This window comes from Dermochelys coriacea, chromosome 1 (genome assembly GCF_009764565.3).
Source record: "Dermochelys coriacea isolate rDerCor1 chromosome 1, rDerCor1.pri.v4, whole genome shotgun sequence".
Taxonomy (NCBI): Eukaryota; Metazoa; Chordata; order Testudines; family Dermochelyidae; genus Dermochelys; species Dermochelys coriacea.
The window spans coordinates 319,310,500-319,382,588 of record NC_050068.2 but is presented as its reverse complement, the minus strand read 5'-3'; positions in this window follow the sequence as shown (position 1 = coordinate 319,382,588).

Genomic DNA, 72,089 nt, shown 5'->3' with positions numbered 1-72,089 from the left:
AAATCTTGGGAAAGATAAAATCAGAACTGAGTTGCTTCATTCTCATCCCCAGTGGATATTTGTTCATGTCTTAAAGACGTGATTATTATTTTTTTTACCTGTGTGATACTCTTACCAGGAGAGGTTTAAAACTAGACTAGAAGGGAAGTTAATAGCAGAGTCTCCAGGCCAGAATTGTAGTTTAGAATTGAGGTGCATTGTCCTAAATATTTAGGCTTGCTTACCTACCCTCTTGACTGAATTTTGTGTTGAGTTTCATTGACTGTAACCCCGTTGATGTAAAATATCCTCTAGGGATGAGACCAATACATGAATTTCCAATTTTGATTTCAATGGGGTTGCATAGTGTTCAAGTCAACATAGAATAGGGCTCATTATGTCTCTTTAGGTCTAGGTTACGCTATTAGTTCATCACTTTCATTAACATCATATTTGAAGAATGATATCAAATAAAATGCTTTCAGAATTATTGTAGTATAAATAGAACTAAGACAAGCTTGAGACCATATGCTTTTGTGGTGTATCATTTATATAATAATGGAATACAATAGAAATTGTAGTTTTCAAATGATATATTCTAATCCGTGGAGCTGATTATTATAGAACTGATTGACAATTTAGATTACATTTCTGAATGTTTCATCTTGTTCTAGGTTTGATTCTTCGAATATTATTAACAATATGATTCCATTATCAAATCAAAGACATTAAACTGTTATTTGATGAAATATATATTGGTTTTCATGAGTTTAAGTAAGGCTTAACACCAAAGCCAAGTATTCTGATTTTCCTCAAGTAAAATGGTACTAAATTGTTTTGTATCTATGTTATGCACAATCAAACTCAAGTATTGTTCTTATTATGTATTATTTGAACTTTTTCCAGGCACTGGTATAAATGAGCAGCAAAGTTGGAGAAAATGTGACGTATGTCCTGCAATGGTTTATTAAAATTCAGAAAACCTAATATTAGATACTGAAAAGGAATTTCCCTAAAGCATGCAACATGAGTCAAATTTGTATCAATGTTTAACACACAACTATCTTCAGATATCTTTCTATCTTCAGATTCCTTTTATTTTCTTTTGCATCATTTTCCACAGAAACATTTCCATACAGTTGTTAAGTAAATTAATATCATTATCACTAACAATATAGAAACAATTTTCTTTGTATTTTAATCTTTTTATCTACTGTGAGATCTGATGTAGACAAATGTTTCAGGTCATAGTTTTCTTGAACTTTTAATACTGATGTAGGAAAGTTTGTTTGATGATGCAAACGGTAAGGGAAAGTTTGCATTTACTTTTTGTCTCTTCAGTATTCATAGTTTCAATTCTAAACTTGGACTTGAATTCTGATCACTCCTACTCATTCATTGGTGATTTTGCAGGTTTATTTTCATGTCTACTCATTTATCTTCCTTACTCTGCAGGTTGCTTCCATATGTTAAATAGGTTTTTGAGATGAAAATTAGTCTGCCAGTATTAGCATAAAACATTCAACCATATAACTGTGTAAACCTGTGAATTTAAGATTGATTAAAGACTATATGCTTTATTCCTTTTTAACAAAACACTGCGTTCTCCAATTCTTTAAAGAAAAAAAAGATTAATCAAAGAAACATGACTTAAGATCTGCAAAAGATGCCATTAATGCAAAAAGAAAGATTCATTCCCTACAATGAAAAGGATGATTCAAGAGGTACTCCAGAGAATAGAAATATGAACAGGGCCATGGTTGTTGTACTAAATGTGGAGCTATTGACTTTCAGGTAAATGCTTTTTTATCAGCTCTACCAGGCACTGCATATATAAATCTAATTATTTTCTGTATTAAACTTAAAAGTAAATTCACATACAACATTTACATTACAATGATGCCAAGAACCTGGCTCAACCCACAAATGGCAGACAATGCAAAAGGCAAGTATGAAAACCATCCTCCCTTCATCCAGTTGCATCTAATGCTACTACTGATTGGGTAAGGAAAATTAGCTATTGCTCTGATTTCAGAGTAGTAGCCATGTTAGTCTGTTTTCGCAAAAAGAAAAGGAGTACTTGTGGCACCTTAGAGACTAACAAATTTATTTGAGCATAAGCTTTCGTGAGCTACAGCTCACTTCATCGGATGCATTCGGTGGAAAATACAGTGGGGAGATTTATATACACACACAGAGAAAGGGTTGTATCATACACACTGTAAGGAGAGTGATCACTTAAGATGAGCTATTACCAGTGCAGGGCGGGGGGAAGGAGGAAAATCTTTTATGGTGATAATCAAGGTGGGCCATTTCCAGCAGTTAACAAGAACCTCTGAGGAACAGTGAGGGGTGGGGTAGGGGGTGGGAGAAATAACATGGGGAAATAGTTTTACTTTCTGTAATGACGCATCCACTCCCAGTCTCTATTCAAGCCTAAGTTAATTGTATCCAGTTTGCAAATTAATTCCAATTCAGCAGTCTCTCGTTGGAGTCTGGTTTTGAATTTTTTTTGTTGAAGGATATCCACTCTCAGGTCTGTAATTGAGTGACCAGAGAGATTGAAGTGTTCTCCGACTGGTTTTTGAATGTTATAATTCTTGACGTCTGATTTATGTCCATTTATTCTTTTACGTAGAGACTGTCCAGTTTGACCAATGTACATGGCAGAGGGTCATTGCTGGCACATGATGGCATATATCACATTGGTAGATGCGCAGGTGAACGAGTGTGGCTGATGTGATTAGGCCCTATGATGGTGTCCCCGAATAGATATGTGGACAGAATTGGCAATGGGCTTTGTTGCAAGGATAGGTTCCTGGGTTAGTGGTTCTGTTGTGTGGTTGCTGGTGAGTATTTGCTTCAGATTGGGGGGCTCTCTGTAAGAAAGGACTGGCCTGTCTCTCAAGATCTGTGAGAGTGATGGGTCGTCCTTCAGGATAGGTGGTAGGTCCTTGATGATGTGTTGGAGAGGTTTTAGTTGGGGGCTGAAGGTGATGGCTAGTGGTATTCTGTTATTTTCTTTGTTGGGCTAGTCCTGTAGTAGGTGACTTCTGAGTACTCTTCTGGCTCTGTCAATCTGTTTCTTCACTTCAGCAGGTGGGTATTGTAGTTGTAAGAATGTATGATAGAGATCTTGTAGGTGTTTGTCTCTGTCTGAGGGGTTGGAGCAAATGCGTTTATATCGTAGAGCTTGTCTGTAGACAATGGATCGTGTGGTGTGATCTGGATGAAAGCTAGAGGCATGTAGGTAAGAATAGCGGTCAGTAGATTTCCGATATAGGGTGGTGTTTATGTGACCATCGCTTATTAGCACCGTAGTGTCCAGGAAGTGGATCTCTTGTGTGGACTGGTCCAGGCTGAGGTTGATGGTGGGATGGAAATTTTTGAAATCATGGTGGAATTCCTCACGGGCTTCTTTTCCATGGGTCCAGATGATGAAGATGTCATCAAAGTAGCGCAAGTAGAATGGGGCATTAGGGGACGAGAGCTGAGGAAGCGTTGTTCTAAGTCAGCCATAAAAAAGTTGGCATACTGTGGGGCCATGCGGGTATCATTGCAGTGCCACTGATTTGAGGTTATACATTGTCCCCAAATGTGAAATAGTTATGGGTGAGGACAAAGTCACAAAATTCAGCCACCAGGTTAGCCGTAGCATTATCGGGGATACTGTTCCTGATGGTTTGTAAAAAGAAAAGGAGTACTTGTGGCACCTTAGAAACTAACAAATTTATTTGAGCATAAGCTTTCATAAGCTACAGCTGTAGCTGTAGCTCACGAAAGCTTATGCTCAAATAAATTTGTTAATCTCTAAGGTGCCACACATACTCCTTTTCTATTGCTATGAGGCTCCTGACACTAGAGGCTTGTCTACATTGTGGAATAATGGACACTATGGGCAGAGGAGGAGGGGGCGTGTTTTTTAAAACACACTAATGCGTTACACATTACTTGGTCCATGTAGACTCTGCTGGTGTCCACTAGCGTGCTTTAACACAGTGATATTTGAAATAATACTACATTAAAGCTTGCTAGGGAAACTTTAATACACACCAACAGGATCTACATGGACCAAGTAATGTGCAACTTGTTTGTGCACTTTAGAAATCATATCCCTGTAGTATGCTTTGCCACCATGTTCACAGGTTCCAAGTCACATCATGTATAATATGTAGACAATATCAGCTGAGATAAACAGTGCTTCATTATTAAAGCTGAGCTTTCTGTCTATCTTTCTGTATAATTGCAGGTCCTGTAGAGTCTTTGTAACTTCTGTGGGTATAAACTTGCATAGTCTGTGTTATAATCATATTAGGGGGCATGAGAATAGTAGCAAGATGAATTTTGATTCTCCCATATATGAGTAGTAGAACCCAGAGACTTGTAAAAATGCATAATGTTAGGGTTGGGTGATATACTATGTAGGGAGAATGAGGGAGTTGTGTATTATTTTTATGGGTATCATACTGTGACATTCTGGGGTGCCAAACCAGACCAGTGAGGGTTTGTGTCACCACCTGACCTGTAATCTTGAGTGTCTCACAATGCTTTGTGACCGTACTGCCCAACCTGGGCTGCTCAAAACCAGCCTAACAACATGCAAGTCACACCAAGGGAGTGTGCTAGACAGCCCAGGTTCAGCAACTCTGATTCCAGCTGCCTGGCTACAGCCCCACAGCCTTGGTTAGTACTTGATGTGTGATGCCAATTTTCCCCAAACCATGTGTTCTGCTATGTCCAGCCCTCTCCTGGGCAGATCAGAGAAACACTATGATTCATTTGTTCCTCTAAATACACAAAACACATCAGAGTTTATTAACTTAACTGGGGTGAATATACCCTTTGCTTTAAACACAACACTGGGTTTGTTTATGATAAAAATGAGATGACATTTATTAACCAAATATACATAGGATTATGTGAGTTCAAGTACAAGGAAAAAAGACAGAAAGAATTACAAGTAAAACAAAACAAAATATGCTTTTAAGAGCCTAAAACTTATTCTAGCAAGTTTTTGTTCAATGCTTTGTTCAAAATGGCCTTTCAGACCCACAGTGTCCCAACAAGATGGTGATTCACCCTCTCCTCTGTCAGGATTTCTCCCAGAGGTCCAAAGTGCTGGTACCTTTGTCTTTTTAGTTGAAAGAGATAACTTGGGGTTCTCTGCCCCTTTATTTTATAGTCCATTGAATTTTTGAAGTGGATTCTTCTGAAGGATATCCCTTAAAGTAAAATTTATTCAAGCTGCGAGGAAGGAGACATGAAGTCTGGTGGTGAAGGAAACGCCATGCTCTTTCTTCCCCCACTTCTCAGCTTAATAGCTTTCTTTACTTAATATGTAAAAATGGACCTCTTAATACTGTTAATACTCATCATGTATGTACATCACATAAGATTATTAATGATCAGTAAGTTATTAGTTTTCAAATGATACCTCACAAAGCATAGTTTGTACAAAGATTATTACAATAGTGTGTAGGGTGTGAATACAATGGTGCTTACTGTCTCATATATGCACCTTGGTTTATCTGTGTGTTATCATTTTGTCTGAATGCATAGAGTTAAGTCAAAGTAGGTGGTGAAGGAGGCAGCTAACCAGAAATGAAACAATGATAAAGAAAAGGTGATACCATAAGGATTTTTGGAGAAACAATGGAAAAGCAATCAGGTAGGAAATAAGCCGTGGCTTGGCACTCACTAGACAGGTAAAGTTTACTCTTCCCAGGCCAAACTTAGCATCATAGGGCATACTAAAACCTTCAAGATGCTGGCCTAAATAAGAAGGGGGCTTCCTAGGAAGTGTCAGTGAGTGCTAACAATAGAGCAAGGAGCTACAATGGGAGAGGCAGTCTGTCTCACCCAGCCAGAGTTGGGATTAACTGGCCTGAGGGAAGAAAAGATTATGGTGTAAATAAGGGGAACTATGTGTATAGGTCTTTATTGATTTTATCTGTTGCTGGGTAACTTTGGGTGAATAAATAGTACTTTATTTTGAAGAAGCTGTTTTTGAGTCACTGTAACCAGCTCGTCATAGGATTCTGTAGTGAAAGGGCTAACAGTGCCAAACCTAGTTGTGACTGTGGGGTCAACATGTAGATAGGAAACTGCAGCCCAGAGATGTGAGTGGTACTATTACGTGGTTCCACCCAAACAGAAATTCAGGAAGCCAGGTCTGTCACTGAAGGGTGAACTTGAAAGGGGCTAAAGTGCTACTTGCCCTGTAAACATATCGTGAGATTTATGGATTACCCTTGTACTGCTGAAGAACCAGCTTCAAATGTTACTTTACATCATGAGTGGAATGGTTTAATCCTGTTATGTACCTGAAGAGACTGAACTAGTCTTTCATGCTGTGTCAGAAAGGATCTAGCCTCTTTAGAATAACCACTCTCAATATCTATTAGTCAGGATCTAGAGTCTGATTGATGTTATCCTCCTTTGATCGTTTAAGAAGGAACTTGCTTTTGTTCAATGAAATATTAGATCATATTAATGGCTAATATATGCTGGCTAGCATCTATCTATCTATCTATCTATCTACATTAAACACAAAGAACATTAAGCACAAATATTGCAATGGTGATATAACTTACATTGACCTATACCATAACCCTGTTGACTTATGTTGAGAATCCCATAACAACTTTGCATTTGCTGAAGTAAGCATTTGGTATTAACACATAGGAAATTTGTCAACATCAAGACATATTCATTCTGCATCCTAATACAAGCTAGGGAAGTACCTTCATGGGACAGTACCTGGAACGTTAACATCCAAAAGAAAGATAGGGAAGGAACAGAACAACAACTGGGACAAAGTGATGGGCTGGATTTTAGTGATGTATAAGGAGATGTGCAACTTGTAGAACCATCATATAAATAATACTAGATGAAATGTATAATGTTGGGAGCACACCTTCTGCTTAAGGTGAATGTAACATCGCTACACAAGATAGCTTCCTGGAGTCTGGTACCATATAGAACCTTTTCCTGCATTATCTTATTACTGGTTTAGGGTAATAAACCTGAGGGACATTGGTTATTTGGCCTCTTGAATATATTTCATAATGAACCAAATTGGGGTCAAGAATTTGACTATAGAATTTATCAACAATATGGAATGGTTAAATTTCCCCTTGTGTTTACATCAGGGATCAGACTCTCAGGTTCAATGCTGATCACAGGGCATTATTGTCATAGAAAGGTACAGAGGTATTTTTGCAGTAATTACATCAGTTATTTCCTTCTATTTATAGGTCATTTGTCATAAGCACATTAAAAATGAGAGCCAGTCCATACATAACATAGCAGTGGCCTGATCATGAGAGAATAATAAAGTAGCATATATAGAATTCCCTTTTGTCTAACACTGAAAAAGTAACTTTATTAGAATATGGATAATAATATTATTCCTAAGGCTATTCCATCTCTCCCTCTCACTCTCTTTCTCTCTGTGATGCTATATGCCCTCCAGTACTGTAGCATTTGACCGCCTCACATTCTACAATATAATTATCCTCATAACATACCTGTGAGGTAGAGAAGTACTACAATTCCCATTTTATAGATGCACTATTTATTTATTTAGTGTTTGCATATTTTTAGAGCCAAGCAGTAGCCTTCTTAGTGGCTAAGTGGAGCTCTCAGACTCCACTGATAGATTTGGTTAGTGGCAATGTGCATCGTTGTTTGATCTGCGTCACAGATGCAGCTGGGTTTCTCTCAAAGACACCAGCAGTGTTGGTTGGCTGCACAGAGGCCTTCCAGTCCAGAATCAGTTTAGAAGGGTCCACTGACAATGTGGCAGGTTGAAGCCAGGCAAGCGAGCAGCAGGGGCTGTGATGAGGAACTGATTCATAGTTGATGTTAAACATCAGTCTTCCCACCACAGGGACTCAGCTGTCATGTCCTGTCATGGCAGCTTCAACCACAACGGGTGTTAGAATCATAGAGAATTAGGGTTGGAAGAGACTTCAGGAGGTCATGTAGTCCAACCCCCTGCTCAAAGCAGGACCAACACCAACTAAATCATCCCAGCCAGGGATGTCAAGCCAGGCCTTCCAAACCTCTAAGGATGGAGATTCCACCACCTCCCTAGGTAACCCATTCCAGTGTTTCACCACCCTCCAGTGCTTCACCGCCCTCCTAGTGAAATAGTGTTTCCTAATATCCAACCTAGACCTCCCCCACTGCAACTTGAGACCATTGCTCCTTGTTCTGTCATCTGCCACCACTGAGAACAGCTGATCTCCATCCTCTTTTGAACCCCCCTTTAGGTAGTTGAAGGTTGCTATCAAATCCCCCCTCATTCTTCTCTTCTGCAGACTAAACAAGCCCAGTTTCCTCAGCCTCTCCTCGTAAGTCATGTGCCCCAGCCTCCTGATCATTTTCATGGCCCTCCGCTGGACTCTCTCCAATATTTTCACATCCTTTCTGTAGTCGGGGGCCCAAAACTGGACATAATACTCCAGCTGTGGCCTCACCGGTGCTGAATAGAGGAGAATAATCACTTCCCTTGATCTGTTGGCAATGCTCATATTAATGCAGCCCAATATGCCGTTAGCCTTCTTGGCACAAGGGCACACTGCTGACTCATATCCAGCTTCTCATCTGCTGTAATCCCAGGTCCTTTTCTGCAGAACTGCTGCTTAGCCAGTCGGTCTCCAGCCTGTAGCTGTGCATGGGATTCTTCCTTCCTAAGTGCAGGACTCTGCACTTGTCCTTGTTGAACCTCATCAGATTTCTTTTGGCCCAATCCTCCAATTTGTCTAGGTCACTCTGGACCCTATCCCTACCCGCCAGCGTATCTATCTCTCCCCGCAGTTTAGTGTCATCCTCAAACTTGCTGAGGGTGCAATCCATCCCATTATCCAGATCATTAATAAAGATGTTGAACAAAACCGGCCCCAGGACTGACCCCTGGGGCACTCGCTTGATAATGGCTGCAAACTAGACTAGTGTTGTGATGAAAGATATGTAGCTAGTGGGCTAAAAAGTTCATTGAAGAAGGGCAAGCTTGGGTTGGCACATACCTTCTCAAGCAGCTTGCCAGCTGCAGTCTCCCTCCTGATATAAAGGGGAGCAATATGGCTCAGGACTGGAAGCCATGGAAAATGAGCACAAGATGGCAAGGGTTGAGGTCTTTAGGGCTGAAGCATCTGCTCCCTATGAAGAACCTTCCAGTTTGCTGAGAAAGTTGTTGCATGTCTTGACCTTTGCTGCTATCTTGCTCAGGTGGCTTTTGTACATCAGTGTTCAGTGGAAAGAATGAGGAGTACTTGTGACATCTTAGAGACTAACAAATTTATTTGAGCGTAAGCTTTCATGGGCTAAAGCCCACTTCATCAGATGCATGCAGTGGAAAATACAGTAGGAAGATAGATATAGATATATATATATAGATATATACATATAGTGACAAACCTCTGTCCTTGCCTCTGTGGGTCCCGCATTTCCTGGCGGATTTCGCCAGCCTCAGAGGCTCACTGTGACCCTCCACATAACCCTTCTTTCTCTAGAGACAAGGGTCACACTCTACTGAGCCATTTTCATAATAAGCCAGCGAGGGAGGTGAGGAGAAGTTATCCTTCCTTGCACAGTCTCTGTTGTCTCCCAGTCTCAGTGATTAATCAGGGAGCAAAGGTGGGGGGGGGAGCCCGGGCCCACACTCTACTCTGGGCTCCAGCCCAGGAACTCTAATAGTATCAGTTATGGTAGCTGACCTTTTAGAAACATGACATGTATAATTCCCTGGGCTACTTCCCCCCACAGCAGACCTCACTTCCTCAAGCTCCACTCCACCCTTACCTCAGGGCCTCCTTCCTTGTGCCTGATATGGTGTGTACTACTCAGCCTCTCCAATCACGCAACTTCTTCCCACAGCTCCTGACAGCCACCCCCACCTGACTAACTGGGAGGCTTTTAACTAGTTTCAGCCAGCCCCTGATTGGCTTCAGGTGTCCCAATCAACCTAGCCTTCTCCCTGCCTTCTGGAAAGTTCTTAATTGGCCCCAGGTGTCTTAATTGACCTGAAACAGCTGCCATTTCACTTATCCTGGTACCAGGGATTTGTTTAGCCTGGAGCGAATCTCTCTCTCCCCCACGACTCTCCCATAGCCTTCTAGCTTGGAGGGAGGTGGGAAGCTGCTACTCCTCCTGCTGCTGCTAGGCCCTAAGCTCTCCCTGCTGCTCCGGCTGCTCCCCTGGCTGGGCCAGACACCCACCCCCTTCTCTGCTACCTGGTTGCTGGACTCCCCCACTCCTGGGTGCTGCTACTGCTCCAACTGTAGCCCCGGGGGGGGGGGGGCTGCTAGCCCACTCCCCAGAGAGGAGGAGTGAGGGACCCCAGCCATTGCTGTTGTGGACACCACCACCACCTGAGAGGGGTCCTTTCTGCCTGCCTGGACCACCACTTGGAGTTCCTGGAGCTGCTGCAGAGCTTGCTGCCTCGAGCTGCTGAAGCCCGAGGAGGAGACGAAGAGGACCATCTACCAGTGGGAGAGCACCTAGAGGCTTTACAGACCACCGTGGAGGGGGCCCTAAGACTGAGTAATTTTCAAACTGTGCTCTTGTGGTGGGGGTCTTGACTCTGTTTCCAGGGACACAGGGGGTGTAGTGTGAAGCTGCCCTCCTATCCATCTGTGTGTCCCCCCAACCCCCACCACTACTACCACCATCGCTGCCCCCTCCACCACCCCCACTGGCTGTGTACCATCTGCCTCAGCTCCTGCCTTTGGACTCAGCTGCTTGCTTGGCTTGCCACACCCTGTTTCCACCCTTTGGGCCAGAAGCAGCAGCCAGCCTAAAAAGACTTGTGCAAGCGCACGTGGGTGCATGTGCCCCCCTGGACTGCCTACCCCCCAGCTTTGCCCTTTACTACTGCCCCATTTGCCACTTGTAGCTTTGCCCACTCTTTTGCCCCAGCCCCGCTTACTAGCTTCAGTTTGTTTGCCTGCCCCGCTCATTTCCTTCTGCAGCCTTTGTTTGTTTGCCCCACCCCAGCCTCTGAAGCTAGCCCCTTGGTTTCCCTGTTCTACCTCCAGATCATTTAGCCCCTTGCTCCGTGTGCCCATGCTCCCTCCCATGCGCTTGTGCAACTCCCTATTTTAGTTTCAACCCTTTTCACTGCACCCCGAATGTTTTTGTATCCCCCCTCCCCTAGTGCACCAAGAGGAGCCAGAATTCCACCTTGTGTCGGTGACTGACCCTAACCCCTGATTGCCCCCCGTCCAGCCCACCCCTTTTGGCATCCTCCTCCCCTGCCTGCAGCCTAGCGGGGAGGAGTGGTTGACCTGCTTCCCCTCTCCCCTCCTCCTTCTGGTGTCTCCCCTTCCCTCCCTACTCATGATGGCGGGGGATGAGACGAGTGGGGCCCCTCCAGCAGCTCGAGCTGCCCCTCCCCCGCCTGCCCCTCTGTCAACCCCCCAAGCTTCTACCTCTGCTGCCGAACCATCTGCCACCGCCCCTGCTGGGGCACCAGCAGCGACGGGCACCAGGGTGACCTCCACTGCTGCCAGGTTTCTCACCCCCTCAGATTCGGGGGGAGCCCCTCCAGCTGGTGGGAAGGGCCAGGGGAAGAAGAAGGGGAAGGGCCCCACTAAAAAGACCAGGCCCTCCATGGCAGGGACTGCCACTAATGCCCTGGCCCCACCGCCGGCTGGGGCATCCCTCCCCACTGTTCCCTCCACCAGCTCTGCGGGTGTCCCTCCCCCGGCCCCCAGGGCATACGCCCAGGTGGCGGCACCCCTCCCGCCTGCCGCTACATCATCTCTCCTGCCCACCGCCTTCACTACCATCTATAGCGGCCAGGGCCCCTTTCCCACCATGACCAGGAAGCAAGGCGTCTATTGCCTCCTGGTGCCCACCTCACCCCACGTGGAGACCTATGTGCGGGCATTGGCGAGGGTAGTGGGGCCCACGGCCATTGTGGCGGCCTCCAAAATGTATGGCAAGGTCGTCTTCTTCTTAACATCGGAGGCCGCCGCCCAGGAGGCGGTGGAGAAGGGCCTGGCAGTAGGGGGCGTGTTTGTCCCCTTAGAGCCGCTAGAGGACCTGAGCGTCCGCCTGGTCCTGACCTCCGTCCCTCCCTTTCTCCCCAGTGCCGCCCTGTTACCTGCCCTCTCTACCTTGGGGAAGCCCATTTGTGTCATCAGCCCTCTCCCATTGGGATTCAAAGACCCCCACCCTCCGTCACGTCCTCTCTTTCCGCCGGCAAGTGCAGCTTCAACTGCTGCTAGCGGCGCGTGACGGAGAGACGCTGGAGGGGTCGTTCCTAGTCCCCTACCAGGGGACCCATTACCGGGTGCATTATTCCATGGGGGAGGCCCGGTGCTACCTCTGCCGGGCGATGGGGCATGTCTGGAGGGACTGCCCCCTGGCCCGGGAAGAAAGGCCATCCAGGACCCCCGAGCCCCAGCAGGACACCGGCCCCGTCATCGCCGACGCCCCTGGCTGCCCAGCCCCGAAACCACCCCTCTTCCTTCCCAGTCCACCATTGCTCCTGCTCAGGCCCAAGGGGCACCTCCCCAACTATGCCCAGCCGAGCGGGAGAGCCCCGCTCCCGCTGTTTGCAATCTGGCGGGGCCTGTGGAGGAGGGTGCGGCAGGGACACTGCCCTGCATGGGAGAGGGCCCTCCCCAAGGGGAATCTTCCCTCCCTTGTGCTGCTCCACCATTATTCCCTCGAGTCCCTGAGCCATCGCCTCTGCCCCCTGACACAACCCCTGCTAGACAGCCCCTGGATGATGCCATGGAGGGCTGGGCCCTAGTCCAGGGGAAGCGGGGCAAGCGGAAGGCTTGAGCTCCGCTTCTTGCATCTGATGCGGAGGCCCCCCGGAAGACCAGGAAGGGGAGCACCGATGCCGAGCCTTCCGCTTTACCCACGGGTGTGTTCCATCCACCGGTGCCGGCTGGGGATGACGTGGCGGCACTGGAACGCAGTATCTCCCCTCCACAGGAGACCCTCCCCTCCAAGACCTCCAAGGCACCATCTGAAACTCCAGTGTGCCCCGAAGCAATCGTCGCATCAGGTGCCAGTGGGGAGCATCCTAAGGTGGCGGAAAAGGATTTCCCGTCCATATACGAGGAGATCGAGGCCCTGGGTCTGACCCCGGTTACCCAGGGGGAGGACGACCCTATGCCAGCGGGTCTCGATCTGGGTGACTTCACTCCAGCCCCCCTTTCCCCATGTTTCCGCCCCCTAACCGTTGCTTCCGCTCTCACCTCCGAGGAGCCCCTGGACTCCTCCATCAACCCGGCTGCAGAGGACACCCCACTGAGAGCCGCCGAGCCTGTTGAGGCGATGGCCAGTGCCACGCGGCCGGGACCTGAGCCACCAGGGGCACCTCTCGTTGCGAGGAGCATTCGACCTCCTTCCCGGGAGAGGGCCCTACAGAAGAGAGTCCACCTACTGATGCCGTGGCTGCCAAATCCACCAGAGAGCTTGCACCCAGCATCACTGAGAGCCCTCTCCCCACCCAGACTCTCACCTCTAACCCTGCCCCTGCCCCTATCCCGTCCACCTCCCGAGATGTTATTGCCGCCCCTAGGGCTGTCTCCTTCTCTTTTCCAACAGATGACTCCCAGGGAGCGGCCTTTGTGTTTACCTGTCCTGACCCACCAGGGGCCGCTATCCTCCCTCCGCTGCCCCCTATCGCCCCAGCATTCAGGTAAACCCATCAGGAGCCCCGTCAGGGGTCCGTAACCTGTCTGCCCATCTCGGTGGGCCACGGGACTGTACCAAGGGCCCTGTCGGGGAGTAACCAGACCATAACCCCAGCCCCCCATGCTCTGCGAGAGGAGTTGCGGGAGTTTCTAGAAGACGTCCGTGACTCCCACAACAAAGTACAGCTTGCTCTCCAGCGATGGGGGGACTTTAATCAAATCCTCCCGGCAGCAAGGGCCCTCATGGGGGAGGGTAAAAGGACCGGGAGGCAGGGCGCCGTGGCCTACCAGCGGGTCCGCTTCTTCCGTGACTCCTTACTCACCTACGGGGTAGGTCACGGATTGCTGCGCGACCCGTCGGGAGCCGCGAGCGTCCCTGCCAGTGAGGATCCCCCCCAGCCCTCCTCATGGCACCTCTTACCATCGCAACATTGAACACCCGTGGCTGTAGGATGGGTCTCCACAGGTTCCAGGTGCTCTCCTTCCTCCGGGAGGGGAGGTACTCTGTGGTTTTCCTGCAGGAGACCCATACAGATCCAACCTCCGAAGACAGCTGGCGGCTGGATTGGGGGGACAGGGTCTACTTTAGCCATCTCACAGTTCGTACGGCTGGAGTGGCGACCCTGTTCTCCCCCGACCTACGGCCTGAGGTGCTGGGGGTCGCCGAGGCTGTGCCGGGCCGCCTACTGCACCTCCGGGTCCGCATGGAGGGGCTCATAGTCAACCTCATCAACATCTATGCCCTGGCAGTGAGCCTGGAGTGGCTGCAATTCTATCAGCAGGCGTCCACCTTCCTCGGCACCTTGGATCCTCATGAGTGCCTGGTCCTGGGAGGGGACTTTAACATCACCCTCGAGGAGCGGGACCGCTCGGGGACCGAGCAGAGCCTGGCTGCCATCGCCGTCCTCCAGGGGATAGTCGAACACCACTCCCTGGTGGACGTCTGGCGCGACCACCACCCGGATGACACTTCCATATTCACCTTTGTCCGGGTGGAGGCCCATCGGTCGCGCCACTCCCGGTTGGACCGCATTTATTTATCACACTTTCATCTTTCACGAGCCCACTCCTCCAGCATCCGGCCGGCCCCTTTTTCTGACCATCATATAGCCACCGTGACAGCCTCCCTCTGCGCGGAGAGGCCGGGGCCGGCCTATTGGCATTTTAACAACAGCTTGCTGGAGGATGCGGGCTTCGTGGCGTCCTTCCGGGAGTTCTGGCTGGCCTCGGCGCAGCAGTGGTGGGACCTAGGGAAGGTGCACGCGCGGCTCTTCTGCCGTGACTACACCCGGGGTGCCAGCCGACGGAGTGATGCGGCGATAGAGCAGTTGGAACGGGAGGTTTTAGAGCTGGAGAGGCATCTGGCTGCCAGCCCCGAGGATCCACCCCTCTGCGGAGCGTGCCGGGAGAAGCAGGAGGAGCTCCGGACCCTCGAGGACCATCGGGCCCGGGGTGCCTTTGTTCGATCCCGCATCCATCTCCTTCGGGAGATGGATTGCGGCTCCTGCTTCTTCTATGCCCTGGAAAAAAAGAGGGGGGCTAAGAAACATATCATCTGCCTACTGGCAGAAGATAGCACCCCCTCACGGATCCAGTGGAGATGTGCGGGAGGGCGAGAGCCTTCTACGCAAGCCTTTTCTCCCCGGATCCAACCGATCCTAACCCTTGCAGAGTGCTGTTGGAGGGGCTCCCGACGGTCAGCGTGGGCGACCGAGACCGGCTAGAGCTGCCTCTCACTCTGGCCGAGTTCTTGGAAGCCCTCCGTCGCATGCCCATCAATAAATCTCCGGGCATGGACGGGCTGACCCTGGAGTTCTACCACGTGTTCTGGGACGTCCTCAGCCCAGACCTAGTCACCGTCTGGGCCGAGTCTTTGCAGAGCGGGGTCCTCCCTCTTTCGTGCAGGTGAGCCGTACTCATCTTATTGCCGAAGAAGGGGGACCTTCGCGATTTACGAAATTGGTGTCCCGTCTCGCTCCTCAGCACAGACTACAAAGTCGTGGCAAAAGCCGTCTCGCTTCGGCTAGGGTCTGTGCTGGCAGACGTGGTCCACCCAGACCAGTCCTACACCATCCTGGGCCGCAGCATCTTTGACAACCTATATCTGGTCCGGGACCTTTTGGAACTTGGGTGTAGGGATGGTCTGTCGTTCGCCCTCCTGTACTTAGAGCAGGAGAAGGCGTTCAACAGGGTGGATCATGGGTATCTCCTGAGCACTCTGCAAGCGTTTGGCTTCGGACCCCAGTTTGTGGGTTTTCTCCGGGCACTGTACACCTCCACAGAGTGTTTGGTCAGGCTCAACTGGACCCTGACCGAACCAGTGAGCTTCGGGCGAGGTGTACGGCAGGGGTTCCCCCTCTCGGGCCAGCTGTACGCTCTAGAGATCGAGCCCTTCCTCTGTCTCCTCCAAAGGAGGTTGACAGGGTTGGTGCTGCGGGAGCCGGAGCTGCGGCTGGTCCTGTCGGCGTACGCTGATGACGTGCTCCTCGTGGTCCAGGACCCAGGCGACTTGGTGCGGGTGGAGACTTGCCAGGCCATCTATTCGGCAGCCTCCTCCACGTGGGTCAACTGGGTCAAGAGCTCTGGCTTGGTGGTAGGGGACTGGCGGCAGGCGAGCTCCCACCCACCCGCGCTTCAGGCCATCCGGTGGAGCACAGGTCCTCTGCTCTATCTCGGCGTTTACCTTTCTGCCATGCATCCCTCTCCACCGGAGAACTGGCAGAATTTAGAGGGCGGGGTGATAGAGTAGCTCCGGAATTGGACAGGACTACTCCGGTGCCTCTCCCTTCGAGGGAGAGCGCTGGTGCTTAATCAACTAGTCCTGTCCAGCTCAACACCCTGGTCCCGGCCACGGGTTTCCTGGCCAACCTGCGGACATCAGTTCTGGAGTTCTTTTGGTCAGGACTGCACTGGGTTCCTGCAGGGGTTCTCCATCTACCTCTGGAGGAGGGAGGGCAGGGCCTAAAATGTCTGCTTACTCAGGTCCATGACTTCCACCTCCAGACCCTGCAGAGGCTCCTTTATGGTGCAGGTAGTCCGGCGTGGAGCGTACTGGTACACGCCTTCCTGCGCCGCTTCCGAGGGCTCCGATACGACTGGCAGCTCTTTTATCTCCATCCGAGAGGTCTTCCGCGAGACCTTTCCAGGCTGCCAGTCTTCTACCAGGACCTCCTCCGGACCTGGAAACTCTTTTCAACGACCAGATCCGTGGCGGCCACCGAGGGGGCAGATCTCCTCGCGGAGCCCCTGCTACACAACCCCCAGCTCCGTGTGCAGGTGGCGGAGTCCCGCTCGGTGCACCAGAGGTTGGTCCTGGCAGAAGTCACAAGAGTCGGAGACCTCCTGGACTATGACCGGGGAGACTGGCTGGATCCCCTGATGCTCACTCAGCGCATGGGGCTTTCCAGACCCTGTTCTCCCCGACACATACTTCAGGAGGTGAAGGCCACTTGGCCGCCCGCTGCTCGGGTTCATCTCAACTGGGTCCTGCACAATGGCACTTCCCGCCCACCCGCTACCCCAAGCCCGCCAGACCTTTTAATTGGACCCCTGCCCCATGGACCCAATCGACCCCTTCACTAGAAGCTGGCTCACGAGATGCAGCCGGTCTTCTTTCAAACCGCGCCAAGAAAACATCTCTACATGCTCGTGCTCCACACCCTTCACGCCCCACACCCTCGTGTCCCACCCCAATACAAAATGGCGGGACCTCCTGCCACCTTTGGAGGGTGAGGATCCCCGGTGGGCCAGCCTATATTCCACCTTAGTCCCAAGGCCCGCCGGGGATGTCAGTTGGCGGCTCCTTCACGGAGCCATGAGCATGGGCGTGTACTTGGCGCTGTTCACTTCAATCCCAGACACCTGCCCCTTTTGCAGCGTGAGGGATACCCTGGTACATGTATACTTGGAATGTGCCAGGCTGCAGCCCCTATTCCGTCTCCTCACCAATATTTTATTACGTTTTTGGTTGCACTTCTCCCCTCACCTTCTCATTTATGCACTCCCTATCCGTGGCCCCACAAAGTCACGGGATCTCCTGGTCAACCTCCTCCTGGCCCTAGCTAAAATGGCCATCTATAAAACCAGAGTGAGGAGGTTGGCCGATGGAGTCTCCTGTGACTGTGGCGCCTATTTCCAATCCTCGATCCGTTCACGTATCCAGGCAGAGTGCATCTGGGCGGCATCCTCTGACTCCCTTGACGCCTTTGAGGAGCAGTGGGCGCTGTCCGGGGTTCTCTGCTCGGTGTCCCCATCTGGTTCCCTTCGTTTGACCCTTTGACCACACTCCTGTCCCTGTTATTTCATTAGTTGTCCCCCAGAATTTTTTGGGTATCTAGGTCCTGTGGATCCCCCTTAAAATAAATATATTGTATGGTATTGTCACCCTTACTTCTACACTGCTGCTGGCAAGGCACTGCCTTCAGTGCTGGGTGCCCAGCCAACAGCTGCCACTCTGCAGCTGCGCACCTTTGAAGGCAGCACAGAAGTAAGGGTGGCAATACCATCATCTCCCCAAAATAACCTTATAACTCCCTTTTGGGTCACGACCTCCAATTTGAGAAATGCTGTTGTCACTTGTGAAATCTGTATAGTTTAGGGTAAAAGTACACAAAAGACCAGATTTCACAGAAGAAGACCAGATTTCATGGTCCGTGACATGTTTTTCGTAGCTGTGAATTTGGTAGGACCCTAAGAATAATATTTACAAACACATTTAAAATATAATCATACATTTACCTTTTTATCTGTTTGTTTATCCCATACCCATCTTCATGATATATGGACATATCTTACAAACTGAAAAATATAAGCACATATGGATATCTATATAAAACTGGTAATATTATTTATATTAATTTGGATCATACTCTAAATAAAAAGAACACATTGACAAGAAAGAAATAAATTGATGAGGTAAAACAAAGTACCAATTCATAGGTACATACGTTCCCTTAAAAATGAAATCAACAATGAGTTTTGTAAAGACACTGCAAGCTTGGGAGAAACTGGGTGACTCTGAGATACAGAATCTTTTCCCTGTAGTTCTCTAGTTTTGTCTAAGCTATTATGAACTGCTAGCTATTTGCTGGAAGGTGTGAAATAAATTTCTAGTATCCACTTTTTCCTATTATACTCATGACAAAAAACAGTATCACAATTGAGACTAATTAGCTTTTTTGCTGATGGTCTCTACAAGGTGGGCAAGGACTGAATGGGTATAAAGACTGATTGAATTACACTCTCACCCTTAAAAACAGAGCCCTATCAGCGATGACTAAGGTTTATGTGGCATAATGAGTAAAGCTGCAGTTCTATTTCTTGTTCTGTGGAAAAATACCGGTAAACTTCTCCTCCAGTGGTATGTAGTGGCATAGCCATGTCAGTCCCAGGTCCTCCAGTGATGTCACTCTTCCATGAAATAGGAAATCACATAATTTTGCTTTTTAAAATCCTACATACAAGTCCCTTTCAAATTTGTGTCTTTTGTTTTTTTGGGGAACAGTTCAATAAATGTTTGCATCTTTCTCACAACATGCAGACATCAATTTTCTGAAACTGACATGAATGGAGGGATGCTTTTAATGAATCAAGCAATAACTTGTGGTAAGTGTGCCAAAATGAACAAATTGTACTCATACATCATATTACTCACTTGAGAGAAACACCCATAATTGAGGGTGTTAGAACAGGATCAGAATGGATGAGGCTGCAATTAATTGTGCAATAATTGTTCACCATTCTGGCTGCTCAAGAAATAAAAGAACTACTCTGTCTTTTAGGGTGAATCCATAGATGTAGGGTGGATCCACAGATTAAGACCATGATAAAAGTCTAGGATTTCAGGGTCATCCTGCTGCTGTTTGGCGGGACAGTCAAAAAGAATAAATTAGAGAGAGAGAGTCTTTATCCTTTGTCATTTTACAAGAGGCAGCTTGCACATAGGGAGATGGGTGGTAGCAGCATGTTTCCAGCCACATATCTGGAACTAGAATAAATATATATATTGTCTTTGTTTTCTGGGAACTTGGGTGGTAACCCTAATTGCACCACTGGGCAGAGTTTTCCTCGTCCGTGGTTAGTTTGTATTCATTGCTACCAGAGAAGAAAAATTAAATTTGCAAAGGAGAAACAGGCACCAGCCCTGATTCAATTTTGTCATAGTGTATTTATTAGCATTGTGTCTATGGCAAGAGATACACATTACTGTACAAAGATAACAGCAAACAATTATCCATGTCTCAGTAGAGATGTAACTTACAACAGGAATTTGTGATATGCCTCAAACAGAAATGTGCATATAGACTGCAGACTACTGGGAAGTCCCCCACTGCTGCAGTGTGCTGCAACATACTGCAGCAAATTACTACCATGTTTCCTTGATGTATCACATAATCTCCTAAAGTAACAGAAACTTTGCCACCACTCTTGGACATATACCTGCACATTAGGCTGCAAAATGAGAACATCCTTCAGAATGTTACTTTATGAAACAGGAAAAAATATACAAATCTACTGTATCTATGAAAGATGAAAGATAACACTGCAAAACAACTTTTTTAATAGGACGATGATGATGATAATGATGATTGATTGTTAATTAGGTAGTTAAGAAGGAAAAGTTAAACAACAACATTCCTTAAAGGAATATCCATTAGAATCACAAGACAAAAAACAACCTATCTACGTAATAGCATTAATATCTAAAGAAATCACTTTTCAAGATGATTATTTTAATTATGGTTTCATCTTGAGCTCACTGTATTTGAAATGTCATATTGAGATAACACAGACTTCTATTATTGTATTAATATTATAAAGTGCATTCACACACTCAAGTTTAATGGAAATAATTTCACATATTCTGTGGTTAGTGTGTTTTAGACAGTATGGTATCATTAGATGCTTTACAGATATATGGCCTTTGATCATTTGCATGATAATACTGATAAAGGAAAATAAGCTTTCTTGTGATTCAGTAGTTTTCCCCTTCTTAGATCAAAATATGATTTTATTTGCAGCATTATATTTATTTAAACAAGTAACAATAATATTTTCATATACTCTGTCAGTTTAAAAGCTCTCTAAGGAATAGCTAGATTTGATTTTGGACAATTACAAGTTTCTGTATTTGATTTTATAGGCTGTCAGTTCCATGTGTAACATTGGTGTCCTGTTGTTATTAATTCATTTTAAATTAAATTTCATTATGATTACTGTTATTACAGTAAATGTCCTTTAGCACTCATTGTAATAATAAACAGAGTAAAAATTATGTGGTATTCCTATGGATGTCACAGAATGTATGCATCTACAGGAATGCCATTTTAATTTATTATTTTAAATTGTATGTATTGACTATATGGAAATGAAAAAAAATAGAAGATCAAAAGGAATTTTTTGCACTTAGGCAATTGCAAATTGTATTAGCTATGAATGGTTTATGAAAACAAATACTTTTTCCATAAATAATCAGAATAAGGAAAGCAACTTAAGTATATGGAGGTATTGCTCTCTGAACCATACCTAAATGTTTCTGGCCTTTCATTAAAATTATCCCCTATGGAACTGCTTCTGAAATACTTAGAGGCTTTGGAAGTCAATACTTTCAAGGTATTAAAGCAATTCTTTCAAGGACTTATAATGGGTGTCTGATTTTTATGGCAAAGCACTGATATTATACCCCACTAATATACAGAGCCACAGGTTACCAAAGATTAATTATAGCGCTAGTTGCTACAAATTTGTATATGATATAAATAGAGCTCAATTTTATTCTCAGGAGCTTGATTGCAGTTCAGGGTATACTAGAGAGTAGCTTCCAGCCCACCATGTGATATTTAGTTTTGTAAGTTCAAAATTGAGACATGTTGAAAGAAATATGCATAAATCATTCCTTCACAGTATAAGACAGTGGAGAAAACCTTAACAGATATCCACATATTCCAGATTATTTTCCTTGAATAAGTACATCTTTTTGTCATTGACCTTACATCAAAGGGAGGATGTGAACGTGGATTATGAACAATGGTATAACATTTTTATGTATTGTTATATAATCCTGCAAGCAGAAATTTAAAAGTCAGTGTATCAGGATAGTGTAGTACAAAAATGATGCACACACTTCATCATAAGATTTAGAAGATCTTCTGTTGTCTATTGGCATTATGGATTGAGACTTCAGTGATGGAGAATGAGAAGGGTGCATACCACAGAATGGAGTTCCTCTGCAACCACTGAGTCTGCGTACACAGATGATGCTGTGGAACTCCAACAACTATTATCAGAAGTTAACCGGGTAATTCACTTTCCTTACCCATGGGCTGGGACGTGGAACTATGTCTTTCTGAGGAGACTGGCAATGCTTCTATCCCAATAAGGACTCTTCCTTCTTGCTTTAAAGTCTAGTCTCTTGTCTGGAGTTTTCATTGTCAGTACAAAAGGCATGTGGGTACTCTTGCATCAGCTGCAGGGGTTGCCTGGCAGTGACACTATGGAGCTTTCAAAGGAGGATTTAGAAGCTCTCTGGCTTCCCTGGTTGACTCTAACTTAAATTCAAAATATTTGTCATATTTTGATTTCTTTAATACTGAAGTGAAGTCCATAATTTATACCATTGTACTGCATACTTACACCATTGTTTTGGTTTATACATTCTTTTCAGCTGGTCTATATTATTTGAGACTGCTGGATATTTTGATCCAACCCATACACATCTACTGTTGTTCCTCCTTTTGTTGATATTATAACACAATGCTTAATGAATTAGTTAACTAATTAATGAATCACCACAAATTCTAGGAGACATCAGTGGAGTACATTTAACAAATGATATCACAGTCTTGAGATTTCAACATTAACAGTACTTACGTGATGGGCATTGTGAAAATGCAAAAATCTAACAAATGATTATATTTTTTGTTGCAAGAATGAAAATTTATATATATATAAAATTTATGTCTCTTTCTGCTTCTGAGTATTGGTCAGTGCATACTTCTGTAATTAGATCAGTCCCCAAGGATCATCATAATCTCATAAAATGGACAATCTAAAGGAAGTGGTATATATACAGATATATATACCTGTACCACTTCCTTTAGATTGTCTGTTTTATGAGATTATGATGATCCTTGGGGATTGATCTAATTACAGAAGTATGCACTGACCAATACTCAGAAGCAGAAAGAGACATAAATGAAATAATATGGTTATCACAGAGGCCACATCTTTATATAATAGTCAACAAACTGAAATGAGGTTAAACCATACAAGAACAACTGCCTGTCAGAATTGTTTCACTGCAGATTCTAAGCTGGCCCCCAGCCATCGGTGAAGAGGACATGACTTCAGCAGGCAGATTCCCATGCCATTCTTAGTTTAGGTGGACTTCCAAATCAGAGGAGGGATGATTCAAGCTGTGCCAGATTTTGAGGATTCCACCACCTCTATCCTACAAGGACCACAACCTGTGCAACCCTCATTACCAGAGTTTAGGGCATCAGAGTAACTCATAGTAAGCCACACTGGAAACAGGCCAAAGTTGTGAAAGGTAAACTATAAGATCTCCATAAATAAACCTGTTGGAGGATGAGAGGAAAGCAAAACACAAGAAAACAATGTCAGGTTGCTTTTCACTCTGTGACTCAGCCGTGTGGCCTGGGTCATGGGGCCTCTCTCAGCACATGTAGGTATGTACGTGTACTTCACTCTCTCTCCCATACAGCCACTGGTCCCCACCCCCACCTCAAGATACAGAGGTGGGCAGAACTTCAAAATAGGAAGATGGAGAAAATTCTTCCTATGTCCTGCACGCCCCCTAGGATGTCTGCATCACTGCCTGGCCCATTCAAAGCTACACCCTGGGTAGGGTTGCCAGGTGTCTGGTTTTTGACCGGAATACCCAATCAAAAAGGGACTCTGTTGGCTCAGGTCAGCACCGCTGACCATGCCATTAAAAGTCCCACTGGTGGTGCAGCAGGGCTAAGGCAGGTTCCCTGCCTGCCGTGGCTCTGTGCAGGTCCTGGAATCAGTGGCATGTCCCCCCTATGGCTCCTACATTGCCCCCTATGATTCCACACACTGCCCCTACCCCAAGTACCAGTTCTTCAGCTCCCATTGGCCAGTAACCATGGCCAATGGGAGCTGCGGGGGCAGGACCTATGGATGGAGCAGTGAGCAGAGCCACCTGGCCACACCTGTGCGTAGGAGTCAGAGGGGCACATGGCACTACTTCTGGGAGTTGCTTGAGGTAAGCGCAACCTGGAGCCTGCACCCCTCACCCCCTCCAGTGCCCCAACCCTCTGCCCCAGCCCTGATCCCCTTCCTGCCCTCTGAACCCCTTGGCCCCAGACCAGATCACCCTCCTGCATCCCAAACCCCCAGTCCCCAGCCCCACACCATAGGCTGCACCCCTAGCCAGAGCCCTCACTCCTCCACACACCCTAACCTCCTGCCCCAGCCCGGAGCTCCCTCCTGCCCTCTGAACCCGTTGGCCCCAGCCCAGATCACCCTCTTGCACCCCAAACCCCCTATCCCCCACCCCACCCTGGAGCCCACACCCCAGCCAGAGCCATAACACCCTCTGCTCCCCAACCCTCTGCCCCAGCCCAGAGCCACCTCCCACTCTCCAAACCCTTCATTCCTTGCCCCACGCCAGAACCCACACCCTCAGTCCAGAGCCCATACCCCCCTCCCACACCCCAATCCCCTGCCTCAGCTCAGAGCCCCCTCCCATACTCTGAACCCCTCAGCTACACCCACATCCCAGAGCCCCTTCCTGCACCCTCATCCCTGGCCCCACCCCAGAGCCTGCACCCTCAGCTGGAGCCCTCACCAGTTCCTACACCCTAACCCCTTAAGCCAGCCCAGCGAAAATGAGTGAGTGAGGGTGGGGAGAGTGAGCTACAGAGGGAGAGGGGATGGAGTGAGTGGGGGCAGAGCTTTGGAGAAGGGGCAGAGCGGGGTGGAGCCTCGGAGGAGGGGCAGGGCAAGGTGTTTGGTTTTGTGAAGTAAAAAGCTGGCAACCCTAACCCTGGGAGCCACAGTGGGTAATGTGTTTCATTTGTTCCACTTTCTGTTTGTGGCAGTCTTTGTCATAAACTAATGCTAGATTTCCTAGAGTGACCACACTTGTGCTAACTGCACAGTACTCTTTAGTCATTTCACCCACTCTTACAATTTAAGAGGGTCTACGTAAAAAGGGTCTATATCTTCCTCAATTTACATGAGTACCTCAGATTAAACTTGTTGGGAGTTGCTGTGTGTATGCATCAAAGGCAAAGTGATTCACTCAGAGAACTGAATATGTTTATCTCATTTGGAAAAGGACAGCTGATACCGATATTCACATCAAGGATTGTAATGATAAATGAAAATTGTATGAAATTAATTCATTTTGTTATACAGATTGTAATGGGAGTAGAGATTAACTCTGAAATAAAATAGTTTATTTAATTCTCTACATATATGTGTCTTAAAATAGATGCCTGCTAGCCATAACTTCTGTCTTAACCTTTGCATTTTTATTCATTTAATTTGAATGTGTTTCATTCTAATGTAGCACTATAAAACTAAACAAATATACACCACAACAATTCTTCTACAAGCTGCATTATATCACAGCTACTTTTGAAGCAGTTGTGACCTGAATATGCTTAAAAAGATGTAGTTTAAACTATTATGGCTCTATCAAGCTGTGGTCATTATCATCAGTTCAATGCTAGAATTTTAAAACTACATCAACCATCAAACCCACATTCGCATTGACTAAAAATTATTACAACTAATTTTGTTCTGGTTTGGTTCAGGTTTTAGGCTTACTTGATTTTTAAAATAATTGCTATGGAACAATAGAATGAAATCTGAAACAAATACACTTAAAATATACAAACAAAAATTAAATTATGAAAAAAAGAACCCCACAAAATTTACTTTAAGCAGAATTTTTACTCTAATAAGGGAGAAAAAAAGCCAGAAACTCTGAAAGGTCCACTAGGGAGTTCACCATTGCCATCAATTTTTATGTGGAAGATGGTCATATATTACTGTGATGGACAGCAATAAAAACTCTTAAGTTAGATAAATACTTATATGCAGACATAAAAAACCAGCCACCAATACAAACCCTTTCCTCTTACTGAAAAATATTCCATTACTAAATGCTTGATCCAAAGCCTATTGAATTAAATGGAAAACTCCCATTGACTTTAATAGGGTTTGGATCAGGCTATAAAGGTTACTAGATTTACTGTTGGTTGCTCTATCAAAGGTTAAAAATAATCCTTATATACATGTCAAGTAAACGGGGGAGATCCTGTAGTTTTTGTATAGGAATATCTCCCACAGATTTCAGTAGGTGTTTCTCCTTCATAGAACCTGAGGGATTGGGCCATCACTTGAAGATGGCATAAAAGATGGAGGGCAGCAGAGTTCTGTCTGGAAGTGGTTGTTGTCTCCTCAAGTGTATTTTGCTTTTAATGAGGTCAGAGGGACACGCATTTGGGAAGGTGTGGCAGGGGTTACAAAAGAGGAAAATAATAAGTCTGAACCTGTCTGAATCATGTGAAGCTCTGTAGTCCACATTAAATAGAAAATATATAGGTTTCTGTTGCTTGCTGGGTATTAGATATGCCTGATATACAACAAGCAACAACAATTCTACATTTGTAATATAAACTGGATATTAAGTGGATTAACTTCTTCGTTGGGATTTTAGAATCAGCTTTTGAAGCAAACCATCTTTAATTACAGAGATGCAGATTCTAATAAAAACAGCTACATATGTTTGAGTTCATGTTGTGAAGTGCCATATTATCTAGAAATGTCTTCTTCCCATAAACCAGTTTATTTCTTTCCAGTGTCTCAGCTGTTGTAGTTGCCAGCTTATTCATTACAATTTTTGTTTAAAAAAAAATCCTGAAAAATATATCTTTGTTATTGAAAATTATTTTATTTCTATATTTATATTTTTGACATTTTCATATGTATCCTAAATGTATAACAGTTTATTTGTTGAATTGTATTGGATTTTTTTTTGCATTCTTTTTTATCCGTTATTTATTGTATTAGTCACTGAATGTTAGTTACATTCATATTCTGGTTTATCTAAGGGTGAGCAAACTCTACAGCAAACATTGAGAATCTGTGCTGCACCATGCCCTGTAGCAGGGTTGACAATGCATCCCAGGGAGACACAAAGGGGAGCCAGTTTACAAAGCAACAGCTGCTAGTGTAAGCAAGAAAAGTAGATCATCTATCTTAGAGGACACCTCATTTCCACAGCCTCATTGTAAGAACAGTTATCAAGCAGGGAATGACTAAACCAGCCAGTATGAACAGCAACAGACTTCACTTTCCTAAGCAAGAGTTAACAGTAAAAATAAAAATTCAAACATCCATTTTGCAAATCACATGAGGCATAAGCTTTATAGGAGCCAGAAAAATGAAAGAAAAAGGAAAATTAAACCCACAACAGACACAATCTGAACGCTGAAATCTTTATAGTTGGCCCTCTGCTTGTGCTAAAGAAGAGGGAGGGTTGATTTTCACACTCCGCCCACTTCACATAGGGGAGCCATAATTTGGCTAGAGGAAGCTGGGGAGGGAGAAGCGGCCCTCTTGGAACTGTCAATCCTGACAGTCTCAGAGTGGAGTATTTCTGAATGGAGCAGGGTTATCTCCTCACACATCGTAGGGTGGTGCAGTGAGAGTGCTGGGCTGGATGTACATTTTCAAAGGTGTACTGTACTAGAACCAATTCAGAAAAGTACGCTCTCCCCTCCAGCACTATGGAAGTTATGCCTTACAAAAGCAAAATGCCTCCAGGCAACACTATGTGCGTGGTTTATGTCCTCCCACTCCTAAGTGCATCTCTGCCTGGCAGAAGACATAATCTTCCCCTTGTAATGTAGCACACTCAGTAATAAATTCCATAACCATTTTGTCTAGTCGAGGACTTAGGGAGACCCAGTGTGTTGACAGCAGGAGGCACAGACTGTGTCTAGTTAGCCTAGGAGCCAGGGAGCCAGAGAAAACTACCGAGAGCTGTCTGTGTCCAATAGCCTCTATAAAGAATCCTCTTTATATTTAGTGAAGTCATGTCCTTTCCCTTCACTACCATGAGGGATGCTACACTGGGGACAAGGGCATGAAGAGAGTACAGCAAGCAGCCTAGAAAAACAGCATCAGCTCTATCCAGCCAAAAACTGCTGGAAAAGGAAAAGAAAACTAATCAGAAAATCCTAACCACAAAAAATGCACATCTGCCGACAACACCCTGGGCCTCAAGAGGAAACATTACTATATATCAGACACCATGTGAGGCAGAGGCTATTTTTCCCATGCAGACACAAGCTTTGTGAGAGGTAGAGAACTCTGAAACCACACAGGAAACCAGTTGTCAACTATCCTAAGAGTGGCACAGCCTTTGCAAATAATTCAGAAAGCCCTGAATAACCATGTGGCATGAGAAAAAAATGTTCTTGTTTTAAAAGCTTACCACCCCATTTTCCCTATAGTATAGCGTGTCCTACAAGTCTTACACTGGAAGATCTGAAGCCCTGGTCTAGCACATCAGACAGGTGATAAAAGGAATTCCGATGACAACAGGATAGCACCACCTTGTCTCGCTTTGTGTGGGCTGCTCTCCTTTTATGCAGAAATAAACAGTAACTAGCTTCCTTTTCTATGGATTATGCCACTACAATCTTTTGTGTCGAGAGCCCTAAAATTCCAGCCCAGTGATTACAATGATGGTTTTACCCTGTGTGCATGTGCGGGGGCAAGGGGAGGAGCAGCTCTTCAAATAGAAGGAAGTCAGGCAAGTGAAACATTCTAAGCTGAAGCTTTTCCATGAAGGGGAGAGAGAGAAAGAGAAAGTAGCTTAGGGACAATTCTGTTTTCCTCGTTCTAATAAAGTTTCCTTTTCAGCGTAGTAGGAAGAGGCTTTCTTTGATCCTTTATCATTGTCTCATGACAGTGCACCATTTCTCAATTTCACATCTGAGTCTTGTCACCCGGTCCTTGTTCAAGGAGTTCTCAAGTGGCATACCCCCTCTGTTATAAAAAATATTGGCATGTTTCTTTGTCCCTCTCATCAGCTGTCTTAACCAATGGGTATTTTGACCATTCAGGTTGAAGATTTTCCTCCAGTGTAGGACAGTGATCCTAATTTGATATCCTATCAAACTGATGTCAGTACGACTTCCCACAGAAGCAAATGCTTCATCAAAGTAGCTCTGTACATCTATATAGAAAATATTCTGCTTGAGTACTGCTTTTGCAGGTTATATTGTCCTTTCTGCAGCCCCACTGGCATGAGAGTAATAAGAAGTTGTGGCAGTGCAGTGGAATTAATATTTTTGTTCTGAAATCTTGAAATTTGGCTATTGAAGTTATCAGTAATCTGGATTATTTCAGGAATGTAAATGATAAAAGTAGCCCAGGAACAATGGTGCCAGCTGCCAAGTATTTCTGCCCTTGGGTTCACTTAGGTTGGCAACCACTCTTTGCCACAAGTCCTGTGGCAATGGATTAATTTCAATGGCCCTTTTCTCTGAGCCAATATGTGAACTTGAAAAACCAAGTAGGCACTTGATGCCAGTTCCTGCCATCAGATGAAGCTGCTTTGTACCAGTATGCCAGAAAAAAAAAAGCTTTTATAAAGCCAGCCTAACTGGCTATCTGAGGATTCCTCTGACACAGGGTAATGTAAGGTCAGTGTAGCATAGGGAGTCCAGTTACACCTCTGTCCTGACTCCTGGAGTAGAAGATGTGGCTAGGGTAAAAAAGAGGTATAAATCTGTTTGAGGTCACATCAGGTTTATCTGTGACTACTATAATTGACCTTTCAGAATCATTACTAGCCCACACAACTTAGAGTTGTTCCATGAGGCTGAAATGGCTGCTGGCAGGACCAAAACGGAAAGTTTCTATAGATGCAGAAAACCGCAAATGTGGCAGTATTGAAGATGTGGCCATTTTATCCTAAATGCTTCTCACACCCAGACACCACCCCAACATAAGGGCTAACAAAGGCATTTCATTGGTGACCTTCACAGATTTTATTCAGTATTTTACTCCTCAGTGTGTCTTTTCTAACAATCTTCTCCTAGACTAATAAACCTTTCATCTGAAATGGATTCCTATGCACAGCATAATATCAATTTGTATTCCAGGAATCTGTTGAACATATCTCAGGGAGCACAATCTTTTTATCAAATACAGTCTATGGGTGGTTGGTTTTTTTTAGTTATCTCCAGCAATAAGGGCTTCCCTAAATGAGTTGGCTAGATTAGAACATTACTATTTACAGAATTCTTTTTTGTCATAAGACAATACCAATGTTTTCACCCCACAACTGCTGTTGATGACTCAAATTATTTTAATTATTTCTTCTTCCACTTTTTGAAGCAATGGCAAGGTACCTTGCAAGGTGTAATGACAATTTATCACTGCTTCATATTTTAACATGCCTATGTCCTCAAAATAACCATCTAGATTAATTTCCTCTTTGTGGCTCCCAAGGCTGACCCAGCAGATTGTTCACATTTGTACCCAACACCATGGAATTATTAAATTGATAAACTTTCCCCATTGAATACTTTGTGAAATAAAATTTTCCAGACATTGTAGTTTATCTTTTTCATTGTATCAATTAGTGGTTACAGACTCTAACTTTATTTGCTGTGCTAGACTCTGGTATGGTTTCTGAGATATAAATGTGTTGTCTGCATCTGCATTTATCTTAAAGTCCATTTTCTTGCCATTAAATTATAATTTTACTATAATATATGTGTCCTCTCCACAGGTAGTCAATCCCAAAAGGAAATGCTCTCTGATCCTATTCTGTGTCTTCAGCAGATACCTCTTTCAACATTTTACCACACCAGACCACTTCAAAGGTCCCCATTTTTCATTTTTTGCATCTCTTCTTTTGTGCAGAATAATTTTTGCCTTGCTTGTACTTGAAAATGCATGCCTGTCTTTCTGCTTAATCCCTGAGATCTATCACTTTTCTGGAACATATCGCATTCATTCTTTCTGTCTTGCTTTAGCTGAAATTGACCAATGAGCAACTTTCTCAGTTCTGTAGCTGTTCCCTGGCCTGTATTTTGCTTCCTAATAAGAACAAAGTGATAAGCTGTTTGAATACCGTTCTTCAGTGCTAGCTCTAAATACATCTGTAACTTTAATGACACTTTCTTGTCAGCAATATCAATTACAAATGCATCTTTAATTTGCTCTACTTTATCTGTTCCAGAGTCACAGAGCTCAGCCAGCTCACCCAGGGTCTTCACAAATGTTGGATATTATAAATGGAAGTAAATAAATAAACTAACTAAATGCCTCTACAGATTCCCTAGTGTTTTGGTAAGGCTGTGTCAAGCACATTTCTCATATACAATACAGTGTTAAGAGTTCCTCAACAGGGTCAAGGACTGTGGTTATTTTATTTCTGGAAACTACCTGGCACATTTTCACAAACAGCAGATAATTTTCATGAACATTTTCATGTTGTCAAAACACCTATTTTTTTGGTCAAAAAACAATTTTGACAGAAATTTTCTGATCAGCCCTATTGACTACTTTCTCCAGTTTGCTTTCTGTCTCCATTTCACCCATTGCAATATAGAATTTCAGGGCACTATCTGTCCCCACTCTTTGTTACACAATGATATTGGGAAATGTGATGATGATATCAGCTGACTGAGGTGAGCAGATGGACAGGGAAGATTACTAAACCTCAAAACAAAAAATCAAAGAGGGTGAATGCTTTCGAATTGGTGGCTAAGAACCTTACAGAGGAAGAAATGGGTAAAATGGAATAAGGAAAAGGGCACCTACATAAGGTTTAGCATGAAAAACCTTCAGCATTTTCATGAAATAGAATACAAACGATTCATAGGTTTAAATTCTATTACGATAATCTAGTCTGACCTCTTGTATCGAAAAGAACAAGAATATTAACAATTCAAAAAATCAATCATATATTAATACAGTTATTGGTATTTATAGTAAAAGAACCACAAGACTAGGCAGTGAATGACAATTTTTCTGCCCTTCATCATATCCCCACGATAATGTTGTATCTTATTTAAAGTGTCTCAGAGTTTGAGGAAGTTAAAAAGAACTGCTCTGACAGAAGGATCTGGTAACTCCATGAAGCCCCTTCGGGATATTGGCATGAGAATATTTCACTGCCTGGATATTGCTGTGTTTACCGTAGTTGAGGAAGACAAACAGTTATCAAGCAAACTGACAAAAAGTTACCAGACCATCTATCATTAAGTCAGCAATACAAAGAACAGAGTCTGTAATAATTTTATGGCTGATAGTTCATATCACACATGAGCTGAATTAATAATATGGATATGAAGAAAAACAATTTATTAATGTTAATAACTCCTCCAATAAAATTTCCAGGAGGACCTATAGTGATAAATTGAATAATTATGAATATAATTATGACTAACTAGAACCATAATTTCATGCTAATGTAATAATAATGACACAAAAGTGTAGATCATGAATTTTAACTGCTTAGTTATTTCAAATTTCCACAAGGATAGGACAAAACATAAAATAATGCTTCCTTCACCTATAATTCTGATCAAGTTGTGCTTTGCTTCAAAAGGGAAAATATTTGTTGCTTAAATAGGTATTGCTTTGATTATCACGTTGATTGTCAGTGCACTGTAAACAATATCATATTTTAATTAGTAACCTTATGGTATTTTGAATGGAAAAAATGGATATTCAGTGGAGCACACCATGAGTCATGAATATTCTATTAATCCTATGGTTACTCTTGAGAAGAAGAAGAAGAAATACATAGAAGAGCAGTGGTAATGTTGCTGTTTAAACAGAGTTGTGATGCTGGATGTTTTACAGTGTTACTGAAAAAGAGTATACAGAATGTAGCAATATCTCCATTAAAACTTTGCAAATGTTTTGTAGTGAAATCAGGTGCAAGATGGATGGTGCCAGCAAGTGTAGAAGAAGGTCAAACTAACCTTTCACCAAGCCATTTTTCAGACACTGGATTCCAGAGTCAGCAAAAAGGAGGAAAATTGGTGAAAGGTTTATCTGAAACCACCTAGTTTCATTGCTAAAGCTTTGGTACAAACACTGACTCATTGGTTTCAGGATAGATCAGAACAATTGAGAATGCAGGGTTATCTTGAAGGTATGTCTACACTGTGAACATTACATGTATCCAGGTGCACTGTTGTGCCGACCTCCACCCCCACTGTTCACACTAAAACCCCTGAAGTGTGTTTTGGTGTGAGCTAGCTAGCTTCCCTGAGGGGTATGAGTCAGTGCATGTTATCAGTGGCATGGCCCCGTAAAGAGCATTATTTGCAATGTGGATGGAGGTAAGGGTACCAGGACTTGAGTCTCAACAGTCCTCCACTCCCATTCCTATATTGCACTGTCTCTTCACCTGTTCCATGCACCTGGTATGCAGCTTTAGTAGTGTCCTACCCATCTTACTAGGCTTCTGTTGCAGTGTGCAAAGTTCACTACAACAGATGAAAATAATAACAGCTCCATGAACAGCTAGCTGATCAGAAGGGCATACTAGAGTTTTAATATATATCTGGAAAGAGTACTGCATTCTACACAATCAGGTGGAGAAGCAGGAACAAACACCTGTTCAGACAAATTTCCAGGAGGCTGGAGGAGCTAGGCATTCATTATACTCTTATACACTGCAGGGAATGAATGAAGCACCTGAAGTATCTGTACTGGACTCCAACACTCTGTCCAAGAGGACACATTTCAATGCTTGTTCTATGAGCAATCCAACCGTATGCTATCCAGGCTCCCTAGTACTGTGACTCACAATGTGACGCATAATCTGCTGGCAGATTCTCCGTCCAATGTGACAGAGAGGAGGGTGATGAAGCAGTGGGAAACATTAAGGCCCTCCACACACACCCCGCCCCGAAGATCATGAAGGCAAAGAAGAGATAATTCTGCACTTATACACAGAGGACCAGGTTTCAAAAACTGTTGAGGAGGAGCCAGAAGAGGGACGAGAGCCTGGGCAGGGACCAGAACCTCAGACTGCTAAGTTCCCATTGCCCCACCAATAAAAATTCCTCCCTTGTGGTGCTAAACTCACACATTTAAAAGCTAGGGCATTTGAAGTTATGTCCAAAACTTTTTCTTCCTTAATTAATATGCCATGGATTGCTCTGTCTGTTTGTGAGGTACAGTTCTTAAGCCAATCATTGTCTCCTATGGCTGTGAAACTTGGGTGACCTATAAAAAACACTTGAAAAACCTGGAACGTCAACACCGGCACATTCTTCGGAAGATCCTCAACATAAAGTGGGAGGATCACCGTACTAATGACAGTGTCCTCACAGAGGCCAACATCTTCAGTGTTGAGGCCCTGATTATCCAGCACCAGCTGAGGTGGAGTGGGCACTGTGTGTGCATGCCTGATGCATGCTTACCAGAACAACTGCTGTACACCCAACTCACCAAAGTAGAAAGAAAATGAGGAAGCCAAAAGAAACACTTTAAAGACACCCTCAATATAAACATCAAAAGATGTGGCATCAACACTGCACTCTTGGAGACAGTAACCCAGGACAGGGATAAATGGCAAAGACTTGTCAGAGACGGAACGTCCATTTTTGAGGAAAATTGCCTTACCACGGTCGCAGAAAAAAATCGCCAGAAAATAAAAAATAGATAACTGTCATGCAGCAATCGTGGCCCAACCCTGACTTCGAACACCACCTGCAACATGTGCCAACAAGCCTGCGACTCAAGGATCGGACTCCTCAGTCACCAAAGGACCCATAAAAAAAGCACCTGTGAAAGAGATTGTCCTCGACCTTGAGGGATCACCGCCGCTGCTGAGAGATAGGTTACATTCAGAAGTGAATATTAGAAGCATAAATATGCTGGAAAACGATTGCAGCACAGCACAGCCACAAACCCTCATCCCATGCTGTAAACACATTAAAGGAAACCAGTAATGATGCGTTTCATACAATATGTGATGGTACAAGCACAAACTAAGAAATTCAACACATGGAAATCAGATGAAAATAACACCCTTAAGAAGCACTTTTGCCTCATACCTCTGTTGGCATGTTCCATCAAGCATGGTTAAAGCAGTTTCATAAAAAGGCTGTAAAGATGGTCCCCAAGCAGCAGCGCAAACTAGATGTTGTTCTCTGTCTTCCTGTGCTGCCTGGATGTTAGTTTATATGGCATCTCTAATTTCCCTAACCTGCCTGGGCCCAGTACCAGTGTGCATGTGTCTCGTGTCTAGGACAGAAGTGGGCAAACTACAGCCTGTGGGCCACATCTGGACTGTGGGACCATTCTGCCCAGCCCCTGAGCTCCTGGCCCGGGAGGCTTGCCCCCGGCCTCTCCCTCATTGTTCCCCCTCCCCTGCAGCCTCAGCTCACTGCACCACCGGCACAATGCTCTGGGTGACGGGGCTGCCTGTCCTGGTGCAGCCGTGCCGCCAGCCACCGGTACTCCAGGCAGCGCGGTAAGGGGGCAGGGAGCAGGGTGGGAGGGATGTTGGATAGAGGGCAGGGGAGTTCGGGGGTTGGACAGGGGCCGGGGGTGTGGATGGAGTGGGGGTGGTCAGAGGGTGGGGAACAGAGGGATTGAATGGGGACAGGGGTTCCAGGGGCGGTCAGGGAGAAGGGATGGTTGGATGGGATGGAGGTCCCGGGGAGGGGGCACTCAGGAAGGAGGGATTGGATGGGGTAGCAGGGGGCAGTCAGGGGTGGCCAAGGAGCAGGAAGAAAGGATGGTTGGTTGGGGCAGGGGTCCCGCGTAGGCAGTCAGGAAGGAGAGAGGGTGTTGGATGGGACAATGGGAGGCAGTTAGGGTCAGGGGGAAGTTAGGGGCAGGAGGTCCAGGGGTGGTCAGGGAGAAGGGGGGTTGGATGGGGCAGGGGTCCCGGGGGACAGTCAGGAAGGAGAGGGGTTTTTGGATGAGGTGGCAGGAGGCAGTTAGGGGTAGGGGGTCTTGGGGTAGTCAGAGGACAGAGAGCGGGGGGGTGGATGGAGCATGAGTCCTGGGGGGGCATTCAGGGAAGGGGGGGTTGGATGGGGCAGGAGTCCTGGGGGACCATCAGAGGCGAGAAGCTGGGGGGTTGGATAGGGGGAGGGGGACGGGCCACACCTGGCTATCTGCTAACTGGCACAATTTTTGTAACTGATGCAGCCGTCAGGCCAAAAAGTTTGCCCACCCCTGGTCTAGGATCTGGCTTCCTGTACAGGAATAACAAAGAGTCCAGTGGCACCTTAAAGACTAACAGATTTATTTGAGCATAAGCTTTTGTGGGTAAAAACCTCACTTCTTACTGTACAGAGTTTGCAAACCAGAAGTGTCCTGAGTCCACTCCATGCAGAAATATTCATCTTTACTTTTTCAAATTTTATGCAGTGCTCAGCAGGCCACAATCGTACAAATCATACAAATAGTGTTGGCCATCCAAATGGGTTTGTAGGCAGCACCAATGAGTTTAGAGCCTGCAAATTGCTCATTTCACTACCATCCCTCAGCTAGTGAGCTTGAAATTGATTTTTTTCTCCAGGATTGCTGACATTGGGTTATGCTTTCATGAGCTATGGTCCTCCAAATTAACAATTACAATATTGTTTCTGGGGAATAAAGTCCCTTTTTCCCCCTTCAAACACAAGCCAGATCTCCTCAGTACCCTGGTATCATGGTTTCCTTTTCTCCCCACATTAGTATTCATAAACTTGCCTCTGTTATTCTCCAAGTCTTGATAATGATGGCATAGTATCATTTGTGGTTCATCTGCTCACTTACCCCTTGTGGCCAGCAAACTATTGGCACATGAGTGCCATCGATGGCCCAAGCACGGTTTGGGAACCCCATCTTCTGAAAATGATCTGTAGTTCCAGGAATGTTTCTTATGCCATACCCTTGTGGGTAAACCATAGTATTAATCACCTCCCAAATCTTCACAACCACAACCCCAACAGTGGACTTTCCAACCCCAAAGTGGTTTGCCACAGACTTGTAGCTGTCTGGGGTAGCCAGCCACTTCTGCACCAGTATGGCTTTCCTCAAGTGAGTGCTGTGTTTTTGAAGGGTTGATGCCGGCTCCTCATCTAGCTTCATGAAGGACTGTTTCTTTATGCAGAATTTCTGTAGCCAGTGCTGGTCATCTGCAAGATGATATAATCCCACCACACCCTGCTAGTTCACCTGCACCAGCAGCAACAGTAAACCAATGGTGATTCCCTAGCAATAACAGCTTTCAACATCTCCATGCACTGTGGCATAAATGAATTGTCATCATTACTCAAGGCCTGCTGTCTTCAGAGCATCAGAAAAAGCTGTCAAAATACCATCCACCATCTTGCATAGTACGTATTCCATTGCATGAATGTTTGTCCAGGAACAAGGAGCAGGAACAGAACCACATCACCAATTGATCCATGACTTTATTTCAGGGACAGAAGTGAGGGGCAAGATGATCCAGATGCACCATCAGTATATGTGTGAAAGCAGAGTACATTCACAGCACACCACAAAGTGAGATGCAAAGAATCCTGGAATCTGACCCCTGAAATAGTAGCAATACACTTGTGTACTTAGAGCAGCAGTGTGGATGTTCATAGATGTGGATACAGTGTTCTTTGTGTGTCCAGAACAGCAAATGTGGACTCTTGAGATGGTCTTGGCTGGCTCGTGATAGTATGAATATGATCCAGTACGTGGATATGTGCACCAATGTAGACACAGCCTTAGAGTTTGATTTTATCATGAAACTCATTTGATTACAGGGGGCAGATCCTCCATTAGTGTAAATTGTCCAAACTCCATTAAAGTCAAAGGGAGTTGCCATTTACAGAGTTATGGCAGTTTACATTACCTGAGGTTTTACCTCAGGGGTGGGCAAACTTTTTGGCCTGAGGGCCACATCGGGGGATGCAAATTCTATGGCGGCCCATGAAAGCTCAAGAAATTGGGGGTAGAGGTGTGGGAGGGGGTGAGGGCTCCTTCTGGGGGGTGCGGGATCTGGGGTGGGGCCAGAAATTAGGAGTTCAGGGTGCGGGAGGGGGGTCCAGATTGGGGTGAGGGCTTTGGGATGGGGATGAGGGGTTTGGGATGAAGGAGGGGGATCAGGGCTGGGGCAGGAGTTTGGGGTATGGGGAACGGGTGTGAGGGCTCCAGCTGGGGTGCGGGCTCTGGGGTGGGGTCAGGGATGAGGGGTTTGGGGTGCAGGAGGATGCTTTGGGCTGGGACCAATGGGTTTGGAGGGCAGAAGGGGGATATGGGATGGGGAAAGCTGTTGGGCCATGAGGGAAGAGGGCTCTGGCTGGGGATGGGTCCTGGGATGAGGAGCTTGGGGTAAAATAGGGGGCTCTGGGCTGGGATCAAGGGGTTCAGAGGTAGGGAGGGGACCAGGGCTGTTGCATGTGATTGGGACGTGGGGTTGTTTCAGGTGTGCAGGCTCCGGGCTGCACTTCCCGCAAGCAGCTCCCAGAAGCATGTCCCGCCTCTGGCTGCGAGGCACAGCTAGGTGGTTCTGAGAGCTGCCCCATCCACAGATACCACCCGTACAGTTCCTACTGGCCAGGAACTGCAGCCAATGGGAGCTGTGGGGGAGGCGCCTGTAGACGGGGCAGCGTGCAGAGCCACCTAGCCATGCCTGCGAATACTATTTAGGAGCTGGAGGGGGGTCATGCTGGCTGCTTCCTGGGAGCCGAGCGGAGTGGAGAAAGCCCTCAACCCTACTCCCTGGCTGGAGCGTGGGAGGAGGGCAAACCCCAGACCCCACTCCTTGGTGGGAGCTGAGGGCCAGATTAAATGGTTTGACAGGCCAGACCTGGCCCGCGGGCCGTAGTTTGCCCACCCCTGCTCTACCTTCAAGAGTTTTTTGACGGAGAGTGAGATTTTTTCTATGTACATTTGGAGCAATATGGGGGGGGGAGACAAACAAACTACTTCAGGAAATCATTTAAGCATGTGCTTAAATTCATCCCTATTCAGCAAAGCACTTAGGTCATACTTAAGTTCTGCTGAAGTCAATGTGACTTAAAAGCATATTTTGAGTTAATCACATGCTTATTTGAATGCTGAATCAAAGCCAAACGCAGGAGTAATGGAATGAAGGAAGCAAATTTAGCAATTTTAACCTTTTAACATTTCACAAGAAATCCATTTTTTCATTACATTTTTCAAAAGTAATTTTTATAGAGACCTTTCATATGTATGTTTAAATTAGAAGAGTGACACCTCTTTCCAGAGAAATATACTTTTTTCACAAATATTTTCATTTATGATCATGGCCAAAAAAAAAAATAAAATAACTAACAAAGGGAAATTGTCTTCTCTCCTTTCCTTAAATGGGCTGTAAAACAAAATTGGGTACATAACCTGATCTGCTTGAATTGATTCATAAGCTGTTCTGATGAGTACTTAGAAATTATTATGTTTATTCTACAGAAAGAATTCATTGTGCAGTTGATGTGTAAATTATATTAAAAAATTAGTTGAAATGGAGCGGAAGTAATGATGGGAAGGATTCATTATGTAGCACTGGATCACTGATTATATCAGAATATCACTAGAGAAAGCCTAGTTTGTAATTAAGATCCTATTCAGACAATTTTTACTTACAAAGAGTTAGATTCTGCTAACCTTCCTCAGGCTGAGTAGCTCTTTAATTCAAGTGTAGGCTCATTTACTTCAATGGGACTTATTCATGGTGTAATATACTAATCTATGTGATTCAGGATCACAAAATCTGTCTTATTCATACTACTAGTAGAAGTTGCAGAATCAGTCAGTAATATGTTAGATTGTCCCTTTACATCTAGCCTTGAGTAAAGCGTGAAATATAACTGCATTATCCACAATTTACCCCAAGTGAGGAAGAAATCTACTGTTCCTAATCACTAGCAGATTACTACTGCCCTGTAACAGCTGAGCTGTGCCAGCTAATAAAATAGCAGAGATCTTTGCTCATTCCCTTTCCTTCTCTGCCCAGTCTCTGCCCACCTGTATGGGGTTGGGAAGGAAGCACTGGGTGCACAGTCCCTATAGCCACAAAGTAGGGAGACCATATAGGAGACTGAACATGGAGTATTTGTGGCACCTTAGAGACTAACAAATTTATTTGAGCATAAGCTTTCGTGAGCTACAGCTCACTTCATCGGATGCATAGTGAGCTGTAGCTCATGAAGGCTTATGCTTAAATAAATTTGTTAGTCTCTAAGGTGCCACAAGTACTCCTTTTCTTTTTGCGAATACAGATTAACACGGCTGCTACTCTGAAACCTGGACATGGAGTCTTACTCTAAGTCCTCACACACCTTTGTGGTTGCATTGGGCCAGGCAATGATCTATCCTAATATAGTTGAAGTTTTACCATTAACTTTAGAATGATGCAATCAATATTTTTGTTCATCTGTTGCAAAAAACTTAAAGTATTTTCTACTATGTTTTTAAAACATTGCAGAAAATATATATAAGTATTGAAAACAATGTTATTATAGTAACAATGTTACTATAATTAAAAAACTTCTCTCCAGTGTTGACACACTTAGAAGTTCTAAGTTAGTACATTTTGTATATAGAAAAAAACAACACCTGAACATTTGTACGGAGAGGTATTTTTCGGATGTTTTTTGCTGAAGTGAAAAGTACTTATCTGTGGGCAAATTGCCTTTAATCTCTCTTACCCACTCATTGCATGTAAAGTATGCCAGGTGTAATCAAGTCTTAAAAAGCCTGGTTATCAAAAACAATTAAATAATTTAGCCTTTGAGAATTCCATTTGGTATACTGGTCATGGTGAGTATTTTTGTTTTAATGTGGGAGTAAAATATCAGTGGTTTTATCATTGTGATATGTGTGGGTAGGTGCTTTTTGTGCCTGGGCTGGTAGAATTTCATGACAATTTTGCAAGATTGGATTCACTGCACTCAAATGCCATGTTAATTGTAGTTTAAGTATCTGAATAGAAAAGAGATTTTCCTAAGATCAGACCAGAAATAAAAAAATAAGATTCAAAACAGGAACTCTAAACTAGAATGAAAAGGGCCCCTAAAGAATATTTTCTTTATGCAGATAAAAATATTTTCAGCGGTGCTTTAAGTACTTCCAAACTCTATGCAAATAGAATTGTTACCATAAAATATGCATAATAAATGAAGCAATATAAAAATATCAAAAAGCTAGTATACACAAGAGTCAAAGGAATCAACAGATATGCAAAGTAACAAATGGACAAATTCAAGTTCATCCCAGGACAAAGAAGCCAACATTAAAAATAAAAGAGTAAAATATTAGCAATCGCATCAGAAATCACAGCATTATACAGGGGAAAGAATTTAGATTCTTCAGCATTGCAAGTATATCTACAAAGCAATGAGAAGGAATGCTTTTCTCATGTGGTATTTTATCTCAGGTACTTATGTGGCTCTCATTTCCACACTGAAAGAGCATCCGTCTTCAAGACATTTTTTCCCACAACACCCTGGTGAAGTAGGGAAGTGATATTATCCCCATTTTATAGGGGATACAGGGGGTACTGAGGCACAGAAAGACAAAGGACTTGTCCACAGTCATACAGGAAACCTGCGGCACAGTAATGACTTGAATCTAAGCCTCTGGCAAATATCTAAAATACTGGACCATTCTTCTTCTCCCATACTGAGACCCCTCCAGCTCCTGACCCCGGAAACATATATAAATTGGTAACTCTCTTCTGTTTTCTGGGTTCTCAAAGGGAAAGATTAAAAGCCTATTCCTCCATTGATAAGAGCTTTGCCCAAGTGAAAAGGGTGGAGTGAAATCCTCAGGTTCCAAGAGGCACAAATTGGTCGAAACCATTCATCTTCATAGCGGATAGGAACATAGATAATCTCAAACTGGGGATACTTTGGAAACTAAAGGAGCCTTCTAACTACAGAATGCCAGGGAAATTTCCATATGGATCCTGAAGTCAATTGGTTTATGGCATTATTTATTTATATTATGATAGCACCAAAGGGCCCCAGTGACTGCATCATATTTAGTGTTCCACGTTTTCAGATTTTATCTGTAAAAACAAATTCTGGGAATTTTTTGGTGTTTATTTTCCAAACATTAAAACCAGGATGAAATCATGTTAAAAATAATTTTAAAAATCTGGAAAAATCGGGGAAGAAGAAAAACACAAACTTTTATAAATATACACATTTTACTACAGTACATTGAAATTTTTTTTATAGTCAAAGGCATTTTTGTCTCTCTCAGAGCTAGTAGTTTTTCCAAAAATCCTGGTTTGCATATCATCACTCATGTTGAACCTCTTGCTTTATTGGAAGTAGCACAACTTTGAAAATAAGCACTCTGCATCAGCAGATCCAGGTCATACACCAAAGCTCACTTTGACGAAGTTGGGAAGTGTATCTTGATTATTGTTCCAAAGAGCCAGTACATCCAGTTTCACATTGTCAGAGTTAGGTATATTCGTGTAAGTAGTAAATTCCCCTTTCAGATTTGAAATTTCATATTTAATGGCAAATTGTTGAAATGCATTCGCATAACAGTCGTAGTCTGCTGCAAAATTCACCTTGAGGAAGGGGTGCAACACCTGGATGACATTCCTAAAACAATCTGACTTCAGGTTCAGATTATGAGCCATGGTCATCTCCCATTTCCTGCTGAGCATTGTGTTGAAGGTTTTGAATGCTTTTTCAGTTTTCTTATGTTCTGAGGTCAGAAGGATTTCCAGAAACAGCTGGGTTTTCTTGCCGTATGTTTCTCCTGCAGCTTTTGTGCTCAGTTCAGCTGATATTTTGGTTGTCAGGATCTAGTAAATGTCTGTATTTTGGCAAACGTGTTGGCGTAGCTGGAAAATGTACATGACTCTATGTTTCTCCTATGTATCGCTATAAATACTCGGCATTGGGTTCCTAAATCATAAACAGCAGCAAACTGTATATCTTCCAGTTAACAAAATATCAAAATTCTAAGCTCACACATTCCTTTCTAACATGCAACATATTTTTTTTAATGGAAGTTCTTTCACTGTGTAAACCAAACTGTGTTTGTACAAAGGCATTGCTTCTGAAATTCCTCAGTACTGAAGGGAGGTGGAAATACCTGCCAACCCTGCACCTTTGAACTCCAAGTTTGGGACCTAACAAGGTAGCAGTGGGCACTTACTTCCCCCAAACTCTCCTATTGCCATGCCTGACTCTCCCTCAATGTAAAGTGAACTGAAGGCTGTAGCCAGACTACAAACTCTGTTTCTGGGATCCCTTCCTTTTTTTGAAGCAAGTAAAGCCACAGGTCAGGCTGTAAGCAAATCCATGCTTGTGGAGTTCCTTCTTTTCTCCAAAATAAATAATGAAAGCATGGGATCAGATTGCTAGAAGAACAGAAAATTTCACATTCCTTACCTTTTTCCAAAGCAAAGCAAGATTGGTACACAACCATTAGGAAAAACAAGTGCACAGTCATTCACAAGGAGTAGTTCTCTTCTAAGGGGTTCTGACTCCTTGTTGATGCATGCAGAAGAGATAGATTAAGTTTGCTTTAGAGAAATCTAATCCTTATTCTCAAGATTAGGGCATAAATTGCTGCATCTGGCACCTATAAAACACCTGGCATAGATAAAGCCTTGCTGCAAAGAGAAGTGCAAATATTGATAGGATGATGACCCATTCTTGCTTAATACCATTTGTACTGCCTATGGGCTAGTTTTTACTACCTTTGCACACAATAAATAGAATCTAACTTTGCAAGTACCCCCCATTGACTTCCATGGAACCACATGTGAAGTAAGATGCTATTCTACTTGAGTAAGGGGATCAGTTGAACCCAGAAGGATCAAGGGTCAGATGTCTTTTTGTTTGCACAAACTCATCCAGCCATGCCATCAAGAAACATATAATAGTGCCATCCCATCTGGGTATCCACATTTTCTCTTTAGACTCTAATGACCAGAATGGTTGTCTGCAGCAAAGGCTTTTGTTAGGTCATTAAATATTATTTTATTTTAAGTTCCCTGTTCTGGAGATTTTCTACAGAAGTTTATACCCATATAATACTTTGTTGTGATTGAGGCAAGCATAATTACCCTTGAGTTCAACTCTCTGATGTTGTCCAATATCTACTATATTTACTGCAGCTGATAATAAAGAGATACTTCTGTACTAATTACTGAAACCTCTTTTTCTTGTAGATGGTAATAATATATTGACATATTTCATTTGCAGCAATATGATTTCTTGCTCACAGATATTAAAGTAGGTGAGGTTATATGGTCAAGTCATTGCATCACATCGTCCTTTATAGACCACAGCAAATATTTTGCAAAATCCTTCTTGTGTACCAGGCAACTGGAAATTATTATGGGCTATATGTTTCATATGACAAGTAATTTCCATATTAAGATGTAAGTATGATTAACCAAAGGAAAATTTAAAATATCCTTTTTCCTCATTAAGGAGAAAGAGAGATGGCTTTATTCATAGTTGTTTGGGTTGAATGGTTACCACTAGAAATATACAAAATGATCCAAGAAGCAGTTAACTGGTGGTTCTGTTGGAAGAGCTGCTCATAGAAATAGAAGTGATACATTTGTAAAGTCCTCTTTTTTGTCAACCTATTTGTGATGTTGTGATTTTTTTATAAGTCAACATTTTCAACACACATTCTATCCATTATCTGCATGGATGCTGATTTTCCAATTTCTTGCTGGTGCTCATTGATGAAGAAGAACCATCCCATTTCACTCTCTCTTCCTCTCTAAATAATAAGATGATGTAAGAAGTACTAATCTAGATGATTTAGTTTGCATTGCCATTTAGAACTAAATTTTTGCCTGGGATCTGCCTGAGAGGAGGTACGGTAAGGGCTACATTAAAGAGGCTGTGTTGGTGAGTATCTGAGTGTCTGTTGTGGGGATAGTTTGACCATGTGCTTGATTGGTTGTTTGAAAAGTGTGTATTGGGAGTGCTTTGTTCCAGGTGAGCCTTGAGTGGGCCTGACTGTTATAAAACGCCAGTCAGGTGTGAACCAGCTGAGCAGCGAACAGCAGAGAGGCTAACAGAGGGAGTTTGCCTGGGATCTGCCTGGGGAGAGCCCACTGAGGCTTACATCTTGCCAGCTTCTCTGAATAGTTACGACAACTCCTGAGGAAGCTTGTAGAAGGAAGGTAATATGGATGGGGACTATTCAGGTGTTGTGACCTGCACTGGATGTGCCATGTTTGTCTTTCTTCCACAGGACAGAAGCAACTTTGTCTGTACAAAGTGCAAGCTGGTCTCCGTTCTCCATATTGGAAGAGAAGGTTCAAGGTCTGGTGCAACAGGTATCAACCCTGCGTTGCATAAGAGAAACTGAAGATTTCCTGACAGATGTCAGGATATGCTTCTACGGACACAATGTTCTGAAGATTCATAGCAGGTTGCACAGTGGGGACAGGAGGACGGTGAAGAAATTTGGCAGCATGTGACCTCCAGAAGAAGAAAGGGGAGCGTCCATGTACCAGCAATGCAGATACAGGTAAGTAACCGTTTTCATGTTCTCTCCACAGGTACTAATGCAGAGGGACTAGATGATACATCTGAGGGAAGGGAACAGAAGGAGATTCCACCAATTGGAAGGCATAAGATGCACTGTCCTAGGGTTGGGTGTTCCATGACCACCGCTCCCAAGAGAAGGAGGCGGGTGGTGGTGGTCGGGGACTCTCTCCTCAGGGGGACTGAGTCATCTATCTGCCGCCCCGACTGGGAAAATCGAGAAGTCTCCTGCTTGCCAGGAACTAGGATTCACGATGTGACAGAGAGACTGCCGAGACTCATCAAGCCCTTGGATTGCTACTCCTTCCTGCTTCTCCACGTGGGCACCAATGATACTGCCAAGAATGACCTTGAGCTGATCACTGCAGACTATGTGGCTCTGGGAAGAAGGATAAACGAGTTTGAGGTGCAAGTGGTATTTTCGTCCATCCTCCCTGTGGCAGGAAAAGGCCTGGGTAGAGACCGTCAAATTGTGGAAGTCAACGAATGGCTACGCAGGTGGTGTCAGAGAGAAGGCTTTGGATTCTTTGACCATGGGATGGTGTTCCAAGAAGAAGGAGTGCTAGGCAGAGATGGGCTACACCTAATGAAGAGAGGGAAGAGCATCTTCGCAAGCAGGCTGGCTAACCTAGTGAGCAGGGCTTTAAACTAGGTTCACCAGGGGAAGGAGACCAAAGCCCTGAGGTAAGTGGGGAAGTGGGATACCGGGAGGAAGCACGAGCAGGAGCACACAAGAGGGGAGGGCTCCTGCCTTATACTGAGAAAGAGGGAGGATCAGCAAGTTATCTCAAGTGCCTATACATAAATGCAAGAAGCTTGGGAAACAAGCAGGGAGAACTGGAAGTCCTGGCACAGTCAAGGAATTATGATGTGATTGGAATAACAGAGATTTGGTGGGATAACTCAGATGACTGGAGTACTGTCATGGATGAATATAAACTGTTCAGGAAGGACAGGCAGGGCAGAAAAGGTGGGGGAGTTGCATTGTATGTAAGGGAGCAGTATGACTGCTCAGAGCTCAAGTATGAAACTGCAGAAAAACCTGAGAGTCTCTGGATTAAGTTTAGAAGTGTGAGCAACAAGGGTGATGTCGTGGTGGGAGTCTGCTATAGACCACTGGACCAAGGGGATGAGGTGGACGAGGCTTTCTTCCAGCAACTCACAGAAGTTACTAGATCACAGGCCCTGGTTCTCATGGGAGACTTCAATCATCCTGATATCTGCTGGGAGAGCAATACAGTGGTGCACAGACAATCCAGGAAGTTTTTGGAAAGTATAGGGGACAATTTCCTGGTGCAAGTGCTGGTGGAACCAACTGGGGCAGAGCTCTTCTTGACCTGCTGCTCACAAACAGGGAAGAATTGGTAGGGGAAGTAGAAGTGGGTGGTAACCCGGGCTGCATTGACCATAAGATGGTCAAGTTCAGGATCCTGACAAAAGGAAGAAAGGAGAGCAGCAGAATACAGACCCTGGACTTTAGAAAACCAGACTTTGACTACCTCAGAGAATTGATGGGCAGGATCCCCTGGGAGAATAACATGAGTGGGAAAGGAGTCCAGGAGAGCTGGCTGTATTTTAAAGAATCCTTATTGAGATTACAGAGACAAACCATCCCGATGTGTAGAAAGAATTGTAAATATGGCAGGCGACCACCTTGGTGTAACAGTGAAATCCTTGCTGATCTTAAACACAAAAAAGAAGCTTAGAAGAAGTGGAAAATTGGACCAATGACCAGGGAAGAGTATAAAAATGTTGCTCGGGCATGCAGGAATGAAATCAGGAAGACCAAATCACATCTGGAGGTGCAGCTAGCAAGATATGTTAAGAGTAAAAGAAGGGTGTCTTCAGGGATGTTAACAACAAGAAGAAAGTCAAGGAAAGTGTGGGCCACTTACTGAATGAGCGAGGCAACCTAGTGACAGAGGATGTGGAAAAAGCTAATGTACTCAGTGCTTTTTTTGCCTCTGTCTTCACGAACAAGGTCAGTTCCCAGACTACTGCACTGGGCAGCACAGCATGTGAAGGAGATGACCAGCCCTCTGTGGAGAAAGAAATAGTTCGGCACTATTTAGAAAAGCTGAACGAGCACAAGTCCCTGGGGCCGGATGTGCTGCATCTGAGAGTGCTAAAGGAGTTGACGGATGTGATTGCAGAGCCATTGGCCATTATCTTTGAAAACTCATGGAGATTGGGGGAAGTCCTGGATGACTGGAAAAAGGCTAATGTAGTGCCCATCTTTAAAAAAGGGAAGAAGGAGGATCCTGGGAACGACAGGCCAGTCAGCCTCACCTCAGTCCCTGGAAAAATCATGGAGCAGATCCTCAAGGAATCAATTCTGAAGCACTTAGAGGAGAGGAAAGTGATCAGGAACAGTCAGCATGGATTCACCAAGGGCAAGTCATGCCTGACTAATCTAGTTGCCTTCTATGATGAGATAATTGGCTTTGTGGATGAGGGAAAAGCAGTGGATGTGTTGTTTCTTGACTTTAGCAAAGCTTTTGACATGGTCTCCCACAGTATTCTTGCCAGCAAGTTAAAGTATGGGCTGGATGAATGGACTATAAGGTGGACAGAAAGTTGGCTAGATTGTTGGGCTCAATGGGTAGTGATCAATGGCTCCATGTCTACTTGGCAGCCGGTATCAAGTGGATTGCCCCAAGGGTCGGTCCTTGGGCCGGTTTTGTTCAATATCTTCATAAATGATCTGGAGGATGGTGTGAATTGCACCCTCAGCAAGTTTGCAGATGACACTAAACTGGGAAGAGAGGTAGATACGCTGGATGGTAGGGATAGGATACAGAGGGACCTAGAAAAATTAGAAGATTGGGCCAAAAGAAATCTGATGAGGTTCAACAAGGACAAGTGCAGAGTCCTGCACTTAGGACGGAAGAATCCCATGCACCGCTACAGACCAGGGACCGAATGTCTCGGCAGCAGTTCTGCAGAAAAAGACCTAGGGGTTACAGTGGACGAGAATCTGGATATGAGTCAACAGTGTGCCCTTGTTGCCAAGAAGGCCAATGTCATTTTGGGCTATATAAGTAGGGGCATTGCCAGCAGATCGAGGGACGTGATCGTCCCCTCTATTCAACATTGGTGAGGCCTCATCTGGAGTATTGTGTCCAGTTTTGGGCCCCACCACTACAAGAAGGATGTGGAAAAATTGGAAAGTGTCCAGCAGAGAGCACCAAAAATGATTAGGGGACTGGAACACATGACTTATGAGGAGAGGCTGAGGGAACTGGGATTGTTTAGTCTGAGGAAGAGAAGAATGAGGGGGGATTTGATAGCTGCTTTCAACTACCTGAAAGGGGGTTCGAAAAAAGATGGATCTAGACTGTTCTCAGTGGTAGCAGATGACAGAACAAGGAGTAATGGTCTCAAGTTGCAGTGGGGGAGGTTTAGGTTGGATATTAGGAAAAACTTTTTCACTAGGAGGATGGTGAAACACTGGAATGGGTTACCTAGGGAGGTGGTGGAATCTCCTTCCTTAGAAGTTTTTAAGGTCAGGCTTGACAAAGCCCTGGAATGATTTAGTTGGGGAGTGATCCTGCTTTGAGCAGGGGATTGGACTAGATGACCTCCTGAGGTCCCTTCCAACCCTGATATTCTATGATTCTATGAACACTGAAAAAACATTGAGTCTTCTATAATGCTGTGAAGGTTGAGGTTCAGATCCTCACCAGCATTATCCACCCTCTCAATAAATCACTGGATAAGGGAGAGACAGTCTAGTAGTTGCCATACAACTCCTCACTCTTCCTGGCACAGAAGGTAGGGATGGGTTTTTTTAAAGGCCTAGCCATCTTCAGCCATTGGAACAATCAATTGTAAAACCACTTCCTGAGCTGAACTGAGTAATTGTCACCTCTAACTCAGAATCTGGTCTTCAGCCTCAGCCTGATCTCCAGTGGCAGTGAGTTCTATGGGCAACGACACTTCACCGAGAGCATTTTTCCCCCCAAATCCCACAGATTTGAGTCAGAGTTCTATCAGTCACCATCTGCTGTGCCCCCATAGAACATAGTGGTTTGGTAGGACACAAAATGAGAAAAGGTCACAGATACCCAGGCCTTAGGCCATGTAGGCATTTTAATATTTGGACCAGGACTTAGAATTAGACCTTGTCTGGGATTTCTAATACAACATATTGGCATAGTGTTCTTTCATTGGTCTGCTCTGCCTATTGGTTAGGCTGCTATGTGGAGAACAAGATGTTATTTCTGGGAAACCTCTGGAATCAGACCAAGGGAGAGTGTGTTATAATATTACAGGCTTTAGATGGCAACTATCTTCTTGGTTATGTCTTGACTGGAAGGAACAGTCTCCTTATCAGCTGAGCATTGAAAAACTATTCCTGGGAACACTCTTATCTGGTGTTCCATCTGAAGGACAGAAAATTGTGCACAGCTTTGACAAATGGAAGGCACACATTCCCTATTGAGGATAAGGTCACAGTTTTGGTTAATTTTTAAAAAATGTTTTCCCCCTGTGGAAATGAGCCTCACAGTGAACCAATATCCATACAGCTGCAGGTACTGATGTTCTGCTATACTTTGGCAGGGAAATGCACTTGGGTCCCCGTGGGCATGCTTTGAGGGGAAGGGTTGACATCCTTGGGAATTCTAGCTCCCCACTCAATTAACTTTCTCAAGCCCTGCCCAGTTCATGCTCCCACCAGACTCATGGACTAGTGGAGAGAACATGCAGATTATATGGCTCCAGTGGAGCTGCTCAATTTCTCTCCTGAATTATTCCCCTGCACATACTTTAGCACAGGAATGGAGCATATTAGCATAACTCACATCATTATATCCTGCCCTTCATTACAAAACTCTACAACTTCCATAGATTGGAAGGTTATTGTAGAATTCTGTAATGTTTCTAAAAACAGATTTTATTGGGTATAGAGAATAATTAAAATGTCACCTCATTATCCAGGGTGTGGCTTTGGTCAGGCAGGGAGCAGTAGGACCCCCTTCAAGGGAAGAGGGGAGGAAGTCTTTATGAGGGGTAGTTGAGGTAGTGTTGTGCTTGCTCCCTATCCTTTCCATTCTCTCTCCCACCCACCTGGCTTTGCTTTCAGCCTGTGCAGGTCACTTATCTTTCTTCCCCTTTCTTTCTCATGCTCAGGGCACTGAGATGGTGTGTGGAGAGGGTCAGATGTTGCATTTGGATCTTATCCTACCCACTGTTCCTGTCATTGGGGAGTAGGGTGATTGGTTCCAGCTTGGGGGTGGTGGAGCAGTAGGAAGGTTGATACAGTTTGCTGTCTAGCCATTGTGGGCTACCTTTTCCATCCTTAATCTCATTGTTGGACCTCTGGTAATACCAGGGGCTAAGCCAATTATCCATTTAGGGGATAGCAGGGGATTTTTCCCACATGACCTAACTGGCAAACTGCTGTGTTTTTTCTCCTTTCATCTGGAATCCTGAAGGTCTGGTTTGGGGGCTTTTAAATTACAACTGTCACAACTTTGGCAAGTTCCAGCACATTTGAGGGGGCTAGAAAGGGTCCGATTAAGAACCTGTAATCCACTGGGATGCCTGGTCACTGGTCACAGCAGTCTACGTGAAGGGGCATGCCTATATGGCTTGTGTCATTTCTGGCTCCCCTCACCTTAGCTCTTGTCTGAAAGAGAGGATGGGTCTGAACTCTTGCTTCCAGTCAGGGTCCCATGATGGGCCTGAGGGGTCATGGCCTTTGAAAAAAATGCTCAGGTTTACATCTCTGAATTTAACCATATTATGGAACCAATGTTTCATTGTTTCTGTGTCCACATCAATATTTGTTTCATACAAAGAAAAATTATTCAGTCTGAATTAAATGACTAGTGAGACACGAGACATCACTCAAATTTCCTAAATAACTTTCCTCCCTGTGCAGTGTCTATTACTTTCGAACTCAGAACTCTTGGGAAGACTTTATTGCACACATATTCTAACAGTTTCATTAAGTAGGATTATGAAGAAACCTTAACTGAATCTTAGCATCTGATGATTAATCAGACTTAAATGACTATACAGTCCCTGCTAATGTACCTATGTACAGATTCAATGTTCTACAATATTTCTAAAGATTTACAAAATTAATCTTTAAATAGTTAATAAACAACTTCTATGCCAAAATATCAAAACATTGTAAATGTAGCTCTCCTGACACCAGAATATTACCAATCATAGAGGGCCTGATTCTCACTCACAGTGGTGTCTGTAACCCAGTGTTCCTGGGGCATCCCTCACTGAAAATGCCACTGTCAGGCTTCAAAAAGGAAAGCAGATACTCCCAAAACTGCTGGTTAACACTGAAGTTAAACTCACCAACTCTAGTCACAAACTGTGCTTCTGATCCCCCCCCACTGGTTACTGAGAGGCTGAAAAAAGAAATCGCACAGCCTCCTTTATTACATTCTGGTGGGAATCAACACCTAGCTCCAGTACAGTGAGAAGTTACTTAAAAACTCTACTTTCTATACAAAATGTTCTTCTGACCTCAAAGTCAGCCATGTTACCAGGTTAATAAAGGTTTGAATCTTACCAGAATACTACACTGCCAGCCAATCCTTTAGGATCTAAAACTAAAGGTTTATGATAAAGAAAAAAGAACAAGAACAGAGTTATTAAATGGTAAAACAATCAGATACATACATAAGACTTCAAAGTCCATATATCAGGTTCTTGAAAGTATTGGTGACTTTGCTGGCTTGAAAGTTCCTCTGGTACACATCCACAGCTTGGATGGGTCATTGAGTCCTTTATTCAGAGATTCAGTTTATAGAAAATTTACTCCAGAGGTAGGAAGCAGGATTGAAGACAAAATGGAGAAGGTGCACCTGCCTTTTTATATCCTTTGTCATGTGACCTGTACTTCCTTTATACCCCAAAAAAGCTTCACAGCACATGGCATGAGAAAGCCTTAGAGTTCTGTTCATAAGCATGCCCCTACATGTCTTGCTGACTCATAAGGTGTATCCCCTGGCTCCTTTCAATGGGTTCATTGTATAGCTGATGACCACTGATGGGCCATCAAACAGGTTAGTCAGTGCTGATACTAATCTGTCTGGGGGGTACCACCCAGAAACACAGCACCAGTTTGGGAATACAGATATACACTGTGTATCTATAATTCATAATACAAATGTGATACAAAAAAAAATCATATTTGGCAAATCATAACTTCTTCACTGACAAATTACACAGCATATCTGGCACAATTCATTGCAATTTTATAATATTGATATTAATAATATAAAGTGTCTCACAATTTCATACAGTGTCACAGTGCAGAGTCAATGAAGTAACTCTACTGACTCATTTCAGAGTAGCAGCCGTGTTAGTCTGTATTCGCCGATGAAGTGAGCTGTAGCTCACGAAAGCTTATGCTCTAATAAATTTGTTAGTCTCTAAGGTGCCACAAGTACTCCTTTTCTTTCTACTGACTCAGTGAAGTTACACTAGTGGAACAACAGTGAAAGTGAGATGAGAATCAGATCCAGCATGCTTAAATACAGAGCTATAGATATATCTAACCAGTCCATACTGTGCATCTAAATAATATTGCTAATAATTTTGTTCTGTCCCAACTTTGGAATTTTCTGTCATTGTAAAGTAGGCCAGTTTCCAGTTATTTCTGGAGGTTTAATTGAAGGTCAGGAAGCATACTTATGAAAGCATTTGCTACATTGTTAGTCTATCTTGTTGGGAGATGGAAAGCCAGACCATTTTTTCTGTCTGTTGATGAAGGCTTCAAAATACATGAAAAATAAATCTGATATCAGTACTTGACAACAACAATTAAGATTTGACCATTATATTCGCATAGTCTCCTTAAAAAAATATTCAAGTATAGCCCTGAGGCATCAAATCTGCATAATATATGTACCACACACACCAACGGTAATTGAATATATTGCTAGCAAACACTATGTTAAACCCCTTGTATATTCCTTTTAAACTTTGATTGATTGTCTCTGTTTAACTCATGCTCTTGTGTATATCTTATGAGAACAATGTTAAACCTGTGCAGCATTAAATACTCTAGATTCATATTAGGCTTCTAGTGCATTACAATGTCTTTAGCAGGCAGTCCTGATTTTTAATGAACACATATTATTCTTATATTGTTACTTTTTAAAATCAGAGATTAGATGGTTAGAAAATGTGATTAACAATCAAAAGGACACTGGTCACAAAGGATGACATAAAAATCCTGTAATTACCCTAGGCTTTCTAGCATCTATTTATAAGTATTCCACACAGTAAAATGATTTAACATATTCTTATTCCAACAATGAAAGTTTGATAATGGAAACACTTCAAGAATAATTTAAAAAAAAATATGTTTTAAGGAATAAAGATATGTGAGGACATGTAAGGACATTTTAAATGGTATTTTTAAGGGGACCAGTCAATATCTATACTTACTGACCAGAACATTGACTCAGACAAATCATGTTTGTTTTATTTTTTTTCTAAAATCCTATGAAAAACAGATTTTACAGAAATTTAAATAATATTGATAGAGAATGGTAAAAAAATGTCAACTTTCTGCATTACTTACAAATATCAGTACTGAAAGCAAGTACAAAAGAGGTCACGATGAAGTCCCTTTAGTGTATACATCTGTGGAACAGTGTTCTTTCCCTTTTTCTCATTAGAGCACACTGAAGTGGGGCCATGTCCTGGTGCCAGTGCACAGATTGAGTAAATGGTCTATGGGAAAGAGATGTCTATGGGGATCAGATGTATAGAATGCTTTCCACCAGACTGCTGTTCAATTGGTACTGCACTTTTGGTACTACATTAGATCTTGATCCTTCTAAGACTTTTGCACATGCTTACCCTTACACCCTTTGAATAGCCATATGGACTTAATGTGGTTGTCTAGGTGTTTCTTTGTGTAGGGTCTTTTTGGAGAGTGCATCAGCAAAATGGAAAAACCACTGTCCATGACCTCACAACTATCTGTCATGGTCATAAAACATCCCTCCCACTGTGAAACTGCACAAAGAATAGCTCTTTTCCAGGCAAGATACAAGTTATTTACATGGGGTCTGTAAACTCTACCTACCCCCCTGCACTGCAGAAGCAGAGGTGGCTTAGAGGTTTTAGTGGAGGCCCTAGAAAAATGAATTTTGCTCCAGCCCAGGAATATTGGGGATCTCTACAGTAGGAAAACTGAAAAGGTACTTCACTTGTGAGAGAAAAGTCAAATACACAACTATAAAATGGGGAATAACTGGCTAGGTGGTAGTACTGCTGAAAAGGATCTGGCGGTTATAGTGGATCACAAACTGAACATGAATCAACAATGTGATGCAGTTGCAAAAAAGGCTAAAATATCATTCTGGGAAGCATTAACAGAAGAGTTTGTGTGTAAGACATGGGAGGAAGCTATCCATTCTGCTCAGCACTGGTGAGGCCTCAGCTGTAGTACTGTATCCATATCTGAGTGCCTCACTTTAGGAAAGATATGGACAAATTGGACAGAGTCCAGAGGAGAGCAACAAAAATGATAAAATATTTAGAAAACCTGATCTATGAGAAAAGGTTAAAAATGGACATGTTTAGTCTTGAATAAAAAAGATTGAGTGGGGACTTTAACAGTCTTAAAATATGCTAAGGACTGTTATGAAGAGGATGTTTATGTTCTTCATGCAAAACCATGTTCTGAAGTGTCCCTAGCCTCTATATGCCAGAAGCTGGGAATGTGCAACAGGGGATAGATCACTTGACGATTACCTGTTCTGTTCTTTCCATCTGAAGCACCTGGCATTGGCCACTATTGGAACACTGGATAGTGGGCTAGATGGAGCATTGGTCTGACCTAGTATAGCCATTCTTATGCTCTTATGTCCATTGAAGGAAGGAAAAAAAGCAATAGACTTAATCTGAAGCAAGGGAGATTTAAGTTAGATATTAGTGGGGAAAAATCAAACTGTAAGGATATTTAAGTCTGGGAATAGACTTCCAAGGGAGGTTGTGGAATCCCCATCACTGGAAGGTTTAAAAATACATTAGACAAATACCTCTCAGAGATGCTCTAGGTGGTTTTGGTCCTGCCTCAGTGCCAGGGGATGGACTTGATGACTTTTTTAAAGGCCCTTCCAGTTCTGCATTTCTATGATTCTGTGACCAATAACTGACCTCTGTGCAGTTAATTAATTACTTACAATTAACATGTAGTTTATTTAAATTATGTATAAGATTAATCTGTTTAGATATACCCTCTATCTTGAGGAATCAGTGTAATTCAAATCCATTTCTAAAGACATAATTAGGACATTGTTCGGATAATTTAAATAGGTGTAACTCCATTACTTCCAGAAAAAAAAATGATGGGAATCCTGTATATTCTTTAAAATAAATAGCATAGTATACATTTCATCGTAAATTACTTTCTTCAAACTGTGATCAAGTGGTTAGAAATTGACTTTCTTTTTAAATTATTCACTTCCTTTCATCAACTGTCAAAACAGTAAATGCTATTTGTATGACGGAATAATTTGCACATTTGTGATGAACACTTAGTGCTGTCAGAGCCAGATACTTGTTGTAGCCATTTAATCAGCCCATTGATAACATGAAGCAAATAAAATGGATACAATATATTCAGTTGCTTCCTTCTTTGTTTTTGAAACATTTGTGATACAGTGTGATCATCTTAGTTGAAACAGCAAGGTGAAAACAAAATTAGTGAATTAATCAGTTGTCAAGTTACAAGTATACATTTTGCTAGAAAATAGTCACTTTATTTAATGAACTTCTTTTAAGGCTACCATCCGAATTATCACTGCATTCCATTTATCAGGGTACTTATTAAGAGAATTGTATTATAATATGTGGGAATAATGAGCAGAGGAGAACACTCTATGAATGTTTAAAGTGTTGGTCCACTAACTGATGTACAAGGAGGGGCTTCCCATTGAACAGTTCCACTGTGTGTATGTATTTTACAGTCATAGCTCCTCAGAAAAAGGTTGTTACAACCTCTTACTTTTGTTAGCACTGGAGAGATTATACAGTTCTGGGGGAATACAATGGGATTCTATTCTATCTGAGACATGATCAACTGAACTGTTAACTAAGCTCTAGTTGCAGCAACAAATTCTGCCCTCACTGTACCTCCTTCCATCCCCCACCATTTGAATCTTTATTACTGGACATGAAAGAACACAATTTGACTTTCAAAGTCGAGGCTGGCTTTGCAGGGCATGAATTAGAAAAGTCATTTTTTTTAAGTGAAACTCAGCAAGTGTTGCTCTGGATGTAATTGTAAGGTAATAAACATAGTACCCATGCAATGCCATTTTTGCAGACTTACTTTTCAGAGTCAAAGAGCACTTTAAGCATTACAATATGCTGAGTGGAATTGCTGCAATAAAAGAGTCCAGAAAGGAATGTTTCATTTTGTTGCTGTCCTCCAGTTGATTCATATATAACTCTGAAAGTCTTCCTGTTTTTCTTGAAGGTGGGGGTTGTATGTAGTACATACAATTTATGGTTGTACATTGTTTCATTCCCACAGTATCTTATCCTAAAATTCAACCTGTGAGCTGAGCTGTATCTCTGCCTACCTTTCTGGTGACTCTATTTTCTCAGGCTGTTCCCCTGCCTTAATAATATGAATTCATACCGTATATTTTAGACATGTTGTAGAAAGCCAAGAGTCATTAATGTGACTAGTCATAGATGTATACACCAGAAATCATGACAAGTGGGAACAAGCAGAGATAAAGCCTGAAGAAGGGGGAGGGGGGGAGGGTTATGGAATGAAGGACCTCTATGGGTATGTTTACACTGCTGCCAAAAGCACATCTCCCAGGCTGAACAGAGTTGTGGTAGCATGCTTACAATAGGAATGTAGGCATTCTGGTTCAGAAGGACTGCCTGGGCTCTCAAATCTACCCTGTCTCCTTGATTTGAGACTCTGAGCTCCAGCCCAAGCTAGAGTGCTGACATTGGTATTTTTGGTCTGCTAGCTCAGAACCCTGCTAGTATGAGTCTGTCTTCCCTGGTTGGGAGACTTCTTCCCAGTTGCAGTGTAGACATACCCTATAGCTACTATTCAAGCAATGGCAAGCAAGACCAGGCAACAGGGAGCATGGAACATAGCATAATGCATTATAAAGCCTTCTGCTGCCTGGAGAGATCTCAGCATGAAGCAGTGAGATATATTCAGAAGTCCCATCTCTTTGGCCAGAATATGAAATTTGTTTCAGGCTTGCCACGCAAGGACATGTAAGAGTCACATATGGTCCCACATTGAATAAAATTGTTTTCCAATATAGTGCCTTATTTTTTGCATTAGCAATTATTGCATAAATAATTAGCAGATTTATTTATGCCTGGAATTTCACCCATGCAGTCATCTAACTGTATCCACAACTAAGGTGGTTGGGCAGCCAAATGGTTGCAACTCTAGGGGGAAAAAAAGTGTTCCTGCCACATTGGAAGCGGGGCTGAGATGCAGTTAATAGTCAGATGAAATCAGGTGAAAGAAGATCATTTTTTTCCTCTGGATCCTCCTCTCTGGAAAGAGAAACAAATTGATTTTTAAAAAAGTGCCAGGGAAGTACAATATAAGTGAGGCAGGAATAACCTAGAACAAGGCAGCAGAAAGTAGTTGAAGTATAGTTTCAGTGGCAACATGTCAAAAGGAGAGTAATAAGAGTATAGTTAAGACAATAGACTGGAAAACAGAAAGTACTTTGGGTAAATAAAGAGAAGGGAGAAAAAAAACAGTGCTGAGAAAGGAATAGTTTTCCAAAGAGTGTCATGTGGGAAGTCTGGGACAGTAGGGTTTATAGTTGTTAAAGAAATATAAATATTAGGGTGGTTAGCCAGAAACAATTTTGAGACATCATTGAGCTCTCAGAATTTAACATTTTCTTCTAAATGTGCAAGATATGAGAACTAGAATAATAATCCCCTAATCTGATGGCAGACAAATACATTTGATTAAGTCTGTTCAATGTGTAATAAAAACTTTCTTCTGTCATGCTTGCACAGCAACACATTTGTAATGGTTGCACAGCAACAAATTGGCAACAGTTACTATCCCTCAATGGAGATATAGGTTAGCCTGTGACTAATAGAAGCTGCCGGTTGAATTGCAAGGGAATGACTGATTTCAAATGAATGCTTGCATAGGCTGTTGAAATTTAGACTGTTCTAGAAGGATTGTTCTCCCTGGGAGTTCTTGGAGGGTTCTGTCAGAAAGGCTTAAACCAACCAGGTAACATTTGCCAGCTTTCTTCACAGGTTGTCCTGAAGGAAAAAAATATAAACCATGTTTTACATGTATAATTAATAGAATTGCTTCTGTATACTCACAGGCACAGTAATGTGTAAAGGTGTATGCTTATTTTTAGGCATGGTGAATTTGATTTGAATAAATATACTGATCAGAAAATTGGAGCAAAAAAGAAATAAAAGGGCCAGATTCTGATGCCCTTCCTGAGGCTCTCAGATACCACAGTGATGAGCACAGCATAAAAACCCATACAAAACAGAACTTTAACTGAGTAGTACCTTTCTTACAAGTAGCCATCACTGATGTCAATGGGAATACCCAAGGCGTAAGGTACTATTAGTATGAGTTTGTGGTCCAGCCCTCTATAAATATATAAATTCAATGTAAGGGCTAGAGCTGAATGAATTCACTATCAATAGTAGTAATGAAATTTAAACAAATATTCTAAAATATTAGCAAAAAGAAAATGTTGAATTTTTATTCATGAATCTTCACACCAGTAAGTTGTTGCTAAGATTTATGCTCATTCAAGGCCTTATCCAACTCCCAGTGATGTCAATTTGGAAAACTCTAAGTTGGAACAGACCCCTAGTAAGGTGCAGAAACATATTACACCCAGATTTTGCCACCCTTACACAAGTTGAGGAGTACTTATTACTCAAATTATCCAATTGAAATATACAGGACTAATTCAAGAATAAAGTAGTGTGAGTAAGGGTGTCAGAAATAAGGACCTGGTGGTTTTTTGTTTCCTCCTTCCACTGCATCACAGAGTGGGAATTGCCTGATAGGATCATTTGGGCATTTCTCACCTAACCATTTCCTTAGCTTTGTTTCAGGCACTGGTGGCACCTCAAACTCTTCTGTTCTCTGACTGTGGCACACAACAGTTTAATCTCCTGAGGACTAAAATGCTTTAGTTTAAGGAAATGACTATGCTACCCCCCCAGTTTGAAATAAGGAGGTGTGAATCGCAATGTGCGCCAAAGTCCACACTGTAACTCTGTGTGGATATGGTGGGTATGAACTTAAAGGCATCAAGTTCTCAGTAATGTACTCCTCTTCAAAGGGAACCTTTATGTTCATGCCCACAATGTTCACATGGAGGTGTTACAATCAGCAATTCAAGTTATTTGGCTCAGGATAGAGGTAACTGGGTAAAATTAATGATCTGTGATATGCAGGAAGTCAAACTACATGACGTTGTGAAACCTTCTGGTCTAAAGCCCTATGAAACTCTATGAAACCCCATGTCACGTAGCATGTTTCTTATATATTCAATTGAAACAGCTTGATTTTGAATTGACTTATCAGCTGAAATGATTTGGTGAACCATTTTAATCACCAAATAGTATCATGTAAATTGTCTTTCTCTTCGTTGACCACTGTTATGACCTATGCAAACAGTAAAAGAGGAGAAATTTGGCAAATACACGATACATTATGAATTATTCACCAAAGTCTAGACAGGTTTTGTAAGATGTGGCCAAACCCAAATTCTGCTCTCATTGACACTTAAGTGACCCTACCACTAAAGGCATTGGAGTTACAAACATGTGACTGAGGAGAGAATTTTACTTTTATTATTACCCATGCTACACAGTAAAGAACTCATGGAGTTATTTGGTACAATGAAATGTGTAACTGTAATACTTTCTGTATTTAGCACCTTTAATCTAAAGATCCCAAAGAGCTCTCCAAGACTATATGAGCTCTGACTCTAGTGTCCTTGGTATAAAACAACTAGCTATAGGAAAATTTACTCTGATCTCAAACAGCTTTTGTTTGAAGTTGTATAGAATTTTAACATTTTTAGTGTTACTTTGGCCTTAATAATTTTGGTACAACATTTAAAGTTGCATGTGTTTTTCTGGTGCTGAATGGAAATAGGTTACTGTAGACTTATTTTAAGTTTACATATTTAGGCATAAGAAGAAAGACTTAGATCATAGTATTTTACTTAATTCTATTCAAAGTGACAGTTCGCGCATTTTGTAGTGATTAATTTTTAATCCACATGTCACGGACACTTAATATATAATTGTTGATGTGAAAGCAGTTTTTGATACCAAAAGCAAATGAAACCACAGAGGGAAAACAATAAATTTGCTGCTGCTATATTTTTCATTCATATGAATGAGATCTACACAGTTAGTTTTAAATTGGATTAATAATGCATGTAAACAAAAAAATTAAGAAGGGATGCAATGATGCAGGGATTACGTACTATAATCCTGTTGTGAATAAGAGAGTGAATGGTAAATTCTGGGGAAAATGCTTGTAAACTAGATTCAAGGTACTACATTATTCTATTCATGTAAACCTTTATATAACTAGTTCTTGTTTACAGATTGTGTTCTAAAACTTCTTTAAACATAGTAGTTAAAGGGTAAGTAATGAAAGGCTGAAAAAAAGAAAGCAATTTTGGTCTTGTTATTGCTATATACATTCTCATTATCTAAATAAATTTGAAGTAAAGATAATTAAATAAAGAGTAACAGTGATTTTTTTTTCTAAAATGATCCAGGGCTGAGTTTTCCTTTCTGATCTCTTACATGGATCTCTTATATGCATGCTAAATAGCATATCTCCCATTGATCTCTGTAGAAGCTACAACATCTAAAGGGTGACCTTAGAGGAGATTTTTCTCCTCAAACAGGTAGCAAATATCATATGATCAAAATCTGCTCACTGAACCACATGTTCATGGGTGGCAGTCAGTCTGACAACAAAATATAAGTATGAGGCAGATAAGAAGCAGAGAGAAGTGAGAGAAAAGATGAGTAGTATATCCCTTTAATATCTAGTGGTTTATGGTGTACATCTCTTGGTAAAGCTTTCTACCTGCATCAGAAAAGATGCCCAAATAGGTTCCCTCAGTTTTACAGGGAAACTGGAAAAAGTCAGGAGCAGAGATGGTAGTGGAAACAGTAGCAGAGGCAGGCACAAAAGGTTCAGAGTAGCAGCCATGTTAGTCTGTATTCGCAAAAAAGAAAAGGAGGACTTGTGGCACCTTAGAGACTAACACACTTATTTGAGCATAAGCTTTCGTGAGCTACAGCTCACTTCATCAGATGCATTCGGTGGAAAATACAGTGGGGAGATTTATACACACACAGAGAACATGAAACAATGGGTTTTATCATACACACTGTAAGGAGAGTGATCACTTAAGATGAGCTATTACCAGCAGGAGGGGGGGGGAGGAGGAAAACTTTTGTGGTGAAGGTGATGGCTAGTGGCATTCTGTTATTTTCTTTGTTGGGCCTGTCCTGTAGTAGGTGACTTCTGAGTACTCTTCTGGATCTGTCAATCTGTTTTTTCACTTCAGCAGGTGGGTATTGTAGTTGTAAGAATATATGATAGAGATCTTGTAGGTGTTTGTCTCTGTCTGAGGGGTTGGAGCAAATGCAGTTATATCATAGAGCTTGTCTGTAGACAATGGATCGTGTGGTGTGATTTGGATGAAAGCTAGAGGCATGCAGATAGGAATAGCGGTCAGTAGGTTTCCGATATAGGGTGGTGTTTATGTGACCATCGCTTATTGGCACCATAGTGTCCAGGAAGTGGATCTCTTGTGTGGACTGGTCCAGGACAGGCCCAAAAAAGAAAATAACAGAACGCCACTAGCCATCACATTTAGTCCCCAACTAAAACCTCTCCAACGCATCATCAAGGATCTACAATCCATCCTGAAGGACGACCCATCACTTTCACAGATCCTGGGAGACAGGCCAGTCCTTGCTTACAGACAGCCCCCCAACCTGAAGCAAATACTCACCAGCAACCACACACCACGCAACAGAACCACTAACCAGGAACCTATCCTTGCAACAAAGCCCGTTGCAACAAAGCCCTTGCAACAAAGCCAACTCTGTCCACATATCTATTCAGGGGACACCAACATAGGGCCTAATCACATCAGCCACACTATCAGAGGCTCATTCACCTGAGCATCTACCAATGTGATATATGCCATCATGTGCCAGCAATGCCCCGCTGCCATGTACATTGGTCAAACTGGACAGTCTCTACGTAGAAGAATAAATGGAGACAAATCAGATGTCAAGTATTATAACATTCAAAAACCAGACGGAGAACACTTCAATCTCTCTGGTCACATGATTACAGACCTGAGAGTAGCTATCCTTCAATGAAAAAACTTCAGAAACAGACTCCAATGAGAGACTGCTGAATTGGAATTAATTTGCAAACTGGATACAATTAACTTAGGCTTGAATAGAGACTGGGAGTGGATGAGTCATTACATAAAGTAAAATTATTTCCCCATATTATTTCTCCCCCCACCCCACCCCCTACTGTTCCTCAGACATTCTTGTTAACTGCTGGAAATGGCCCACCTGGATTATCACCACAAAAAGTTTTCCTCCTTTCCCCCCCTCCTTCCTGCTGGTAATAGCTCATCTTAAGTGATCACTCTCCTTAGAAGTGTGTATGATAAAACCCATTGTTTCATGTTCTCTGTGTGTGTATATAAATCTCCCCACTGTATTTTCCACCGAATGCATCCGATGAAGTGAGCTGTAGCTCACGAAAGCTTATGCTCAAATAAATTTGTTAGTCTCTAAGGGGCCACAAGTACTCCTTTTATTTTTTACAAAAGGTTCAGTAGCAGTAGTAGATATTGTGGCCAATTCTTTCTAATATTTTCTTCTTCTACCCAGGACCAGATTGAAGCATTGGTATGTGCTAATTCCTGGAGTTACACAATAACATCTGAATTCCAGCTTTCATTATAAATAAATATGCTTCTAATTCAAGCCTGAAACAACACCTCTGAGTCACAGGAAACACCCCTTTCATCTCAAACCTACAGCTCTGAGGGATGATGGGAAAAGGGCATGCCCACACTAGTTCAACAGAGGTGTCAGGGGAGAGGGATCAGGGGAGCCCTTACTGCAACTACTACATCATGGCTCCTCTGGGTGAACTGGGGTTCTTGACTCCCTCAGGGAACAAATGACTTTGACTCCCTCAGGGAACAGATGGCCAGGATCCCCTGGGGGACTAACATGAAAGGGAAGGGAGTCCAGGAGAGCTGGCTGTATTTCAAGGAATCCCTGTTGAGGTTACAGGGACAAACCATCCCGATGAGTCGAAAGAATAGTAAATATGGCAGGCGACCAGCTTGGCTTAATGGTGAAATCCTAGCGGATCTTAAACATAAAAAAGAAGCTTACAAGAAGTGGAAGGTTGGACATATGACCAGGGAAGAGTATAAAAATATTGCTCGGGCATGTAGGAAAGATATCAGGAGGGCCAAATCGCACCTGGAGCTGCAGCTAGCAAGAGATGTCAAGAGTAACAAGAAGGGTTTCTTCAGGTATGTTGGCAACAAGAAGAAAGCCAAGGAAAGTGTGGGCCCCTTACTGAATGAGGGAGGCAAGCTAGTGACAGAGGATGTGGAAAAAGCTAATGTACTCAATGCTTTTTTTGCCTCTGTTTTCACTAACAAGGTCAGCTCCCAGACTGCTGTGCTGGGCAACACAAAATGGGGAAGAGATGGCCAGCCCTCTGTAGAGATAGAGGTGGTTAGGGACTATTTAGAAAAGCTGGACGTGCACAAGTCCATGGGGCCGGACGAATTGCATCCGAGAGTGCTGAAGGAATTGGCGGCTGTGATTGCAGAGCCCTTGGCCATTATCTTTGAAAACTCGTGGCGAACGGGGGAAGTCCCGGATGACTGGAAAAAGGCTAATGTAGTGCCCATCTTTAAAAAAGGGAAGAAGGAGGATCCTGGGAACTACAGGCCGGTCAGCCTCACCTCAGTCCCTGGAAAAATCATGGAGCAGGTCCTCAAAGAATCAATCCTGAAGCACTTAGAGGAGAGGAAAGTGATCAGGAACAGTCAGCATGGATTCACCAAGGGAAGGTCATGCCTGACTAATCTAATCGCCTTTTATGATGAGATTACTGGTTCTGTGGATGAAGGGAAAGCAGTGGATGTATTGTTTCTTGACTTTAGCAAAGCTTTTGACACGGTCTCCCACAGCATTCTTGTCAGCAAGTTAAGGAAGTATGGGCTGGATGAATGCACTATAAGGTGGGTAGAAAGCTGGCTAGATTGTCGGGCTCAACGGGTAGTGATCAATGGCTCCATGTCTAGTTGGCAGCCGGTGTCAAGTGGAGTGCCCCAGGGGTCGGTCCTGGGGCCCGTTTTGTTCAATATCTTCATAAATGATCTGGAGGATGGTGTGGATTGCACTCTCAGCAAATTTGCGGATGATACTAAACTGGGAGGAGTGGTAGATACGCTGGAGGGGAGGGATAGGATACAGAAGGACCTAGACAAATTGGAGGATTGGGCCAAAAGAAATCTAATGAGGTTCAATAAGGATAAGTGCAGGGTCCTGCACTTAGGATGGAAGAATCCAATGCACCGCTACAGACTAGGGACCGAATGGCTCGGCAGCAGTTCTGCGGAAAAGGACCTAGGGGTGACAGTGGACGAGAAGCTGGATATGAGTCAGCAGTGTGCCCTTGTTGCCAAGAAGGCCAATGGCATTTTGGGATGTATAAGTAGGGGCATAGCGAGCAGATCGAGGGACGTGATCGTTCCCCTCTATTCGACACTGGTGAGGCCTCATCTGGAGTACTGTGTCCAGTTTTGGGCCCCACACTACAGGAAGGATGTGGATAAATTGGAAAGAGTACAACGAAGGGCAACGAAAATGATTAGAGGTCTAGAGCACATGACTTATGAGGAGAGGCTGAGGGAGCTGGGATTGTTTAGTCTGCAGAAGAGAAGAATGAGAGGGGATTTGATAGCTGCTTTCAACTACCTGAAAGGGGGTTTCAAAGAGGATGGCTCTAGACTGTTCTCAATGGTAGCAGATGACAGAATGAGGAGTAATGGTCTCAAGTTGCAATGGGGGAGGTTTAGATTGGATATTAGGAAAAACTTTTTCACTAAGAGGGTGGTGAAACACTGGAATGCGTTACCTAGGGAGGTGGTAGAATCTCCTTCCTTAGAGGTTTTTAAGGTCAGGCTTGACAAAGCCCTGGCTAGGATGATTTAACTGGGACTTGGTCCTGCTTTGAGCAGGGGGTTGGACTAGATGACCTTCTGGGGTCCCTTCCAACCCTGATATTCTATGATTCTATGATTCTATGATTCTTGTTTGTGTGGGAACTGATTCCTCCTTCCTCCCCAGCATCCAGACAGCAGTGACTCAGATTGGAAGGGGAGCCCTACCTTGCAGGCTCCCCACCAACTCCACAGATGGCCCTGTATAGGTTGCTCATGCAACTGCCATTCTCAAGTAGTCGGACCGGAGCATGGATGTAGGGCTATATGATAAGAGTAGTGCCTGGCAAGGTAACCATATGTTATGTGCCAAGGACCCTGGATTGCCTTAATCCAGCAGTGCTTCTCACAGTTTCATGTGACACTTGGTCCAAGCATCACAAGATTTTCATCCCAGTTGTTATCTGTGGCATTTTCCCGTCTTTCGTGTTTGCTACATATATGAATTGGCTGCTTTATAAAAATTCAGCCCAACTCCTTCAATTTACTTAGAGGGTACATTGCATTCCCTGTAACTATTTCAATATTCATTGATTTTACAACTACTCTATGACATGGTTGGCTCTGAATATGGTTTCTGTGCACACAGAATGAGTTAGCTCCTAATGCTGTATTCCCCCCCAAAATTTGAGGATTGGCCATGTGAAAAATTATGGAGAATTAATACTGCTGTCTGAAGAGCATGAGCTCCTGGTGCACATTCTGTGACTCCCATCTGCAGTCAGAGTACAGTGAGGGGCTGACAGTCATTGGAAGCACAGTTGCTCTTCAAGGTGCTCTGTCATGATGACTATGAGGAAGAGGAGATATGTTGGGGTGTGTTGAGAAGTTCCCTCACACAACTGACTGAAATCAATGAACCTAGGAGCTGACACCTCTGCAGATTCTTGGTCCAGACTTCACTGCTTTCTCTGGGCCAAATCTTCACACCCTCTGCAGGCTGGAGGAGGGGGAAGAATATGAAGACTTTGCTGTGGCAATGGAGCCTTGGGACATTATATTTTCCCCATTACTTTTGCAAAAAAGTGGAGCATATGGACCATAGAATTTAGATCTGAAATGGATCTTCTGAGGTTTTTTCCTTTTTGTGGTGTACAGGTAAAAATATAGATATCTACTTATGAATAGTCTTCTCTCTCAGACCTTTGATGGGAGTGAAGTGCCAGATTAAATATATACTGTATGGGCATGAGAGTTTATCCTTGTAGAAGAGACCTACTGGAAGAAGATTGTCTCTTGAACTTCTGGAAATGCTAATTAATTATTTAAAAATACTGATGTACTCTTGATGAAATCTTCTCCTTATCTATCTTAGATAATTATTGTTGTCCCCATTATTGTTGTATCAGAGCAACTCACAAACTTTTGAGTATATTTATCCTCACAACACCACTGTGAGATAGGTAAATGCTATTATTCCACTTTTACAGATGGTGAACTGAGGCACAGAGCTATTAAGTGCCTTCTCCAAGGTCACACAGGAAGTCTACAGTGGAACAGGAAATTGAACCCAGTTCTCTCAAGTCCCATGCTTCCACCCAAACCACTGAGACATCCTTTCTTTACTTCCAGAAGAAACCCTTGCAAAATGTTGACTCAGGGCAATGGATATGCACAATACACATTTGCAGAAAGCTGCCAAGGACAGGATTAAATGTCACAGTATATGGTAGGTGCTCAGGCTCAAAAGTTACAGCATGTCACCTTTAGCATGCCACCAACATCTTTGGTGCCACCAGCACCTTTGTTGTACTCAGTTTATTTGATTTTTGAGAAGGTGGGAGGTAAGAACATGGATAGATATCCATAATCCATAATCTTCTGCAGGATGTTCTCTGCAGAAAAAAAGGCCGGGTTTAAACAACTCAAGGATCCCTCTTAAAACTAATTAACACTATAGTCTCGAGTTCCCACCCATAATTTCTGGGATCACTAAATAACTTCCCTGGGTGCCTATTTTAGGTAGTACTTCTTCACTCTTAAGCACTAAGTTTGTATATGAAACAAGAAAAAAAATAAGATAAAAGGGAACCCAGAATCAACATGGAAAAATACAACAGTATATCTATCCGAATGATAAGTAAAATACTCCCCTACGGCAACTTTGGCAATAGTCTGCTAGTTTGGTTCCTTATTCACCAGTATAAATGTCCAATAGGCAAATGTCTTATCACATCACTTCTTCCTTTCTCATCCATGAAACCCCATTCAGGTATTCATATCACTGATTCGTAATGTAGTTCCAGAGTCTTAAGGTATGCTCAGGTAGGCCTGCCCCCACTCTCTTGGGAAGTGCTGCCTGATCATCTCTTGAGTCTACCACCTAACTCATTTCTAATGACTTCAGCTTTATTTAGTGCTTGGTAGGAGGGGCCTCACCCAAGTTCATTCAGCTCTGCAGATGTCCTCTGCAGTTTCAGCAAAGTGCCACCTCTGCATCATCTCCCATTCATCATCTCCCACCGAGGAAGAATTCTTCCAACAGGTAAGGATCCTCAGTGGAATAGAACAAGTAGGTTATAGGATCCTTGATCAGAGTCTTGGCCATCAGGGATATACTTCTTTTTCAGGGCAGGAGTCCTTTTTCCCTTATGATTTCTTTCATGTTCAATTCCAACACACAATCAATTCTATCTGTGCGCAGTTATGATGGCTCTTAGGTGTTACTGGATGACTTATGCAAACAAAGCTCACTTTGTAGCTGTACATCTCCCTGTTCAGCAACAGATGGTGACAGACAGCACCTTCATCTCTGGAACTTCTGTCCATTCGGAGTTCCAATAAAATATGCAGATGTGGTCATTGTTCCCAGTGTTCCTTATCCTCTAGATATTCAGAGATCTTATCCTCTAAATCTACAGAGTTTATATACACATAGAAAATCAGTTCTGAGAGTATATGTATTATTTTAAGATCTATTTTGTTCCTGTTGAAGACAATGGGAGATTTTTCTTTGATTTCAGCTGGAGGTGTCTAGGTCCTTAGCGGATACTTTAATTAGGAAAAGTGCAGGTCAATCATTTATTTTTAATATTAGTGAACATTAAGATTAAATTCACCCATGAAGATGAGTCAAACTGCAAGAGGGCTTTGTTCTGTAAGTAAAGCACAATGTGCCATTATAGCCTGGGGAAACACAAGGATGTGATGCCCCCAAATTACAAAACTATCTCTGAACATTTTAAGTTTTTTGGCTTGGGAAGCTAGTGTCACATCTTGTATAGACCTTCCCAGCTAAAAAAACAGTGGCTGACCAGTGAAGCAACAAACTTATCCAAAAGTGTAATGACAAGCCAGCAAAGAAAAATTGTATATTCAATTGGAAATGCAAGTGGAAAAAAGGGTGTCATTCTTGACTTTAGTGTTAATATTTTTTATCTAGTGTATCTAATTAAGGATGGTACAGAATATAAAGTGTAACCAATAATTGTGATAACTGTCATTGATTTGGCATGGAAGCATTTTTAAAATTCATTTCTCAGAGAGAAATAAATGTGATTGAGTACTATGATGCCCACAGCTAAACTGGAGGAGATTTTTAGTTAAATGGCATGTCAAGCACTTTGACCTATTTCAATCCAAGGTTGAAATTCAAGCAAATTTCTAGAGAACAAACTGGATTCAAATTAGGAAGTTTGGAGACACCTAAAAAGCCTCCAAAAACCTAAATGTACCTTTATATAAGAGCTGGTTTTGGGAGAAAGAAAAAATGTAGTGAATATAAATCATCATCACCAAAAGTTACTCAGGATCAAATACATAATGCATTTGATGTAAAGGAGGAAAGAAATACTTAATGACACAGGGGAATTCATTTTTTAGAAGCTGAAATTGCTAATATTTTAAAGGATTTTTGTGTGTCTGTATGGTCCAAGATACTCATTATGTATATTTATTACATCGTGGAATATACTGTATGCAAATATGCAGGAAATATATTTGGTTGTAATAGGGATTTTTAAGAAAAGGAAGGCTTTGGAATCTCCATCATTTTTAAGAGCAGATTAGACAAACACCTGTCAGGGATGGTCCAGATAATTCTTAGTCATGCCATGGGTGCAGGGATTGGACTAGATGACCTCTCAAGGTCCCTTCCAGTCCTACAATTCTATGATTCTGTGATTCTCCCCTCCCCCCCACAACAAACAAACAAACAAACAAACAAACAAACAAAACCTTTAGTAAAATACAGGGTGTTAGAATTACTACACATTAATCCTATACTACATTTTTAAAATAATGTGATTTGATTAGAAAAATGACTGAACAATTTGATAGTTGTTTTGAATTTTAAAATCACCAGTACAATATTACATTGACGTTGTTTATAGGACCAGGATACATGTTGTAATTAATCAGTTTATTTATTTATTTAGTCATAAGCTTCAAAAGCCTTTAAGGAAATGTGAAAAAATGGTCTCAGTTTGGCTTCTCTTGCAAACACTGGCAGAATTCATTCAAATTAGTTGGAGTACTATAATCAAGAATCTACATATTGAATGGGAGATTAGAGTAGGTAAAATGATAAATTACAAAAAAATCTTATGAATTCACATCTTTTAATTCTTTGTGAATTATGAAATATCAAAATATAATTTTATGGATATTTGATGAATAGTGTATGCAAACATATTTTGGCCTTCATTTTGATCGTAAAACGGTCACTATGTTTATCCTCTATTATTTATTCACTACTAGTGCTGCATAATTGGTCATTTAAATCATATAATATTGTTTGTTTTCTTATTGTATGACCATATGACCACAAATTGTCCAAGACCATTCCTAACTGTTGAATGTATTGTGCAAAGAAAAAACCCAACTACTATAAACGTCTTTTCAAAAAAACCCCGTGAACATATATTAATTTGTTCACAAATACTTATTTATACTAGTATTTATAATTACTTTCCAGGAACATTCCTGCAAATTAAAATTTGCTCCTGGCAATGGTTGTCAGTAAACAAATGGAATGAGACATGAATACCAGTAAAAGAAAACTGCAGGTTTCTTGTCATTTTCTTTCCATATCTACTTCCTGGAAAAAAAGGCAGACAGCCAGGTTTTTATTAACAGGCCTGTGACATCTTTCCAGTGAGTCATACTGTGTTTGGCTATTGTAGAAGCTGAGTCATTTACATAAATGTCTCTCGTTTATTTAGAAATGTGTTTTGTACCCAAAAAGAAAATTCTGGCTTACATAAAATTGCCTTGTACATAAGAGTGGCCATACTGGGTCAAACCAATGGTCCATCCTAGCTCAGTATCCTATCTCCCGACAGTGGCTTTTGCCAGATGCTTCAGAGGGAATGAATGGAACAAGTCAATTATTGAGTATTCTTGTATAGTATTTTAAATATTATCTGACATATTTCACTCAACTTTTTGGTACGTTATCATCACAATGAAAACACATTTGTTTTACACAGTTCTTTCTTCTCTTTTATCATGCCTGCTTTTCACCCACCAATGTATGAATATATGAATTCTCTTTAAACACAGGCTGTCTGTACAAAATGACAATAAACATTTTAATATATTTTATTTTGATATTTTTAATTCATCCGAATGTGTGTAGTGAGACAGAGTGGCCTCTCTCTGAGCCTGAGAGTGAGGGACCACTACACTCCCCCTGGTAGGTGGCACCAAAACAGCTCAGGGAAGGAGGCAGATGTCGTGGGCCCTCTGCAGGACTCTGGACCAGGAACTGAGCCATGCCATGCCCTCCTACTGGTGGACACTGAGAGGAGTTACTGGGACTGCCATCAGTCATCTACCCTGAAGTAACTGAGGACTTGCCGACTACAGAGCCACACCAATGGAAGGCAGTAGGAAATAGCCAGGGTAATCAGACTTTGGTCAGGTTAAGGCTAAGAACCGAGGCAATGGAGTTTGGCTTCCCCACTGACTCAGCGGCAGGACCACCCACCACTAGCAGGGCCCTGGGCTCGGACCCAGTTCAGTATGGATCCCCCTACCTCCTTTTCCACCAATCCCACCGCTGGGAATTGGCCGCACATTCCCCTTAGGTCCAAAGACCTGAAACCTTGCTTACTGATATGCCCAGTCTGGAGGGTCAGAGCCCAGACCATGTTTGTTGTCTGCCCTAGACAGGAGGCTTGGGCTAGGGAATTTGGTTACTGCTCTGCCCAACCGAGAGGGCCAAGACTGCTAATTTACTGTGCCTAATGCAATGAGACAGAGTGGCCTTCCTCTGAGCCTGAAACTGAAGGACAACTACAGTGTTATACTAAATGAGTGTTTTATTTCTTCTTGGAGGTTCTATTTCAAGGTCCATCTACCATTTAGCATATGGTCAATATAAATTATTGAATACACCATCATTTAACTCTTTCATTCCTGGATTTTTCTGCAGTCCCAATATAGTAGTAAAATGCAGAAATGTTCCTTAGAGTATTGATTTTGGAGCATCAGCATTTCAAAGGGAGAAATGGGGCAACATTGGAGTCCATGAAAATTCTCCATATGTATTATTGGAAGAGGGTTGATTGGGAGAGGAATGATATCGAAAAAACTGCTAAACTTATTCCACATAGCAAAGCAATTACAAACTGGGGATGAGACCAAAGAGTCACTCTGCCCTGAGA